This window comes from Sciurus vulgaris (genome assembly GCF_902686455.1).
Source record: "Sciurus vulgaris genome assembly, chromosome: 11".
Lineage (NCBI taxonomy): Eukaryota > Metazoa > Chordata > Mammalia > Rodentia > Sciuridae > Sciurus > Sciurus vulgaris.
In genome coordinates this window covers 102,335,864-102,407,952 of record NC_136472.1, presented here as the reverse complement: position 1 = coordinate 102,407,952, position 72,089 = coordinate 102,335,864, and the positions used below count along the sequence as shown (strand labels likewise).

The window sequence follows — 72,089 nt, the reverse complement described above, 5'->3', positions numbered from 1 at the left end:
TTTTCACTGATTAACAGAGCAACTTCTGAAAATGTCATTTAGATTTAAAAGCAGGTGGCACTGCAGATATTGCACATTTAGTTATTAATGTTGGGGTCTTGGCACAAGTGTAGAGCCTTTGTTTCATTGTTTCTATTAAGAAATCAGCTTGTTTTTTGGCAGGATAGGTGTAATTAGACAAAGTGATTAATTTCAGAGGAAACATTAAGTTAGTGAAAACATACTATACATAAAGAGAAGGGAAAAGTTTGTAATACAAAAGAAACGCTATGGTTTTGGAAGTGAATACCATTTTTCCAAGACCTTATATGTATGGAACAAGCCATTTGGCATTTACCCAGTTGGAAATTCTTATTTTATAGACTAAAATTAATTATTGGAAAAGATATTTTTCTAATGTTTCAGATGTCTTTTAAAAGGAGGCCAAAATAGATATATACTTATCATTTATTGTCCAAATCTGGACACTTTGAGAATGAGAGGATTCTATTAATAATTATACTTGAACAACAGATACAAACTAGGACACCTAAAAAATGTGATCTCAGTTGTTAAATTTTTCCCAAAAGATCAAAATCCTTGATAATAGTTTTCTTTCAATTTTCCAAACAAAACAATTGTAATGTTCTCTATTTAGTTACTTGAATTGAATTCACACATAAAATTTTCCTTACTACAGGCAACTGAGATTCATTGCTTCAGATTTGAAGTTAGTTTTTAGTTATGTAATTTTCTCAATTAGATAGCTTTTCTAATTATGTTTTACATTTGATTTTCAGTATAAAACATTATAAATACACAGAAAAGCACATAAACGAAAAGTATGTTTAAATTATTTTAAAGAAAAGACCTACATAACAGTTGCCCAGGTAAAGATATGGAATGCTATAATTACCTGAGGCTTTTCTCAGTAAAACTATGTTCTCATGCCTGAAAGGAAACTGTTAGCCACACTAAGGAAATAACTTGATTTTCTTTGCAGCGTTAACTCTTCAATATGAGGCACTAAACGGTATAGTTTAATATTTCCTATTTGAAATTTATATAAATGAAATCCTGTGTGTTTTGTGTGTCTGTCTGGCCTTTTCTGTTCAATACTGTGTTATATATATACATATTTTGTGTATATATATATATATTTATCCATTATTATTACAGTATGCTATTTCTTCTGAACATGCTATAATTCTTTTCTTTCTATAACTGGTGGATATTTGGATTGTTTTTAGTTTGCAGTCATTAAAAACAATGCTGCTAAGACTCATTAAGATGACAGTGATGGTGACAATGATAGAAGGGAGACCAGCAGAGTAGTAGAACAAGTGGCTCAGGGTAGGGAGGAGGGGAGGTCAAGGGAAGGTACTAGTCCTGAGATCCATAAACTTATGTGTGTGTACGAATATGGCACAGTGCATCTCACTATTGTGTATAATTATAATCTACCATAAAAATAATCCTGCTAAGAAACCTACACACTGTGAATTTCTGTAAGGAACACACGAGGAAAGCCATTGCTGCACAGTGTATACATAACTTTACTTTTGTCACTTAAGACTTCCTATGCCAAAGCCATCCTATGCAATAATTCTCATACTTGGAATGATCAGCTTCAAGACTTTTAAAAAAGCAAATTATTGGGCCCTACCTCTCCCAGATCAGCTGACTCAGGTACCCTGGAGGTGGAGCCTAGTACTTAGATTTCAATAAATAATCTAGGTTATTCTGATGATAGCTCAATAGCAATGGAATTATCTAGGCATGTTTACAAAAATGCCAATGCCTAGCTTCCTTCCTCCAGATACTCTAATGCATTTGGTGTAGGGTATGACCTGTCTGTCAGGAGAAAAGAGTATTTCTCAGACTCAGTTGTTAAACATTCTGGTATAATTGTTCCCTGGGGGAAGAGGGGATTAGGCACTGATCTTTGTATGTTTGGGTTTGTTTTGTTTCAGTGTAAATATGCAGACAGGATTCAGACCACTTCCTTAGAGTGGGGGAAGCCAGATAATATCATTATAAATGCACTGGTCTTTTCCAATTATCATTCTTCTCTCCACTCCCCTCCCATCACCCACTATCACTTTCTTCAACACAGTTCAGCTCCTTTAGGAAAATAAAAAGAGAGAGAAATACGATTCAACCAAGTCATACAAATGTGTGAACAATGAATAGCCTGAGTCCCAGAGTTATTTCTTATTTCATACTGAATTGTTATCTAAAATGAATCTGTAATTGGCAGAATTTAGGTACAATAAAAACTGAAATAAAGGAGAATTTGGAACAGAAGGAGCTATTCAGCACTCTTAAGAAGTCACATAAAGCATGCTCCATTTGAGAATATGATAACCTTTCCCCCCACTTTAAAGTGTCTACTTCTAATTTGTTTTGTAATCTTGTAGAGATTATTTAGCTTCTCACTCATCTATTTCCCACTGAAAGATGTTTCTATTCCCTGCAAAACGGCATTTGATGGGACATTTTGATAATATTATAAAGTACTTTGGGTAACTTAGTAGAAAAATATTATATAAATTAAATCTTTTTCTGGGAGACACATGGACATCAATCTTCAGATATTTCTTCCTATTTTAAAGTAATTATTAAAAGAAAGAACCAAAAATAAAATCAACTAGATCAGATTTTCAGAAAAAAATACTTGGTATTTGATCTGTTTTTAATATATCTCTTAAGGTTGAAATAATTATGTTTCTGACCACACCATGTTGTGTGTTGTGTCTAAAACTAAGAAAGTTTTGTTTTTGGCATATTTGTCCCAACAACATTCTGTGAGTTCTTCATCACCTCACAGCAATTTGATAGTGTAGCAGATGGTAACATATTTAATAATTTTTTAAAAAGGCTTATTTCTTTTACAGACCCAAAATTAATCAGTATCTGTCTACAGGATAGAACACCCAAGATTCTCTGCCATGTTAAATTAAATGAACAGGAAGCCATTGGCTTGAGGATGTCTTTGTACTTTGGGTTCCCATTTCTGAGCCAATCATAAGCAGCTGAACTCCAGCTAATCATAGGCAGCCAAATGATCATACGATGTCCAAATGAGGCAAATGCCTAGCTGGAAACAATCAAACTATTTTTGTACTGTACTCCCAGTATTCAGCTTATAAAAAAGTTCATTGCCCTTTCTGAAGGGAAGAGTTCTCTGAACCTCTTTCTGTTTAGAATGCTTCTTGATTCATGAATAGTCTTTGCTCAAATAAACCCTGTTAAATTTAACCGGTCTATGGTTTTTAATGACCAAAACAGTTTTTTTTTTATGACTCAGAGGTGATCTGGTAGTGGGTACTGGACAACAGAAGCTCATTCTGTTCTCTAATCCCTGACTAAAATCCCTGACATGGGCCCTAAATCTTTTAAATTAACAAATATAAAACTGCAAGGAAGTCACTGGGCTGGCCACTGTTATAGATTGGCCTGGGTAACCTAGAGCCATTTCCAAGGTTCAGCTCAGGAAGAAAAGGAAGTGTTCTGACTCTAAGTGAAAGTTTTCTCTGAAGAGCAACTAAATGCTCTTCCAGAATTAACTCAACCCCAGGCAGTTTCATGGCTCTCACCAATTATGATTTCTTCTACTACCCATAAAAGTATTTAATGTGCAATTTAGTCCAATCTAGATACTTGACTCCTTCCTGGTAAGCCAACACTGGTTAAGAGTAGTTGGATGAACGGGATCACTGTTTTCAACAAACATTTACTTTCACCTACTATTTGTTGGGCACTATAATAGAGAACCCACATGTGAATAAGACTACTTCTACTAGTAACAACCATGATTCTATCTTTATGCATTTGGCTGTTCTAGCTACCTCATAGAAACAGAATCATACAATGTCCTTTTGTGTCTGGCTTATTCAGTTGGCCATCGTGCCTTTAAAATTCATACATGTTGTAATCTGTATCAGAATTTCCTTCCTTTTTAAGACTGAATAAGACTACATCATATGTACAGATAGCATTTTGTTTATCTTTTCATTCACTGATGGATGCTTGGGTAGCTTCCACCAATTGTCTACTGTGTGTAGCTGCTACAAATACAAGTGTAAAGTATCTATTTGAGTTCCTGCTTTCAATTCTTTTGGGGTATATACTCAGCAGTACAATTTCCTGATCATATAGTAATTCTATTTTTGATTGAGGAATGTCTGTACTGTTTTCCATAGCACCTGCTCCATTTTATAATCCTACCACCAATGCACTGGGTTCCTGTTTCTCCACATTCTCCCTAGTACTTGCTACTTTGTTTTGTTCACTTTTTTATTATTTTTATTTTTACAGACTGCACTTTGATTCATTGTACACAAATGGGGTACGACTTTTTGTTTCTATGGTTGTACATGATGTAGATTCTTACCATTCGTGTCATCATACATGTAATAGGGTAATGATGTCTGTCTCAGTCCACCGTCTTTCCTACTCCCAGACCCTCCTTCCTCTCATTTCCCTCTACGTAATCTAAAGTTCCTCCATTCTTCTCTCACTGCCCCCACCCCTCACCCCCATTATATATCATCATCCACTTATCAGGGAAAATATTTGGCCTTTGGATTTTGGGGATTGGTTTATTTCACTTAGCATGATATTTTCCAATTCCATCCATTTGTCTGCAAATGCCATAATATTATTCTTCATTATGGCTGAATAATACTCCATCATATATATATACCGTGGTTTCTTTATCCATGCATCTGTTGAAGGGCATCTAGGTTGGTTCCACAATCTAGCTATTATGAACTGAGCAGCTGTAAACATTGATGTGGCTGTGTCACTGTGGTATGCTAATTTTAAGTCCTTTTGTTAATAGTCATTAAGTGGCTGTAAAATGGTATTTCATTAAAGTGTTGCTATATATTTCCCTAATGATTACTGTTTTAGTCAGCTTTTTCACTACTGTGACTAACTGATCTAACAGCACAATTATAGAGAAGGAAAGGTTTACTTGGGGGCTCACAGCTTCAGAGGTCTTAGTTCATAGAAGGTCAGTTTCATTCCTTGGGGTTCGAGGTGAGGCAGAACATCATGGTGGAAGAACTTGGCAGAGGGAAACAGCCCATATCATCAGGAAGCAGAGAGAGACTCCACTCTCCAGATACAACATATGTACCCCATAGCCACGCCCCAATTCTCATTTCCTCCAGCCACAGCCTGCCACTTCAATTAATCCCATCAGGAATTAATTCACTGATTTGGTTAAGACTCTTACAACCCAATCATTTCTCCTGTGAACTTTCCATCGTTGTCTCTCATGTGAGCTTTTGAGGGACACCTCACATCTAAACCATAACAATTACTGATGTTGAACATCTTTTCATTTGTTTATTGGCCATATGATAAATGGATAAATGTCTTCTCAATTTCATTTTTGAAAAAAAAATTGAGTTGTGTGTTTCTTTGATGTTGAATTGTAAGACTTTAAAAATGTATTATAGGTATTCATGCTTTGTCAGATATAGGACTTGCAAATAGTTTCTTACCTTCTGTGGGTTGCCTTTTATTCTGTTGATTTTGTCCCTTACGGCACGGAAGCTTTTATTTTTGATATATTCCTATGATTTTTATTTTTATTTTTTTGGTTGCCTCTGCTCTTGGTGTCATACCCATGAAATAATTGCCAAATCCAGGGTCATAAAGCTTTACTATGTTTTCTTCTAAGAGTTTTGTAGTTTTTACTCTTACACTTAGGTATTTAATCCATGCTGAGTTAATCTTTGTATATGGTATAAAATAAAGTTTTCATTTTATTCTTTTATGTAGTTTTTAATATACAGTTTTCTCAGAACCATTTTTTAAGCAAACTGTTTTTCTCACACAGAAGGTTCTGGGAACTCTGTGGAAAACCGTTTGCATTCAAATGTCTTTCCATTTATTTATGTTTTAATTCATTTCAGTGGTTTTTTGTAATTTTCATTTTGCAAATTTGTCACCCTTTGTTAAGATTTTTTTCCTCAGTATTTTCTCCTTTGTCCTGTGATTTTAAATGAAATTGTTTTCTTTCCTTTTTGTATTGTTCACTGTTAGTGTATAAAAACACAGTTCACTTTTTAGTGTTGAATTTGTATCCTGCAACTTTTTTGAATTTCTTAGTTCCAACAGTTTTTCTAACTTTTTTTTGTAGACTCTTTAAGGTTTTCTATATGGAAGAGTATGTCATCTGCAAATAGAGGTAATTTTACTTCTTTGGTTTTTATTTTGACCCCTTTTCCTTCTTTCTTGCCTAATTTTTGTGGATAGAACTTTCAATACTATGTGGAATAGAAGCGTCAAAACCAGGCATCCTTATAGCAAAAGGAAATCCTAACAAATATTGAGCTCTAGTTAATGATATACATAGGAAAGAATCTAGGAGGTTGTAAAATAATGTGTACAATTTGAATTCTTGAAAAGGAAAATTACTAGATAATGGGATGTGTTAGCTTTCCATCAATATGAAAGAAAAAAAAAAAAAAAACAATCCTACTGATCACTTTTTGAAGAAAAAAGAATATTCTGACTCACAGTTTTGGAGGTTTCAGTCCACGATCTGCTGGCCACATTGCTTTTGGGCCTGTGGTGAGCCTGCTTATCATTGTAGGAACATGTGTTGGAACAGAATTGCTCACTTCAACCCTAGGAAGAAATGTAGAGCAAGGAAGGGCCCAGGATCCAACAGTATCCTTTAAGGTCTTGCCCCGAATGACCTAAGAACTAAGCTCTACTTCTTAAATTTATACTACCTCCTCATAGCACTACCTTGGTGACCAAGACCTTAATACATGGGCCTTTAGGGGACATCTACTATTCAATCTATACCAGGGTATGTGCATATAAACAGATACACGTAAATAAATGAAAAGGCTAATGATAGACTCTATATAGTGCATATATGGGTGTTTGCTATACAACTCATCCAACATTGAGATGCGTGTGTGTGTGTGTGTGTGTGTGTGTGTGTGTTTACTTGTGTTGTTTTATGATAAGGACATGTTTTGAGAAATGCATTGTTACATTGTTTGGCAATTTCATCCTTTTGTGAACATCATAGAGTACAAATATATAAGCTAAGATAGTTATGATGTCATTAGCTAATAAATCTTATGAGCCATGGTCATATTCATATATGTAGCCCATCATTGACTAACATGTCATTATGTGGCACATAACTGTATTTGAAAGTTTTCATAGTAAAATGGTATATATGCACAAGTATTAAAATTATGTTTTCATATACTTATAGAATATCTTTGGAAGTATATCCAAGAAGACAGTAACTACTTGCCTCCTAGAAATGTATTGCATGCCTGAAACACCAAGGTGACACAGAGAGCTTTCTTGTTTTTTGTGTTTTCTTATTTTTCTTATCTCAAATGATTATTCTTTATTCCTAAATCATAGCACTGCTAAGTATCAAACCAAAAGATTACATATAATTTGTAACTTTTCAAGATATTTCATTAAAAAAATTAAAGTCAGTTACATCTGGAGTATGTCAGAACCATTAAAGTATATACAGTTATATTCAGATATTTTATTTTTAATTTGTAATTTTTAAATTTTTTATTTGTTCTAATTATACATGACAATAGAATGCATTTATGCATTTTGATAAATCATACATAAATGGAATATAATTGAGAGGTTTCCTTTTAACTATGAACTCTTCTGTCCTTCTGCATACTCTGCTGCTACTCAGTGGGAAGGACTGGGCAGGAAAACCAAAGAAGATTAGTCACACGAATGACCCTTGAAATTGGAGGGAGGGATACAGGGAAGAAATGTGACTGGAAATCTAACATAGATGGCTTTCCTGATTCTAAAGTTGGAACTCAATTTCTATTTCCTTTTGACATTGGTGTATCTACATTAGGGTACATGTTGGGCACAGCCTAGGATCCTGAATATCCTTTTGGAGATATTTTTCCCTCTGAACTCAGATCACTATAGATGCTCATTATCACATATTAACTCTCTAGGCTGCTGAATCTACATTTCAAATCTGAACAATGGAGAGCATTCCCTGCGGAGGCCTATCTTGGTCCTCATTTGAAATAGTGAAACAATTTCTCTCCTCAATATAGTGCATTTCCTGAGGGTCATTTTTCAGTTAAATAAAGCCCAAATTCCTTTTACTTCTTATTTTTAGCTTCTCCAGCCTCATACTGCCCTCAACTTCTGGGATTACCTTGCACAGCTGCACAGCCCACGGGTGGAAAGACTCTTGCTCTCTCACCGGCTAAGCTTGAGGGCAAAGTTTTGATTTCTTTGACAACTTGGGTTTATTTTTAGAGATATTAGGATGACTCACCTCTCCTGACATTTGTTTCTATAAAAACTAACTTTAAAATGTCACACTTCCAACTCTGTACAAAGAGGCAGAGAAAAGCTGCAAAAGCAATTGAACCTGAAGAGGACTCCACTGGAGAGTTCCTTTTATCCTGGCTTGTCTGTCCTGGCTCCTTTTGCTTCCTGAGATTGATACATTTTCTGACCACCCCCCATGGAGCCATATCCTTCAGGTATGTGTGATCTGACAACAGCCAGTTACACAAACCAAAATAAAATGAACTGATGTCTGCATGGATTGGCGGCTACAATATTAGTAATGATTAAGTTACACAGATGGTTCATAGAATGCCCAAGAAATGTTACCAATACTTATTTTAAGGATATACAACAACTTTAAAATGTTCCTGGTAATAATATTCAGCAGGTAACTGATGAGTATTTTATGATTAATTTTGATATGAAATAGGAAAAGAATAAGGCAGGCTCCAAAATGAGTAGGTACATAGAGTTGACAGAAGGATATAAAAAGTCAAATAGATTTACAAAGTTTACTGTGAAGCTGCCATTGTAAAGATTTTCCTTTCTCTGTCAAAAGTTTCCAATTTTAATGTATTTCTTTTAAAACAAAGGGAGTAAAATAAACTTGAAAATGCTATTTTATTAATTAGTATTCTCTATATGAATAAGCATTTGCAGGTATATACTTAAAATTTATTTGCTTTAGAAATTTCCTAGATTTGTTACATTAAAAGATTCAAGGCATCTCACAACCTAAATGGTATAAATAGAAATCCATGCTGGGTGCAGTGGGACATGTGTGTAATCCCAGTGGCCAGTGAAGCTGAGGCAGGAGGATCGTGAGTTCAAAGTCCACCTCAGCAACTCAGCAACTTAGCAAACCCATGTCTCAAAAACAAACACCCACCAAAAAACAACCCCAAATAAAACAAAACAAAACAAAACAAAACAAAACAAAAAAACAAATGGGTTGGAGATGTGACTCAGTGAATAAGTGCCCCTGGGTTCAATCCCTGGTACCAAAAAAAAAAAAAAAAAAAAAAAAAAAAAAAAAAAATCCAGTAGCGGGGCTCAGTGGGAGAGAAGGGTGTTTTAGGAAATAGCTGATAAAGGGCATGTATGGGTTCTGGCTGGCAGACAGATGCCATAAAAGTCTGAAGATGATGAGAAAAATCTTTCTACATGTCTAAATGAACTAGAGAATAAGAGGAATAACTCAACTGCAGTTACAATCTGAGGATAATGACTCTATTAACCAGTCATAGTTTTGAAATATTTATCAAGCACTGATTAAACACCAAGTGCCCACATCTGGGCATAATTCCATGGGAGACACAACAAATATGATGAAGTATGCCCATCCTTAAGGTTTACAGTCACTTTTCAAGGCTCAAAATATTGAGACAGGTATATTTACTAAGGGAGCTCTAATAAATAAGGAAAAACCCAGGTGAATTTTGGAAATCCCTGGAGATAGAAAGACATGGGCTTGGGTAGTGAAGTGGAAAAACTAATCTGACTTGCTATGAATGGGCAGCCAGGAACTTTGAAATAAGTTGCATTTCAGTGTAATTTAATATTTCCAATGAAATAATATTTCCAATTCTCATATTGTCCACAAATGTATTGTAAGTGAATGAATGAATAAGTAAGTGAGTGAGGAACAAGTAAGCACATCTTAAAGTGAATTGTGTGCATTTTAAGAGTTTAAAATTTGCGTGCTTTCTACTCCTAACACTGCTCACTCCCGGCAAGGTCAGGCCATAAGTTTTTTGTTGAGAGTCTATGAATCTTTACCAGTAGGATCAGGAATTTTCTTAAGTTCTTATTCTGCAGCATCTGATTTTAAAAGATCCTTTCCAAACTCCCTTCTGTTCTTTATTTTAATTGCCTCCTTACCTTTCTATCCTTTGTCTATTCCTGCATGGCTTGCTGATTCTCTTTCAGTCTGTGTTCCTATCTCTGGCCTGGAATTCCCTATGGATACTACATTCGGTAACTCTTCCATTGCCTCTCATTCTGCAAAAGTGGAACAGGGATAATACCACTCAGGGTCTTACATGGAAGGGAGTTCCCTGAATTGGGTTCAGAATCCCATTCACTGATTTTGTGATGGGTCAGCTATGACAGAAGACAGGCTTCTGGTTTGGTTGACCACATACATTAATTCAGGTTTTAGAATTCAGGGTGAACAAGACAGATATAGACTCTGTTCTAATGAAATGGACTCCAAAAAAAGGAGAAGATGTGGGCCATAATAATGAGTTTGGAGGTAAATGAAAAAAGTGATTACAGGGTACCTGGTTCCACATGATCACATTTATGTAATAAGAGATGACTCTTGCAAATATGTTGAAGATAACTCGAGTGCAGCAGGAATGAACACCAGGAGGTCAGTTTGGGAACATTAAAGAAGACCAGAGGAGAAAAGATGATAGTTGGGACAAATTGAGACAGAAAAGATGAAAAGTGGGTTTCTTCAAGGTGTATGTGAAAGGAAGATTTGAAAGAACTTGCTAATGCAGTGCATTTGAGTGAAAGATCAAAAGGATGCTGGTTCACCTCAGAAAACCTGGAAATCAATGGAGTTCAGGATTCTACTGGTTTTAACTTGAGCATGAGTCACAGCAGAGAAGCAAGAGGGACCTGAATATTGCAACCAGTGACTCTTAACCCAGCAAATTTTTTAGTATAAGTGATTGCTCTTGTCTAAGTAAACCAGATCTTGCCTATATGTAGTTTGGCAGTATTAGACTAAATTTTGTTCAAAGCTTTGAACACATAGGCTCTGATTCAAGAACATCTGCTGGGTGGGATATAGCACTTCAGAAGCAGAGCTTCTAGATTTAGCCACAGCTAGTGGTCAAATGCAGATAAGACCATTATAAATCAAAGAATTTGGTTGGTGTTACTCTGAAGGAGGATATTGTTAAAGAAAAGACATGGCCTTTCCCATTCTTTAAATTGTTTCCTCTAATGACTAGAAATTTTAAGTAAAAAAAAAAAATTACAGGAAGCCTCTTGGAATGGCAGAATTAACATCCAAATCTATTTTGTTCTATAAAAGTATTATGTATTTCCTAGCTGGCTCTTAGAACATCTCTCTGGTCCAATGTGCCACACTGGTGAATTTTTATTTATAGCAAATGACTTTTCTTCTTTATCCTGGCAAAGCATTCTTTCTGCTGAGAGATCATGGCCAAGTTTACAGATGTCAATATGCTGACCTCCACATTAGGCTGTTTCAGGCCTCTATCTGTGGCATATCTGTGGCACTGCATTATGAAGACTCTAAATATTTAACAGCCTCACGAGTTTCATGTCATGAGCACAGTGTATAGGGCACTGAGATCTGATTCCTAAACTCATTTGTATTCAGATTCTATTCTCTTTTTAAAGACTGATATGTAAATATCATATTTAACAAATTTGATGAAGAATTTTTTAAAGGGCATATTACCTTTAAAATAATTATTTCTGAAAACACACTGCAATGGAGAGTAACCCATGTGGTTAAATATGTCATTGTTCTTTTGAAACATCCTTAGTCATTCTTGAGAACAGATGCTACTTTGGGATGGCAATCCTCTGGGAGCCACTACTGAAAAAACTATAGACTTAGATGTAGACATCATAAAGGACAATTAATAATCTACATACTCATATCAAAGAAGTTAGGACAAGAACAGAAAATTAACCCAAAGAAAATAGAAGGAAGAAAATAATAAAGATAAGAATTACAGAAATTAAAAATAATATTACCAAGAAAAAGTGAAAACATTTATGGCTAAAAATTTGGATGAAATAGATAAAACCCTATAAAAACATAACATACTAAACTTATTTCTCTAAGAAAGATAACATTAAATTAGTCATATTAATGAAAGAAATTGTATCCATTATTCAACCCCCCAAAAAACTTTATGCTTACGTACTTTCTACCCAGTGTTTCTTGATTTCCCACATTTCAAGCAATGGTAACCTTGACCTTATAAAAAATGTTCTAGAGAAGTTAGAATAAAATATTAACTGACACATTATCTGAGATACATATAATCTTCATATAAAAACCTAACAAGTAGATTTTAAAATAGACAATGACAGTTAATTTTTCTTATGAAAATAGATTTAAAGATAGTAAACAAAATATTAGCAAACTGAATTTAATGATAAATGAAAAAACTCAAAAAGCATTTTTGACTATATTAAAATTGAAATAATTCTCTTACTAGTAAGAGTTCATTAAGAAAGTGGAATAGTAATTCTAAAAGTTAGTACACATCCTCAATACTTTTGGAAATACTAGACTCATTTCCAAAATATATAAAGAACTTCTCTAAATCAAAAGAAAAAAGACAACCAAATAGATTGGAAAATTGTTAAAACGAAAACAATAACTTGAAGAGGAGTTTCAAAAAGAATCATCCCAGTGGCCAATGAGCATTGAAAAAGTGCTTAACTTCCTTGCTCATGGAAGAAAAACAGATTAGAGTTCAATGACTAAAATGGAAAAGACTGGCAATGTCAAGCATTTGTGAGAATGTGAAATCACTGAAGCTCATATATTATTGATGTGGATATAAATTGTTATAGCCACTCTGGAAAACTTTAACAGTATTTGCTAAAGTTGAACACACACATATTCGTCAACTCAGATTTTCGATATACCTAATAGAAATTCATATATATGTGCAATTGTAATGTCCCCAAAAGGATGCAATTCAAATGTCTATCAACAATTGATGGAAGAATAAATCATAGTATAGCATAGGGCTTATTACATAGCAATGAAAATTTTAAAATTTCTATATCAACTAACAATATGGATAAAGCTCACAACCATAGATTTTTTAAAATATTATTTTTGGTTGTAGGTGGACACAATACCTTTATTTTATTTATTTATTTTTATGTGGTGCTGAGAATCGGCCCAGTGCCTCACACATAGTAGGGGAGTGCTCTACTGCTGAGCCATGACCCCAGTCCACAACCTTAGCTTTTAAACAAAAAATGACAGACATAAGAGGATATAAAATGAATAATTCGACTTGTGTAATGCTCAGAAACAGAGAGTTAACCCATGGAGTTGGAACAAAGGGAACTATTGAAATATCTTACATAGGAAGGCTAAAAAAAATCTTTTAGAATGGGAGCAAATGAAAAAGGGTTAGGGCTGGTACTGAAATAAACCTTATAAAAATTAAATGATTTTTAGGTTTATTTGAATTTTTATTTGTTTCTGCAGTGAATTTTTTATATACATTCTTTGGGAATGTCGAATGGTGTTGATGAAACAGATGTTTTTAAAAAAAGACTTTGATTTATAACATATATTGATTTTTTTATAGTCCCAACATGACCAATTTTGGTTTTTCCTATGGAATATTACTGTATTCAGGGTTGGGAAGATCTACTCCAAATTGATTGTCCTAAACCTATAGAAACTGGCTTTAATATACCATCAAAAGGAACCCATAAATAATATCATATTTAAGACATCAAGTGGTTTTCTTCTATTTTAAATTAATAGTGGTTTCACTGAGACCAGGTAAGAAGACATTTTGTGCTCCTTGTAACAAAAAGATTTAAGGAAATTTGGTTAAAGAATACTAAGGAAATATTCCATTGCATAGGGGGAAAGGCAAAGTACTAGAGCTCAAAGCCACAGGACACTTGCCTAGGAGAGGCAACACACTTGCAATTCTTCCCATGTATTGGTAGATAATTTTACAGACACGACCTAACTTTTAAAAACTATGTGTTCTCTCTGTCTCTTCTGTCTCTGTCTCTGTCTCTGTCTCTTTGCTACCAGAGCACTTACCCACTGAGATACATCCCAACCAATTTTATTTTTTAATTTTGAGACAGGGTCTTGTCTTGCCAAGTTGCTTAGGACCTTGCTAGTTACTGAGACTGGCTTTGAATTTACGATCCTCCTGCCTCAGCTTCCCAAGCCTCTGATATTGTTATAGGTGTGCGCCACTGTGCCCAGCTATGTGCTCTTTAATAACTCATCTCTTTCTGGAGTTTGAATTCCTTTGGCACAATGTTTGACCTATCTTTTCCTTTGAGCATATTATTTAATGGCAGAGAAGACAGAAGTAAAATAAGCGTGGATATTCTTTCTCTGTTAACATTTTTCTTTGGAAAACCACAGCTTTACCAGGCAGTGGCTCCATCCTGTCTCACTGATCTGAACACAGGCCTAAGAATGTGTGTGCATATTGCATTCGCATTTTTTACATGTGAATGGCTTATTTCAGTTCCTAGCATAAATGTCTACAACTCAGGATATAGTCAACAAAACAAAACATTTGTCAGAATATATACTTAAAAAGAAACAAATGAATAAATTGTAGGTTTTAGTTTTTGTGTCATATTAGTATAATTTGATATCACCTTGCTGTACTTTTTCTTAGCCAGCCCCATCCTTTCTTCATTATATGGTGTTTTAACATTTGAGCACATTGAACTGCTCACTACATAATTATGTTATTTCCAAAGAGATTCTGAATGTGCAACCACTTATACAAATATTGATTTTAGAGAACCTTTCATCCTATGGAGATAGTTTCCCTTTTTAAAACTTTGCCTACAGGAGCAGATAGAATCTATTCTTTTTATTTTTTCAAAATCTTCTTTATTAAAGTGTGCACAAATGTTAAGCCTATTAGGATCAGGAGAAGTTACTATGTCACATCATTCATGAATTCTTTTTGATCAGTAATTTTCAATCTTGACTTTTTATGAAAAATCACTTGTGAAAACTTTAAGAAATCCCTTGGTTTCAATTTAGAGATTTGCATTCACTACATCTGGCCTGGAAACTTGGCAGTTGCATTTTTTAAAAGGTGATCAAAGCCGTGCATCCTGGTTTAGAACAAAGTTTCTAAAATTGTATATGCATTTGTACCAAATGGAGATCTTCCTAAAGTGCACATTTTGTTTCAGGAGGTCTAGGCTGGGGCCTCAAATTCTAAATTTCTAACTATCTCCTTAGTAATTTGTCTACTGTTTCCAGGAATCACACTTTGAGAGCAAGGGCCTAAAACAAATATATGCCATCTTATAGGTCTGAATTGGTGGGATATGATTGTATGTGTTGTGACTGCTGGGCGAATCATTATTTAAAATTTATATATGAGAGTATCTAGGATTCAGTGACTATACAATAACTGAAAGCAGAACAGTTGAGCAAGTAAGCATTTTCATACTTTTTTAAAATTAATTCCCTCCTCAAGAAAAAGCTCAATAGTTGTATGTATGGATAGATAGTTATGTATATTCATGTCAAACTAATGCATTCAGCTATGAATGTAGATAAGTATTTATAGAATATTTCAGGGATCTTTCTTTGTTTCTTCCAAGATCTCAGTGGAAGAAGCTTGGGTTTTCCTCTAGAAAATTAATATTGCTTATTGCATGTAGCTCAAGAATATGCAATAACTATTAAGCAAGATTTGAAAGCACAAAACATTTTTTGGAGGGGGAAGGAAAGAGACACATTATCATAACTGTCAAAATTAATGAAGCTTCTGAGAATTTAAAAGCAACAATGAAAATTACAAAAAAAGAAGTTTGTAATTATTTACTAATTGTCTCAGTTGTAGGCATAATTAGAAGTGATTAGTGGAAGTAATAGAGAGTAATAGAGAGTGTAGAAAAAGTTTTCTAGTTACCTCCCAGCAGCTTTCAGACAATAAAATGTAACAGGAATGGGTGGATAGAACAACCTCTAAATGACATGGGTTATAGTGTAAATTTAAAAAATAAGAGATGGAAGTACTTCACACTTGGGAGTTATAGCACAAAATGGGCAGAAATGTTTCTCTTATCCTTGGTGTTTGGAACAATGATTTACATACGGTAGATATGAAATCATTTTATAGAGAAACTGATCAGTAACTAATAATCAAATCTGTCTATAGTCTGTCCACAATACCTATGAATTAAATAAAATCTTAGATGGGGTTTTTATACTGAGTGACAATGTATTTCTTGTTCAGTAGCAGCAAGAACAAGAATAGGAAGGGGAAAAAAATCAAACACAACTAATGATTATTGAGAGTTCGCTCACCGTGTGCCAGGATCTGTATTAATGCTTTACTCACAATATTTATTACTTATAACAACCTTAGTAAGATGGAGGGGAATAAAGAGATTAGAAGAACTCAGTCAAATAGTATTACTCTACAGAAAGGGGATCAGCTGTGCGGACACTGTTGTCCTTTGGTATCAATAGAAATTGGTTTTAGGACCCATATTGGTCAGTTTTTCATTGCTTTGACCAAAATACTCGATAAGAACAACTTAGAAGACGAAAAGATTATTTAAAGCTCATGGTTTCACAGATTTAGTCCATGCTCAGCTGACTCTTTTGCTCTGGGTGCAGGGTAAGGCAGAATATCATGATGGAAGTACATGCAAAGAAAGCTGCTCCACTCATCGTGACCACCCATTCAGTCCATTCAAATTAGGATGGATCAGGCTGGGGAGATAACTCAGTCGGTAGAGTGTTTGCCTTGCAAGCACAAGGCCCTGGGTTCGATCCCCAGCACTGCAAAAAAAAAAAAAAAAAAAAAAAAAAAGATTAGGATGGCTCCATTAGGTTATAGCTCTCACAATCTAATCATTTTGCCTCTGAGCATGCCTGCATTAAAGTAGGAGCTTTTGGGGGATACCTGGTATCCAAACCACATCAACCCCCACAGACATCAAAATCCACAGATGCCCATATAAAATGGTGTGTGGTATTGGTGTATAATCTAAGCACCTGCTCCTGCATATTTAAAATCATCTTGAGATTACTTATAATGGTTATTAAATATGAATGTTATATAAATAGTTTTTATACTATATTGTTTAAGGGATGACTATAAAAAAATCTGTACATGTTAATATTTTGAATATTTTCAATCTGCAGTTCATTGAGTCTGCAGAAGCAAAACCTGCAGTTATGGATGGTCTACTGTATTTTCTTCATAAAAATGCAACATTAATTCTGTTTCCGCCCCCCAGATAAGGATGTGGATTAAATGCCCCCAAAGCTGTGGACACCCTTAATTATTTAAGGTAATAATTATTTAGGTAATCTCTAATAATCTTTTACCTGAACATTTGCAACAGTCTCCTGACTAATGATAATTTTGAACTTTGCTTCAGCCCTACAATCCCGGAAAACAGCAATGATGAAAGAAATCTTCCCTGTGCTTTGTGTTTCTAGAAACAATTTACTGAGAGAGAGTTTCCTCATAAGACTTAGAGCACAGACCCTTACCTACCTTAGGACAAGGCCAAAGGCCCTCCAAATTCCCATTTTGCCTTATAAATGATGAGCTGAATGGTTTGTCCCAATCAGTTAAACAAAATGCATAGTAATTTAACTTAACCAACTTAGTTACTGTTCTCTCTCTAGGACCTGAAACTTGAGCCTACCCTGATCCAGTAGCTAAGGTAGAACAACTTCTCAAAACCCCTGTTGAGCATCTTTTACTGATCTCACTGTCTGCTGGGGACACCTTGACCTTAATTTTTCAGGCCTTGTTCACTCTACCCTGATAAAGAAAGACCTTTTTTGTCTTCCATATTAGATAGTTGCAGATCTTGTAGTCACAGTGTTTTCCTTTATATAATAGTCTTTCCTAATATTCTCTCTTCATTGAAGTCTAGATTTGTTTTTACTTAATAGTAATCTCCCTGTTTCCAAGGACATCCTCTGCAATCTGTCCCTCATGCTTTCACAAACAGGACTGCTTGTTATGCAACTTCGGAGGGTATCATTGACATTGCAACAAACGTACATAACATCCCCTGGAACTATGCAAGACACCATGTGGATACACATGACCACAGTGATTGCAGGGGTGGAGTCTTTAAATCTTAAAATTGATGACTTTATTCTGGTACTTAAAATATATTTGTTCTTGGCAAGAAAACAATCAAATACCTTGATTTGACATGCAGCAAATTTTCCCATGAGGTTCTCACGTCTTTCTCTAGTTTTATCTTCTACCACTCCTTGGATTTGAATCCTACTATAAAACAATTACATGTAGTTCAATAGTTGAAAAGATTCACAAGACTCCACCAAGGTACTCACTCATATTGGGTTTTAATGAAGGTAAAGAGTAAGATAACTTGGAGAAGGAACACAGCACACTGAGGCCCAATAGACTTCAAGATGCAATTTTTCAGTGTTCTTTCTTGACCGTATTTGGTACATTTCATCTCTAGATTATGCACCTACAAGAAATATTTGGGCAATCAGTTAAATTGGGTGAAAATCAATAATCTACTCATAACAAAAACAATGTAAACAAAGTGGCTGTGGGTATGACCAGCACACTTTTGAAATTAAACAGCACACCATAAATTTCTAGCTAGCTCATTCCTCCTTATCTAAGAACAAGAGTTAAAGTTAGACTCTTAACTAGATGCATCTAGTCCACCTGCAATATACCTCTAAAATACTTAGATATATTTCTTTCTAGCCATGTGATCATTGAAAAGATAAACTTTCTGTTATAGTTTCCTTGTATATAAAATTTATAGCATAATAGTGTGTAGGATCATGCATACGTTAATTAGCTCTTTTTAGCCATTTCATAATATGTATCAATGAATAAGTAAGAAGTTTAAAAAATTATCCATTAATCAAAACACTTAGAAGAATGATCAATCCTTAATGGATACTAAATTTAACCATAATTATAATATCTGAACATGGTGCTTACCCTACCTATTGGGGATGAGAGAGGGAAAAATCTAGTGCACAGTGAGTTCTGTAACACTTGGTGATCTGGTCATTGGTGGTAAATTTCCTGTTCCTATTTTTCCTTCTTCCTGTACAGACTTTTTTTTTTTAAGTCAGCTTTTTCACTGCTGTGACCAAAAGAACTGACAAGAACAATTTCAGAGAAGGAAAAGTTTATTTAGTGTTCACAGTTTCAGAGGTCTCAGTTCATAGATGGCCAACTCCATTGCTCTGGGCTCAAGATGAGGCAGAACACCATGGTGGAAGGGTGTGGCCGAGGAAAGCAGCTCAGGACATGACAGTCAAGGAGTACAGACTGCTCCACTCACCAGGGGCAAAGGCATGCACCCAAGGACTTACTTCCTCCAACCGTACCCTACCTGCCTACACTTACCAACCAGTTAATCCATTCAAGTGGATCAATATGTGATTAAGTTAATCCTCTTATAACCCAGTCATTGCACTCTAAACTTTCTTGAATGGTCTCACACATGAACTTTTGGAGGACACCTCATATCTAAACCATAACAGTCTTCAATGTGTTTTCAGATTGCTTTCAGTTTTCCTTTTTTGCTATATTTTCACAAAATAAACTTGATAAAATTGAACTATACTATGGCATGTGGGCATCATGCACATAAAAATTTTGCCCCTTTCAGTTTAACAAGAACAACGGCTCATGTTAGGAAACTAGTTCACAAATAGTGAAATTTCAAGTAATAAAAATAAAATAAACGAGATTTTTTTAAGGTACAAGAAATTTGCCAGGTTCTAGGATGCATTGTGCTTTAGATGTTTCTAGAGAAAATATGTTTCCTGTAGGTCTTATCCCCAGTTTTCCATTTTAGCAGAGAAAATGCAAACATGTAAAAGTTGCAGATATATCCACTTCTGAATATCATGTGGTTGTGTACAGCAAGACAGTGTTCTTGTTGCAACCAATTAAAAAATATGGATGATTAGCTTTAAATAGTATATTTAAAAAATATAAGATTCCTGTTGAAATAAGAACAGAGTGAGTGGGGCTGGAATTGTATCTCAGTGGTAGAGCACTTGCCTCGTACTTGTGGGGCATTGAGTTCGATCCTTTCAGCCCTACATAAAGATGGATAAATAAAGTAAAGGTGCAGGTGCTGTGTCCATCTACAACTAAAACACACACACACACACACACACACACACACACACACACAGAGAGATGAAGGAGCACGCTCCTCTGAAGAGAACTCACATTGCTAGATGTTTTACTTTTTTTCCATGAGAATTTGAAAACTCTGGCACTGGCTAAGAATCTAGCTTGGTTCAGGTAGAGGAAAGATAGATGAGAAAAAACAAATAGCAATTTTGAAAGGCTAAGAACTTGAAGAGAACGCACACCAAAGTGGGTTTCTCCAGGGGAAACTTGAACAAGAGCCTGGAAAAGGAACAAGAGCTTCAACAGTTGGATTTAACTTTTTCTACAGATTTGTGGTGCTTAGAAAAAGACCATCCTTGCAAAATCCTATAGTACTATCTCAAGCATGCAATTTGCCTTCCTATTAAGGATTTTACCTGTTTTGAAATAGTATGGCTAGAAAACTGGGCTGAAGATCTTTGAAGGACAAAGCTCCTACAGTCTTTCAGAAATTAGGAGAAGTACCAGGCCCTAAGTCAGTAGTCCAGTTGTGTCACATCTTAGAAATGGGGTAAACAGAGGTAGAGAATATGTTAACAGATTGAAACCCAGCCTTAGAAAAAGAGAACTTCTAAATGTGTTGAGATTAGTCACTCATCTTATCTAATAGAGGAAATAGAGTGGTCTTCTTGAAATATTATGTGGTTTTTGAAAACAAAATATCTGGTTTTATATACACAATAAAATTTACTCTCTTTACAAAATTATGTGAAAATATAATCAATATGGATGTGAAAATGCATTCAGTAGAAACAGACTAACAGATGATCCAAATATTGAAAGTCTTAGGAAGATATTTTTAAGCAATCATAATTACTATATTAGACAAAAGATATAAAAATAGATAAAACATGATCCTACAATTTGTATAATCAGAAACATGAGAGATTATACTTCATTTATGTATAAGCTATCAAAATGTATAAATGCATTCTACTGTCATGTACAACTAATTAGAAAAATTTTTTTAAATAGAAAAAAAGAATAAATAAATAAATGGAAAAAGAAAAAAACAGATAAAACAAAAGGTAAATTTGGGGTGTATTTTAAATAGATTGAATACAGATTTTAGAGTTCAAAAGTACAGTATCTGAAATGAAGAGTTCTATAAATGGAGTAGACAAAAACAGACCTAGAAGAACAAGAGAAGAATGAAACAAATTAATAAAACACAGTGAAGAGCATAGAGAAAGAGAGAGAAGATTCATAAAATGTAATGTAAAGGGTACTTTTTCAGAAGTCTAATATTGGTATACTTGAAGTTCAAATGTGCAAAGAATCAGAGAATGGGCAAAACATGTATTTGAAAAGAGAGGCTTAAAATTTTGCAGCATTGTTAAAAAATATCAGCTCAGAAAATGAAGGTTTTCTTTCCATATTTTTAATTGATACATGATAGTTGTGCATAGTGGTGGGATTTGTTGTCACCTATTTGCATATTTGTACATGAACACAATAATATAAGAATATAATTTGTCCAATATCACTCCTCAGTACTTCCCCCCTCCCTGCCCTTCTGCCTCCCCCCCATTACTTTCCTCTATTCTATTACTCTGATTTTGATTTGCATGAGATATCTATCCCCCACCTGTATTTTCCTTTTTCCTCTCTGGTTTCCACATAATAGAAAACATACAACAATTAACCTTCTGAGTTTGGCTTATTTCACTTAACATGTTCTTAAGTTCCATCCATTTTTCAGCAAACGACATAATTTCATTTTTTTATGGCTTAATAAAATGCCATCCTGTAAGTATACTACATTTTGTTTATCCATTCATCAATTGATTGACACACAGACTGGTTCCATAATTTAGTTATTGTGAATTGTACTGCTATAAAAATGGATATGTATCTATCACCATGGTATGATGACTTTCATTCTTCAGGATAAATATGAAGGAGGGATATAATTGGGCCAAATGGGGGTTCCATTTCTAGTCTTTTGATGAACCTCCATACTGATTTCCTTAATGGTTGTACTAAATTACAATCCCATCAACAGAATAAAAGTGTTCCTTTTTCTGCACATCCTCTATAGTGTATATTATTATTTGTATTCTTGATGACTGTCTTTCTGACTAGTGTGAGAAGAAATCTCAGTCTGGTTCTGATTTGAATTTCCCTAATTGCTAATGATGTTGAACATTTTTTCATGTATTTGTTGGTCATTTTTATTTCTTCTTTTGAGAAGTGTCTGTTTAATTCATTTGCCCATCTATTAATTGGGTTGTTGGGTTTTTGTTTTTTATTTTGGTGTTGTTTTTGAGTTCTTTATATATTCTAGGTATTGATCCTCTGTCAGAAGAGTTCTTAGCAAAGATTTTCTCCCATTCTGTAGGTTTCCTCTTTACATTCTTAAGAATTTTCTTTGCTATACAGAAGCATTTTAATTTGATGCCATTTTGTTTATTAACACTTGACATTATTTCCTCAGTTTTAGGGGTTCTGTTGGGAAAGTTGTTGCTTGCACCAATGAGTTGGAGTGTTGATCCTACATTTTCTTCTAGGAGTTGCACATTTTTTGGTCTAATTCCTAGGTCTTTCATTCTTTTTGAGTTGATTTTCGTGAATAACCAGTTTTCCCAGCACTATTTGTTTAAAAAAACAAAACAAAACTGTCTTTGTTCAATGTTGGTTTCTGGAATCTTTATCAAAGATCAGATGACTATAGATGTCTGTGTGGTAGTCTTTTTGTCTTCTATTCTGTAACATTGGTCTGTGTATCTGTTTTTTTAATGCCAGTACCATGCAGTTTTTGTTACCATATCTCTGTAGTGTAATTTGAAGTCAGGTATTGTGATGCTTTCAGTATTGCATTTTAGGATTACAATTGTTTTGTCTATTCTGCATCTTTTATTCTCCAAAATGTATATTAGGACTATTTGTTATACTATTATGGGCAATATCATTTTAATGGGCATGGCATTGAATCTGTAGAACACTTTTGGTAGTACGGCCATTTTGACAGTATTAATTCTGCCTATCTATGAACATGGTAGGTCTTTCCATTTCCTTGTGTCTTAGTCTACTTCTTTCTTCAATGTGAAGAATGAAGGTGAATTAATAAAAATAAAGAAACAAAATTAATATAAATAAAATTATACTAGTCACATCATGGTAAAATTGTTAAAAACTTTGCAAGAACATATTAAAAATGTAGCCAAAGAAATAAGATTATCTTTACTGAAGCAATCATGGAGTTTATGGAACTGAATTCTCATCTAAAACAACATAGTTAGAAGGCAATATAAGAGAATTTTATGATACTAAAAGAAAAAAAGCAACAGCACATTGCCACCTTGATTTTTCAATGCACAGTAAAAATAAATGATGGAATAAAGACAATTTCAGATGAGCAAAAGCTGAGATAAGTAGCTGGCAGACAATCTGTCCAACAGGGAATACTAGACAGTATTTTGAAGGCTTAAATTCTAGGTTTGTGAGGAAAATTATTCCAATAGTGGTAGAAAACTGCCAAAAGAAAAAAAAAATGAACCAGGAAAGTAAATAATTGGGTAAAACAATATGAATATATATAGAAATAAAATACAAGTAAAGTAATACAATTAGTGGGAGGGGATAAATGGGGCTCAAAAGAATTTAAAGTTCTAGAAGAATGGGAGAAGTGTTAAAAGTTACAATTTGTATTAAATTGTAAGAAGTCAAGGATACATATTTTAATTTCCAAAATAACCGCCAATTGAAAATAATGGACATGTTCTTAGAAATAAAAATGAAATGATAAGAAAATAAATACTTGAACAAAACATGAAAGAAAGAGAAAGTGAAACTATTCTTCAATTGTTTCAATAGAAATGAAAATAAACACTTCAATTAAAGGAGTAAGACTGTCAGATTTGATACAAAGCAAAATGAAACAAAAAATTATCCTATGCTACTCACAAGAGACAAAGAAAGTTGAAAGTAAGAAAAAGAGGAAAGACATACCATACAATCATCAAGTATAGAAAACCTGAGGTATCTATACTAATATTGAAGTGTAGTTTAAGGATTATTAAGGATAGACAGTCATTCCATACTATCAAAGGACTCGATGTAAAAGGTACATAACAATTGGATATGTTTGCCTTTAAGAACGTCAAAACATTCAGTGCAAAGTTTGATAGAACTAAAACAAAGAATAAATAAATCCAAAATATAGTGGAAGAATTTTGCAAACTTCTCCCTATTATTGATAAACCAAACAGAAAAATAATCAGTAAGAATACAGAAGACCTGCAGAAAACAATTATAAACTCAATCTCATTGATACTTAAGGAAATCAAATACTGTTTCTACTAACTATAATCATATTATTTTTATGTCAACTTGGAAAATACCATAAAACAAACAAAATGATACAAATAGAAAAACTAGAATGAACTGTGGAAGATCACAAGCAAGAGTACATTCTATGACCACAGGGGAATCAGGCAAAATTCAATAATAAAACGTTAAGCCTGGAGGCTCACGACTTCCTAACAGTCCACTGTTAAGAAAAAATTTCAAAAGACCAAAATTTAAAAAACATTTAAAACTAAAGGACATTGAATAGATGATTTTTTGAAACATTGCTTAGTGGAAACTTTGTAACATTAATACATAGTAGAAGATAAGGGCTGAAAGACAATAATTTAAATCAGAAATAAGAGAAAAAATTAAGCCCAAAGAAAGTGGAAAGATATAAAAGTGAATAAAAACTAATGAAATATGAAACACAAGATAAACATTTGAAGAAAGTCAAAATTACATCTTTAAAAATACTTACAAAATTGGCAAACTCCAAAACTACAGATAACCAATATTAGTAATGCAAAGATGATAGCAGTACCATTGCATCTGCGTGCCCTTAAAAGGTTCAAAGTATTCAATACAAAGTTTGACAGAGTTAAAGCAAAGATTGAATCAATATATCCAAAACCTTATGGAAGACTTTAGTCTACTTCTCTCCATCGCTGATAAACCAAGCAGAAAAAGTCAGTAAGCATATAAAAGACCTGCAGAAAACAATTATAAACTCAATCTAATTGATATTGAAAGACAGAATACTGTTTCTACCAATCATAATTACATTATTTTCCTTCAAAATAATAAGGAAATAACTATTAACACTGAATAAGGAAATATCTATTAACACTGAATAAAACCCTATTCAGTGTTAATAGATAACTTTCTTAAAATATATCTTATAAAAACAAAAGAAATTAAAACAAATATTCCTAAATTTTTCAAAGAAAATGAATGTCTTACTAAAACCTTTCTTAGAGGGTAAAAAGCTAGTCCCATACGTCTTCGCTGTTAGATTTTTGTAAATAATATCAAAAAGGAGAGACTTTTCCAGAGAATAAAGGAGAGATGATTCCAAAATCTTTTCTAAGAATCAATAATGACATTACACAGCAGAAATATTACAGATCAAATTTCTCAAGAATAGTAGATACAAATGTGTCTGACAAAATATCATCAACTAAAATTTAGCAATGTCTATATAACATACATAAATATATGATGTGTATAATATCTCGCTGGCAACATGGTTTATTTTCAGTTTTCATATTTGTTTTAACACTTTAATCATTTGATATACCACATTAACAGAGGTAAAGTGTAAAAATCAATAAATGCAGAAAAATCTGGAACAAAATTTAACTCATTTATGATAAAAAGAAAGCTCTCAATAACCTAGGAATAGGAGAGAAATGCTTTAATTTTATGAGTATCTGATGTTATGATTTGAATGTGAGATGTCTCCCCAATTCAGTGAATTAATCCCCTGATAGGGTGATTTTGTATCTGGAGAGTAAAAACTCTCTCTGCTTTCTGATCATGATGTGAGCCGCTTCCCTCCGCCACACACTCTACCACAATGTTCTGCCTCACCTTGAGCCCTGAAGACTGGAGCCAGCCTTTTATGGACTCAGATCTCTGAAACCATAAACCCTCAAATAAACTCTTCTCCTCTACAGTAGTTCTGGTCAGGTCCTTTAGTCACAGCAGTGAAAAAGACTAACTAAAACATCTGCAAAAACTCCTTAGAGAAATTGTTACATTCAATGATGAAATTATTCAAGTCTTTACCCAGAAATTAGGACTGAGACAAGGATTCTTTGTATCAAATGCCAGTTCTAGATAATATTATATTGGATACTCCAGTCATATAATGCCAAATAACTGAAATAAGAAACACAAAGATGGTAAAGGCAGAAATTAATTGAGCACAATATGAATATATTCTAAAGCAATAAAAAGAATCAATAGATACCTAATTGGAATAATGACTGAATTCAACAAGGTTGCTGGATACCAGTTTAATATTGAAAAATCATTTGTATTTCTACATACCAAAAAGTAAATAGAATGAAAAATTTTAATGATACAATTTACAAAAACATTGCAAGCATCAACTATAATTAAAAAAGGGAACTTCTTTTCCAGCTGTGGCAAATTGACTGGTTTTGCTCTCCTATTAAAGAGCTACAAAACTTAAGACAACATATGAAACAAATATTGTGCAGTAGGCAGTAAAGAATTATAATCCCTGAGAAAAAGAAACTGAGAAATTTTGTTATAGTGTATAGTTAAAAGGATGAATTTGCATATGTAAATGGCTTACCTGTATTCTTGCAATAACCATAAAGTAAATTACTTTATTGCCTTTACAAAAGTGTTGTTTGTTATAATAAGTCAAATCAGAACACTGTCGATATCTTCTAAAGTTAAATACATGTATAGCATGCACAGACGTTAGCAGTTCTATTCTTTGGAATATGCAAAAATTGTGTATGTGTGCGTTAACCAAAAGTCACTCTAGAATGGTACTAGCAGTAAAATAGTCCCAAACTGGAAATACTCAAATGCCTACTAATAGTAGAACAGATCAATGAATTACTGAATAATACACAGCCATGAGAATAAACAATATACAATTACACTGAACCACAGAGAGCATCTCAGAGATCAGTGAGAGCAGAAGCAGCCTGATGCCAAAATAGTAAATATAATTTGATCTGCCTTAGGTAAAGTTTAAAAAAATATAAAAAGAACAGTCAAACTAAGAGGAAGCCTAACCAGTAGTTATCCTTGAAGATAATGGTGAGCAGAAGGGAACACAAAGAAAACTTTAAACTGCTTATAGTGTTTTGTTTTGGGTTCTGGGCAATATCAATATTAATGTATTTAATTTATGAAAAATTCATTTGTCCTTTAGTTGAATGCTTAGACTAGACATGTTTGACTTAGAATTGTGCTCATTCTGCAGTTCTACATGTTTGGTGTGCAGAGGTATTTCCCCTGTAGTAGTGTGTAGTATCTGTGCTTTTTGTCCCAGAGCATACCTTGCTTTTTTCCAGAAACAGTTTTCATCCTTGAGAGAGCCAGTCCTCCCTCTCCACTAGAATGGTCAAAGTGAAAAACCCGGATAATATCAAGCGTTAGCAGAACATTAGCTACTGGAACTCTCATGCTCTGTGGTCTGAATGGGAAGCAGAGGAGTGCTCAGTGGTTCTGGGAGGAATCAAGGTAAATTTCATAGAGGATACATTGGGGAACATGCATACCTTCCATATTAGTGGAAGATACAGAAAGTAAACAAAAGAGGAAAATGAAGAATGTCAAATGGAAATAAATACTGTGTAAAAATATCATGGAAGGAGGAGAGGAAGTGTTGGGGTTTAGAATGTGGGATTTTAAAATATAGATAAGACTTTCCTGGGAGGGTGACATTGTACAAAAACCAAAGGAGACAAGAGTGGCTATGTGGATATTTTGAAGACAAGTGTTCTGGTAGAGAAAAACCTTAACACCAACAAAACAAATAGCCCAATCAATAAATGGGCTAAGGAACTGAACAGACACTTCACAGAAGAAGAAATACAATCAATTAATAAATACATGAAAAATGTTCAGCATCTTTAGCAATTAGGGAAACGCAAATCAAAACTACTCTGAGATTTCATCTCACCCCAGTCAGAATGCAATTATCAAAAATACAAGCAACAATAAATGTTGGTGAGGATGTGGGGAAAAAGATACACTTATCCATTGCTGATGGGACTGCAAACTGGGGAAACCACTGTGGAAAGCAGTGTGGAGATTCCTCAGAAGGCGTTGAATGGAACCACTGTTTGACCCAGCTATTCCACTTCTCAAAGGACTTAAAATCAGCATATTACAGTTATTCAGCCACATCAATGTTTATAGCAGCTCAACTCACAATATCTAAACTATGGAGCAAACCTAGGTGTCCTTCAACAGATGAATGGATAAAGAAACTGTGCTATGTATACATATACCATCATATATGTGATATTGCATATGTGATATATATACACGTATATATTCCATCATATACTATAATGGAATATTACTCAGCCTTAAAGAATGAAATCTTGGCATTTGCTAATAAGTGAATGGAGCTGAAGAATATCATGCTAAGCAAAATAAATCAAGCCCCAAAAACCAAAGGCCAAATGTTTTCTCTGATATGCAGATGCTAATTCACAATAAGGGGTTGGTGCTGGGGAAGAATAGAGTTACTTCAGATTATGTAGAGGGGAGTGAAGGGAGGGGAACCTGTGGGGTGGTAGAAAAATATAATAAAATGAATCAGACATTATTACTCTATGCACATATATAACTATATGACTAGTGTGATTCAACATCATGTACATCATATACAACCAGAAGAATGAAAAATTATATTCCATCTATGTATGATATATAAAAGTGCATTTTATTGTTCTAATTACAATTAGAACAAATTAAAAAATAGAATTAAAAAAAGATTTCACCAATTAAAGATGTTAACAACTAAAAAAATATAATAAAGGTAAAGATTCTCAGATAGTGGAATGCCTGGTATTATGGTTTGAATCTTAAATGTCCACCAAAGGTTCATAGGCTAAAGGCTTGGTTGCCAGCCCACAGGGCTATTAGGAGGTGGTGAAACCTTTAAAAGCTGGTGCTTAGTAGAAGGGACTGAGGTCATTAAGGAGTGTGATTTTAAAGGGAATTTTGGTACCCCGACCCTGTCCTCTCTCTTTTCTTACTGGTGACCTTGAGGTAAGCAGTGTTGCTCCTCTGTGCAATGCCCACCATGATGTTCTGCCTCCTCATAGGTACCAAAACAATGGAACCCACCAACTGTGAACCAACATCTCTGAAACCCTGAGCCAAAATAAATAAATACTTCCTCCTTTAAGTTGTTTGTCTCAGGCATTTTGTTACAGCCATAGAAAGCTGACTAACACAGCTGGTGTCTTTAAGGACTGGCCAATGTTGCTAAATAGAGTGAATGAAGGGGAAAGTATTCTAAGATGAGATGACAAAGGAAGGAGGGGAAATTGGAAGAGTCAATATTATAGATCTTACAGGCATTGTGAAAGCTTTGTGTTTTACTGCAAATAAGCTAAGAAGCCACCTAAGCAAAGAGGTGATATAATCTGCAAGGTACATGCTTGTAAACCAGTCTGGCTGCTGTGTTGAGAATAGATTATGCTGGAGATAGGGTGGACTCAGGAAGACCAGTTAGGAGGCTAATGTAGAAATCTAGAAGACAAATAGGGAGATGATGATAACTTTGTTCAGGGGATTAGCTGCGGAAGTTTTAGATAGATAAAAAATTGATATATTTTGAAAAAATGTGTTTACATTTGCCCACATATTTACCACAATCAGCAATCTTAATTCCTTTGTGTGGATCCAACTTTCTATTGTATAATTTTTCTTCTGGAAATTTTTCCTTTAATCTTTCTTACAGTGCCAGTACAATAATGATAAATTATCTTAAAGAGCCTTCACTTCACAATCAACAGTAAATGTTTTTAGTTTTAGTTTTTAGGTTTTTTTTTTTTTTTTGCATAGTAGAGAATTCTAGGTAGACTTTTCCCCCCTCTTTTGTTGTTGTAGAGATGTTCCTCCTTTGTCTTCTGGCTTGCATGAGTTCTGACATAAAGTCTACAGTAACTCTTAACTTTGCTCCATTTTATACAATGTCTGTGTTCTTTGGATTCATTTATATCATCTATTTTCCACTGGTGTTCAGAAATTTGATGATGATGTATCTTATTCCATTTTTCTTTATCATATTGGGAGTTTTCTAAGATTCTTGAGTCTTGGAACCACAACCCCAGTCCTTCTTATTTTATTTTGAGATAGGATCTCATTAAGTTGCTTAGGCTGGCCACAAACTTGCAATCCTTCTACCTCAGTGTCCTGAGTTGCTGGGATTACAGTTATGAGCCACTGAGCCTGGTGAATTAAAAAAAAATTATACACTATTTTCTTATTTTTCTGTGCTTTCATATTTCTTATATTCAATTTAAATGTACATTAGATGACACAGGTCAAGGCTGCTCTGTCCATTTTTTCTGTTTTTTTCTTTTACTTACTGTGCTTTATTTGGGATAATCTATTGGCTCATCTTCACAATCATTTAGTTTTTTCTTCTGCAGTAGCTAATCAGCTACTACGAATTTCTTATTTTTATGTTCTGTAATAGGACCTGGTATATTTGCTTATTCTAATTGCTATTATTTAGAACCAATATTAATCCAACTAGTTTATCCTTCCAGAGTATATCTCTGGTTATAAAGTCCAACAAGATCTGGCCTCACATTCCTTCTCTGATGTTATTTCCTTTTCCTCTTCATTTTATGCATTCTACTCTGTCCTTACAGTTCCTCTGTTTTTCCCTGATTTGCTAGACATTATCTTGTCGCAGGCCATCTTTTGTGGCTGGAGAGAATTCCTTCCTAGAATGTTCTTTCACTAGATTTCTACCAGGTTCACTGCTTCCTCTCCTTCAAATCCTTGCTCAAACATCATCATCTGAGCTCAACATCAATCACCCTGTGAAAATTGCATCACCCTCCCCATCAGTATGCTTACTTCCTCCTACTCAGCTTAAATTTCTTTTCCATAGCACATATTATCTCTAATTAAATTGTACACTTACTTATTTGTTGTTTCCTGTGAGTCTGTTCCCAGTATGATACTGATTCCATCAGGAATTTTTTTCTGTTTTGTTCACCGAATTATTGACTGCACCAAGAATATCTGAGATGTAGCTTTTTCTCACTAAATACATTCTGAGGAGTGAAAAAATTAATTCCTCTATGGAAAATTCTTCAGTGGTTGCTTATAAACTACAGAACATTAATGTTAATGTTAACAAGTCATACGAGGTCTTCAAATAGAGCCATATTGATCTCTTAGATCTCACCCTCTGTCAATATGACTTTGTTCTTTAAAATCATGCCATGCTCTCCTCTTTTCCTTTGCTCACCTGGCTGTCTCATGCTTGCACGTTACAAGTGGGGATGCCTGTGTTCTTCTCTGTTGGCTTACTTTCCATTCACCTTTAATGCTAACCAGTTTGCAAAACCCTTTATAAATGACTTTCTTATCAGTCATGTTTTTACTTACAATTGTGATGTAGGACTGAGTTTTAGGAGTAGGTTTTACTTATTTACTTTTTCTATTGGTATAACAAATATTTATTAACCACACACTTTATAGAAGTCTTTTGGCCAGGTGTATTGATTCAGGGATAATGGAGCCAATAATGTAGTTTAAGGAGTTGCTTTAAAGCATTCAACATTCCCCGGATGCTTTTGAAATAAAAGCTTAACCTCACATATGAGGTATTTCATGGTCTCATTCCTCCCTGCCTCCCTCCCGGGGTTCATTAGTATACAGTTGTTGCTCACTTTCCTCTCGTGATTCCAAACTACCCATCTCCTATTGTCCCATAGCTCTGATCTTTACAAGTGTTATTCCAGTTCAAATCTCATTTTATTAAAAAGCTAGGTAGTCAAGTTTTAGCTGCAGTTAAAAGTTTGTATGTGTGGTAGTGGTGAGAAGATATCATAAGATATGCACACAGCCACGCTCAATGGGAAGCTGCTGCTGTCTCAGTGTCTCATTCTCCAGCAGATCTTCTGCTTCGTGTTCTTCCTCTGACAGCTTCCTTTGCGCACTCACTGTTTCTGATCCTACAGCATGTTAGCTCATATAGGATGTTGACTCACTTCCTTCTTTCTACTTGATTTCAGCCCCAGCATGGAGTGACTTAGAGCAGTGAACCATCACCACAGGTACACCATCTCTTTGAATAGTCTTTGTGTCCACATTCTTGAGGAAGATCTCACTGGTCGGCCTTGCCTATTGGTAGGTGCTATGAGTCAGATCTGCTGTAGATGATAGGAGAACAAGAATCAGATATTCCACCAGCTGTAGGTGAGATGAGCTAAATGAGAAAAAAAGTCTGGTATACCTTGTAAAATGTGAGTATTCAAACCCTTCCCTTCCATGTGGCTCTTTGGAAAGAACACAGGTTTGGGAAGTGAAATATAGACCCGGATCTAGTTTTACTACTTATTTTTTTTTTTTCATGGTAATTTGACCAATTTATCTGAGCTGCTGTTTTTTTCTTTTTCTTTCTTTCTTTCTTTCTATTTTTTTTTTTTTTTTGCATCTTCTCCTAAATATAGATTTATTGGGAAATTTTCTTGCCAAAGAAGTTTTTTTTTTTTATTAAAATCTTTTTTTATTTTTACAGACTGCATTTTGATTCATTGTACACAAATGGGGTACAACTTTTCATTTCTATGGTGTACACAATGTAGATTCACACCATTCATGTAATCATACATGATACATATACATAGGGTAATACTGTCTGTTTCATTCTACCAACTTTCTGACCTCCACCTCCTTCTATCCCATTTTCCTCTACACCTTCCAAAGTTCCTTCATTCTTCTCTTCCCCCCATCACTCCCTCTCATTATATATTGCCATGTACTTATCAGAGAAAACATTCAGCCTTTGGTTTTTTGGACTTGGCCTATTTCACTTAGCATATTTTCGGACTTTATCCATTTTGCAGAAAATGCCATAATTTTATTCTTCTTTATGCCTGAGTACTATTCCATTGTGTGTATATACCACAGTTTCTTTATCCATCCATCACTTGAAGGGCATCTAGTTTAGTTCCACAATCTAGCTATTTTTAATTGAGTTGTTATGAACATTGATGTGGTTGTATCACTATAGTATGCTGATTTGAAGTCCTTTGGGTATAAACCGAGGAGTGGGATAGCTGGGTCAAATTGTGGGCCCATTCTAAGCTTTTTGAATCTCCACACTGCTTTCCAGAGTGGCTGCACCAATTTGCATATCCAACAGCAATGTACAAGTGTGCCTTTTTCCCCACATCCATGCCAACACTTATTATTGCTTGTGTTCTTGATAATAGCCATTCTAATTGGAGTTAGATGAAATCTTAGGGTGGTTTTAATTTGCATTTCTGTAATTACTAAGGATGATGAGCACTTTTTCATATATTTGTTGATTACCTATATATCTTCTTCTGTGAAGTGTCTGCCCATTTCCTTAGCCCATTTATTGATTGGGCTGTTTTTTCATATACAGAATATAGATACTAAATATACCATGCAGGGCTAGCACAAGGATTAAAAGAGAAAAAGGTCATAACATACCACGCATAGGAATGACACATGGCCTCCACAAAATGATAAATTTCTCTTTCTTTGTATCCATAAGTTTGAATTCAAATATCATTTGATCTTGTAAATCTTCTGCAATTACTTTCCAACACTACACAGGGTTGTGGGTCACTCCATTCTATGAGCTATTATGTAACAACTTTTAATTATTTATTAGTTTATTAAATTAACTTCAGAATAATAATTTATTAAATTGTAATTTCTGTTGTTGTCTCCTCCACCATAGTGAAAGCAATTTGAAGTCAGGGAATTTTTTTCTTATTTATCCTCTTTCCCCAGTGCTAATATACTGCTTAACATATATTAGGAATTATTTTAAAAAGTTTTTTAAAAAAATAAATGGATGAATGAATATTGAATGCACGCTTAATGGGTTGTCCTGTGCATTGCAGAAGGTTGATGAATGCAAATAACTGAATAAGTAAGCGACTATATAATTAAGCCAGTCACAGTGTAGAGTGATAGCATTGGTCACAGCGAAGGCTAATAATCCTCTTCCATCCACACTTAACGAAGCAACTCAAAAGACCAGGCCAGAGTCTCAATTCACAAACAGGAGAATGGTTCTGTGACATCACATTCAATTTTAAAATATTTTTCTTCCAAATGGAAGCTTAGGAGAAAATACTCTAAGTTAAAGGCTTCTTAAGCTATGAAAAAAAAATATGGAAACTTGGAATCATGAACTAAGCCACATTTCCACTTTAGATAAAATACCTAGTTAAACTTTCTGTACTCATGAGGAAGGAATTTAAAAATTCTGGAGGTTCTAAAAGTGTGAAGTTCATCTTTTTATATTTAAAAAAATCCTTTTATATCTTCCAGAGGTTTGAGATTTTTTAACGATTTTGCTATTTTCTCATTCTATATAAAATGTGCTATGTTTCCAAAGAGGTATAAATCAGCTGTATTTTTCTAACTGCATATCTTAAAGAGAAGTTACCACCATAAAACCAGTTTTATCACCATACTCTAGCGGTAGAGACATTTTGAGCTAACTGAATCTTCATTGTGGTGAGTTGTCCCATGCATTGCAGAAGTTTAGGAATATCCCTGCCCTCTTTTCACTAGATGCTAGAAGTATACTCTATTTCCTATCCTGTGTTATAATGATCAATTATGTCTGCAGGCATTGCCAAATGTATCCTGGGGGCAAAATTATCCCCCCGCCCTGTGAAAACTTACCTCCACTGCCATAAATCTTTAATTGACTCTTGGTTATTGCCAATTAGATAGTAGATATTTTTGATACTTCTTTTTCTTAGTCTACCAAAGCATATTTTTCTCAAGCTCGTATTTTTTGAGATTTTGATATTTCTTTTTCTCAGGCTATCAGGTCATATTTTTGGGCAAAAAAAAGTTTTGAGATGACATTTAGTCTTTTTTCATCACTTTTGTGAGAGATAACACTTCCTCCACTTAAGATCAATGGTAATTATAATATGGCCCATATCACTGAAAGTTGTTTAAATTATTAAGGATTTTTATAGGAGGAATGTTTGAGAATGTGATTGGTAGGAGGCATGTAGTCAAGAATCTGCAAAGAATAAGAGTTATTAAGAAACTTTGTGGATGGTAGTTTTTAATGATGTGAGATTCAAAGCTGGGGCATTGTAGGGAAAAGGGCAGGAGACTGATGTGAATGAGGCAATGAGGAATCCCCACTACAGATCTCTGTAAGAGGGACATAAGAGAGAAAGCATCCACTGCTTAGAAAGGATCAGTGGTGAAACAATCCTCAGAGGAGAGCAGGATCAAGTTACAGAAAGATTAAGTAAAGAATTGAGTATGTGGGAAATTTTGCTGATAACTCATCCTGAGACTGAGGAAGTACAGTCAAATGGATTCAGAAGATGGATAAATGTAAAAGATAGGGTCAGAAAAAGCAATGTACAGAGTCATATGCAAATTACAGTCTGAAGGGTGGTGGTTGATTAGGGAATGCTGGACATTTTGTGGTGGTGACACAGGAACAGGAATTAAGACGTGGTAAGTCTTAATGGTTGTCTAGCAAATAGATGCAAGGTTATTTCCAGGAGCATCCAGAGCTCTAGAAGTCCCTTTAAACTCCAACTGATGGACACACAGAGGCCAGATGTCTTAGTCCACGTATTCAGCTACAATAAAATACAAGAGAAATTTGTTTCTTATGGTTTTGGAGGCTGAGGAGTTCGCAATCAGGCACTAGCATTTGGGTTTAGTAACTGTGAGTCTCCATAAAGGTCAAGAATCTTCTTGCTGCACCTTCACTTGGCAAAAGGGGTGAAAAAGGCAAAAGAGACAAACACTGGATCCTCTCATGGCAGAAGGGATGAAATAGGAAAAGGGTCTCGCTAATTTCCCTGAGCCCCACATTGTAGGGCTTTACCTTCATGATTGAATCACTTTCCAAAGGCACCACCTTCATACTATGACATTTAGTCTTAGATTCTAACATGTAAATTTGGGGGAAGGGAGACAAGTAATCAAACCATGGCACTGGGTTAGCGGCCACTTAAGGGAGTCCTACAGATATACTGACATCATCTGTATTAATTTCAGTTTCTTCATCAGTTCTCTTCCACTAATATTATCATCCATCCCAATGCAGACACTACCTTCCATAGGCACATATTATTACCACATAATTACTGATAATCGAAATCTCTTTATGGGTTCAATTTCAAGGATCATACTTTTTAACAACCACTTTTTATATAATTCATTCCCTGCAGTTCTTGGATTGCAATAATTCTATAACAAAATGGAGAAACTAAAATTTATATTATCCTATCAATATTTCATTGACCTTCCTTCCAACACTATGAAAATAGTAAGAGCAGTCAGGAGAAAACTTCCACATATTTGCTCCATCACATTTTCATCCCTGCCTGTACTTTCCTCAAGGAATCTGCCTTTTGTTTTCTTTCAATGGACATAATATCAACAGATCCTAGTAAATGCTACACCTACACTTCTAACACTAGATCATGCCCCCTTCCTCTACTCAAGGATATTGCCTCAGAAATTCATTTTTTATGTACTTAGTTTTATCCATCACTATTGAATTTTTCTTATCAACTAAGAAGTATGCTCTTATTGCTGTCAGAAAAACAATCAGTCCTCCTTATTTTTAAGAATTCTCTTTACTTTCAAGAGTCCTCTTTTGACCTCATTTTCCCTTTAAACCATGGATCCTTTCCATTCCTTCTCTCTACAGCAGAAAATCCTTGAAAAAGTTGTCTCTACATGCTGTTTCCAGTTTTCCTGATCTCATTCCACCTTGAATCCATTCAGATCTATTTCAACACATCACTAAAACTTCCACCAAGGTCGAAAGTGACCTCTGGAGTGTTAAATCTCCACACTCATTATACTTGACCTCTCTGTAGAATTTGACATCATTGATTATCCCCTGCTCCCTTTTCCTGAAATATTTCATTTGTCTGCTAGAACTATCTCTTGGTTTTCCTTCTACCTCTTTGGTTACTCCTTTGTCTCTTTAATTTGTTCTTTTAAATTCACCATCTTGTTAAGGTCAGCATTCACCAGGGCTTTGGGTTTTGATCTCTTCTCAATTCACACCCCTGTCCTTGGTGACATAATTGAGAATCATGGTTCAAGATACAATCTAAATTTGCTGATTTTTCTTAAATTCACATATGCAATCTGTATCACTCAACTCCAGACTCATGTTCCCATCTATCTATTCAACATCAACCACTACAGGTTTCAAAATTAACAGGATCAAAAGCTGATTTCTTTTTCCATCTCAGCAAATGATAGCTCCATTCTTTTAGGCAATTAATAGTTGTCCTCATCGTCATCCTTGAATCCTCCCTTTCTCTTATGCTCTATATTAAATGCATCAGCATATTCAGAATAATTTTACAATATCTCCATCATTAGCATTAAATCCAAACCACCACATCTCGCTGAAATATTACAATAGCACGCTCAGTGGTTTGGTTTGTTTTATCCTTGACCTTTTTCATCCTTGTCTTTTTTTTTTTTTTATTATCCTTGTCTTTTCTCAATGTAACCTCGAAGAATCCTATTCAGTCCCAAATCTGCTCAAAACATCCCAGTAGATTTCAAACTGATTAAGAAGAAAGGACTAAAAAAGGCTTACACAATCTGGCCCCTTCCTTAACCTGTCTACCTTCATCTCCTTTCATTCTCTAAGTAACTCACAACCAAACATGCGGACTCCTTGATGTCCTTCAAGTGTGCCAGGCAAGCTTCTTTGGACTTACTGTTTCCTCTGATTGTTCGTTGATTTCACAGAGAACTACAATCTTACTCCTTCACCTTCTTTCTATTTATATCACTTGAAGCTGTATTTGATCGTATTCACTCAAAATGTCCCCCTCCTCAGAATAATTCCCGCTTTCTTTCTCTGCTTTATTTCCTTATCACATATCACAGCATAGCATTTTTTAAATTCATTTATTTGACTAGTTCATTTTTGTTTTCCCCTCTAGAATGTTAATACTGGCTCTTAATGTGCATTTACTTAGGTTTAGTTAGGGTTAATATTTTTACCAATAGTAGAAAGTGGCCTGGAAAGGAAAGTCATTATTTCTGGCAAAATCAAGAAAAATGAACTAACTTAGGCTTGCCAAGATTTTATATTTGCTGTCAACCATCAGACCTACAAATTCTACTTAAAAAATCCATTGTACATGTCATCATTTGTAGAAGCCTTATTTCATAAGTGATTTATGCTGTCACTTTCCTAATAGTTTGGCAAAGTTAAATGCAGGAGGAAATCATAAAGGAAGACAGAATTTTGAAAATGTAAGTTAATAATCAAGATTTTTTTCAACTGAGTTTTTAAATAAAGCAAAGTAGAAATAGAAAGAAATAGAAAAAGAGGGAAAGAAATATGCTTTATCTGAACCTTACAGAATAAAAAATGTATTGATTTTTAAAGCCAATGAGACAGTAGAGTTTAGAAGCAGTTTTAACTGATTCAAACTGTTGCCCAAATAAATTGAAAGTAAATATTTAGAAAATAATTGATAGCCAAACTTCTACCTGGAAGAATTAATACACTCTTTTTATATAAAATATAAAATACATACACATAATTCTGTATAACTAAAAGAAGGAAAAGGTAAAAATTTTAAGGTTTTAGTTTACATATATATATATATACATATCTGTGTTTAATATTATAAAATATACTATGGGTACTGAAAAAGAGATCATATAAGAGCTCAGGTGAATGTGCTAAACTTATAATACACATCAAAAGTGCTAAGCTTATAATACACATCAAAAGGTACAGCAAAAAAGTTTTCATATGATAACAAATGAGGTCATTGATAAAGAGCATACAGTGTGATTCATAGATCAGGCTCTGACATTAAAAGTCTGGGGGAAAAAGAGACACTGATAATGCAGCCTGAAAAAGACCATCCAAAATGATAAGTCTATTACACGGTATCTTGGCAGATGCAAAGACTTTTTTGTTTATTTTTGGTTTAGTTTTCTTGAAGATACAGTGCATGGAAGATGTGGATTGAGAACACAGATTTAGCTCAACAGAGATTTTTATTTTAAACCTTGAAAATAGCAGTTTTAGTAGATATAGAGGTTGGAAGCCAGATTAGGGTAGAGGTGATAAAGAAAGGAAGGAAATTGGCTGCATGAGTCAGGAGAGAAACAGAGGCAGATGAAAAGGGAGTTATCATCAAGAGATGTGGTTTTTCCTTTTTCTGCTTTTTTAAGCTGTGTGTAATAGAACTATGTAAGCTATTAAAAAAGATAAAGTAGGAATGAAAAATCATTTTTTAAACTTTTTTTGTAGCTGTATATGAACAGAATGCTTTTGTTTTATTTGTTTATTTTTATGTGGTGCTGAGGATCGAACCCAGTGCCTCACACATGCCAGACAAGCACTCTACCACTGAGCTACAGCACCAGTCCTGAATTAAAAAAATCTTATTGCAGAAGATTACAAATTACATTTTTATGTATATACAAATATGCCACAGTGAAACCCACCATTCTGTATAATGAATATGCACCAACAGAATAAATAGGAAGAAAGAAAATAAAGAAGCAGCAGCAGCAGAAAGCTGGAGCAATGTTTATGAAGACAGGACATGATCTAAAACATAAATCTAAGGGTGGGATTTCTTTTTTTTTTTTTTTTTTTATTCTTTTTTGGGGGGGGGAGATTGAACCCAGAGCTGAATCTCAAGTCCTTTTTATTTGCAGACAATGTCTCACTAAGTTCCTGAGGCTGATCTTGTATTTGTGATCTTCCTGCCTCAGCTTCCCAAATAGCTGAGATTACAGACATGTGCCACTGCAACTGGCAAGTTTAGGGTTTTTTTTTTTTTTTTTTTTTTTTTTAGGTCATAGAAAAATAGAAAGCAAAGGCAGAATAGCTGTATAGGGAAATAGGCAAGTTAGTGGATACATTGGAGGCAATTTATGGATGTTGTTTTCTTAAATGATTTTCTTGATTCTCCTCCAAGACAATATGATCAGTCCTTCTTAAGAAACCCGTTAGTATAACTTCCATAATTTTAAATTATGTATCTTGTAGTATTTATGTGCCTTTTTGTGTGGTTTTGTATTTTCCATATTTACTCAAAGTATTTTATTCTAGGAAAGATCTTTAATTGATGCCTTTTCTCCCTCCCATTTGAGTTACTAGGATCATAGAAGTTAAAATACAGAGTGTGATCACATTGAATGTGTGACTCAAATCCAGTGTCAAATAACTAAGTAATATTTACATCCTCTATATCTCTATTATACAATAAGGGGGGTCCCATAAGCTCATGGCCCACAAATGATGGAGGCAGGAGATAGGAAGCAAACCTCAGGTCAGCAAACTTTCCTTTATTCTGCGGTGAAGTCCATTGATCAGGCATGGGAGGGCCCATTTTCTGGGTATGGAGCTGGCCCCCAGGTTAGAGAAGGAGTCTGGGTTTTTATAGTTTCATTGGAGACTATGGATGTGCAGTTTGGACAGTCCGGGACTAGTTGTTCGGGTTAGAACTTTAACTTAGGAAGGTAGATATAAAAAGGGTTAAACTCATTATTATCTGGGGAGACAGGAGTCCAGATCCCGAGGGATGAGTACTCAAATCTTGCCCATCCCCACAACCCCTGGGATCCATTGTTTCCCAGAGTTTCAATATTTTCTGTGCCTCCATCTAGGGCTAATTTGCAATGAGGAAGGTCAAAGTCCAGGGCCCAGCATTTCAGTGTTTGCCTCCTTCCTTCAAGATGCACTGGGGTTGGGAAGGAATAAATGTTTCCTTTTGGTGGAGATGGATGGGGATGAACCTGGAGGGATAAAAGTTTGATTTTTTTTCCCCTCAGGGCTCATTGTTATTAGGAAAGGATGTACGGGAGAGGTTTAATGTTTGGCTAATTTCCCCTCCCTCCTCCAGAGCCATGCTGTCTCTCCATTTTTCTTGGGCAGCTGTCTTGTAGGGATATTATTTTCCATAATCCTTCAGACCCTGTTTTTGAAGGAACAAGCATTGTTCTCAGAAAGAATATTATGTAAGGAAAATGGCAGAGGAGACTAAATGAACTATTCAGTTAGCGGGCCTAAAATAGAACTGAATCTAAGGAGACAGAATAATCAAACTCCAAAAAGAGTAGCTTTGCTATTGGCCCTGGAGTAACAAGGAATGTGTTTTAGCCTCCCAACTGAAATATGAAACAATGGGTCTCAAGCTTTTGGACATTTGTGTTTACTAAAGGCATAAAAATAGGTATATAAACCAATGGTACAAATTAGAAAGTACAGAAACAAATCCACATACTTATAGTCATCTGATACCTGACAAAGATGCCAGAAACATGTGATTGGAGAAAAGGCAACTTTTTAAACAAATGATACTGGGAAAATTGGTTATCCCTATGTAGAAGAGTAAGACTAGATCCTTAACTCTCACCCTGCACAAAAGTGAACTCAAAATGCATCAAAGATCTAGGGCTGAAGCTAGAACCCATGCAACTCCTTGAAAAATACGTAGGATCAACATTTCAACAATAGGTGCAAACAAGAACTTTCTCAATGGAACCCCTAAAACTCAGGAAATGCTACCAAGAATTAATAAATGTGATGACATCAAATTGTAAAACTTCTGCACAGGAAAGGAAATAATTAAGAATGTGAAGAAAGAACATACGGAATGGGAGAAAATCCCATATTTCTTTACCAGTTACATTTCTGACAGAGGATTAATATTTAGAATATGTAAAGAATGCAAAAAACTTAACATCCAAAAAGCAAATTATCCAATTAATAAAAGGTCAAATGAAGTAAACAGACACTTCTTTAAAAAAGAAATACACATGGTCAAAAATATATGAAAAATGTTCAACATCATTAGCAATTAGGAAAGTCAAATTAAGTAAATCAAAATTACACTGAGATTTCATCTCACACCAACCAGAATGGCAAACAATAGGCAGCCATCTATAATATAAACAATAATAAATGCTGGAGAGGATGGGGGGAAAAGGAACACTTTGACATTCTTGGTGGGATTATAAATTAGTACAACTACTATGGAAATTTGTATATAGTTTCCTCAAAAGACTAGAAATGGAGCCATCATATGACTCAGCTATTTCACTCCTCAGTATTTATACGAGAGGGATAAAGTCATCATACTATTGTGAAACATGCATACTAATGTTTATAAGAGTATGATTCACAATAGCCAAATAATGAAACCAGCCCGGGTGTCTATTGATGGATGGGTAAAGAAAATGGGTTATATATACACAATAGAGTTTTATTCAGCCATAAAAAAGAATGAAATTATGTCATTTGCAGGAAAATAGATGGAACTTGAGAATATTATGATAACTAAAATAAGCAAAACTCAATGTCAAGGATCCTATCTTCTCTCATATGTGGAAGAAAAGAAAAAGGAAAAGAAAGGTGGTGTCAGGGGTATCGCATTGAAACTGAAGGGAGATCAACAGAGTTGGGGAAAGGAACCTGGGTAGAACAGGAAATGGAGGGAAAGGGGATATACTGGGGAATTGTAATGCCAATTATATTGATACATTGTGTTCATATATGAATATGTAACAATGAATCCCACCATTACTTATAACCACAATGTACCAATAAAATATGGAAAAAGATGCTAAGAAAAGAAATTCTACATTTTATATGATGTGTGGATAACTAATATATTTCATTTTCATTTTAGAAACTCATTTTATGACTGGGTATGGTGGAACATGCCTGTAATCCCTCTGGCTTCAGATGCCAGAGGATTGTAAGTTCAAAGCCAGTTAATTCATTAGCAAGGCCCTATGCAACTTAGCAAGACTGTCTCAAAAAAAAAAAAAAAGTAAACAGGGCTGGGTCTTAGTAGTTAAGTGCTCCACATTCAATTCCTGGCACCACAAAATAAATACATAAATAAATAAAAGGCATTTACCTTAACATTTAGTTACCTTAATATTTATTTACATACAAAAGAACATTTTAATTACAATTGAAGATTATTTAACCAGTTCATAGTTAAAATTAAATGATGACAGCATTTCTTGATTCTAAGAATCAAGAGGAAGATTGAGCAAATTAAATAGAGACAGGAAAAATATTTTAATGATGTAAATAAAATTTTCAGTAAAAATAATACAGTATCTAAGATGAAAAATACATTGGTCGAAAGTAATGGTAGTTAAACCATTGTAGAAGAAATAGTCAGTATAATTGGTTGAAATTAATGGAAGATGACCATTGTAGAAGAAATAATGTACTTGAAGACATGGCAATAGAAAATGCTCAAAATGAAAAACAGAGAAAAAAGACTAAAGAAGAACAAAAAGATTCAGCAAGTTGTAGAACAACTATAAGCAGCTTAATAAGGGAGGTGTTGGAGAAATATTGGTCAAAGGATACAGAATTTCAGTTAGAAAAATTATTACAACAGTTTGATGAAATTGGAGTTATCAAATGGACTTACAAAATAATTTGAAGTATTAAAACAAAGTGGAAAAATTTCCAAATTTGAACAAGAATTTAAATCCACAAGTCCATGAAGCACAATAAACTCTTACCTCAAGAAAATAAAATACTTGGGAATCAATCTCTCAAAAGAGGTGAAAGACCTCTACAATGAGAACTACAGAACACTAAAGAAAGAAATCGAAGAAAACCTTAGAAGATGGAAAGATCTCCCATGTTCTTGGATAGGCAGAATTAATATTGTCAAAATGGCCATACTACCAAAAGTGCTATACAGATTCAATGCAATCCCAATTAAAATCCCAATGACGTACCTTACAGAAATAGAGCAAGCAATCATGAAATTCATCTGGAAGAATAAGAAACCCAGAATAGCTAAAGCAATCCTTCGCAGGAAAAATGAAGCAAGGGGTATCGCAATACCCGAACTTCAACTTTATTACAAAGCAATAGTAACAAAGACGGCATGGTACTGGTACCAAAATAGACAGGTAGATCAATGGTACAGAATAGAGGACACGGACACAAACCCAAATAAATACAATATTCTAATACTAGACAAAGGCGCCAAAAATATGCAATGGAGAAAAGATAGCCTCTTCAACAAATGGTGCTGGGAGAATTGGAAATCCATATGCAACAGAATGAAACTAAACCCATATCTCTCACCCTGCACAAAACTCAACTCAAAATGGATTAAGGACCTTGGAATCAGACCAGAGACTCTGCAGATTATAGAAGAAAAAGTAGGTCCCGATCTTCAACATGTCGGCCTAGGACCAGACTTCCTCAACAGGACTCCCATAGCACAAGAAATAAAAGCAAGAATCAATAACTGGGATAGATTCAAACTAAAAAAGCTTTCTCTCAGCAAAGGAAACTATCAGTAATGTGAAGAAAGAGCCTACAGAGTGGGAGAATATCTTTGCCAATCATACTTCAGATAGAGCACTAATCTCCAGAATCTATAAAGAACTCAAAAAACTCTACACCAAGAATACAAATAATCCAATCGACAAATGGGCTAAGGAAATGAACAGACACTTCACAGAAGAAGATGTACAAGCAATCAATAAACATATGAAAAAATGTTCAACATCTCTAGTAATAAGAGAAATGCAAATCAAAACCACCCTAAGATTCCATCTCACCCCAATTAGAATGGCGATTATCAAAAATACAAGCAACAGGTGTTGACGAGGATGTGGGGAGAAAGGTACACTCATACATTGCTGGTGGGGCTGCAAATTAGTGCAGCCACTCTGGAAAGCAGTGTGGAGATTCCTTAGAAAACTTGGAATGGACCCTCCATTTGACCCAGCTATCCCACTCCTTGGCCTATACCCAAAAGATCTAAAATCAGCATACTACAGAGATACAGCCACATCAATGTTCATCGCTGCTCAATTCACAATAGCCAGACTATGGAACCAACCTAGATGCCCTTCAATTGACGAGTGGATAAAGAAACTGTGGTATATATACACAATGGAATATTACTCAGCCATAAAGAATGACAAAATTATGGCATTTGCAGGCAAATGGATGAAATTGGAGAATATCATGCTAAGTGAGATAAGCCAATCTCAAAAAGACAAGGGACAAATGATATCGCTAATAAGTGGAGGATGACACATAATGGGGGGGAGGGAAGGGTTAGTGGTAGGGTTAGAGTTAGGGTTAGGGAGGGGGGCAAGTATGGAGGAAGAAAGTACTGTATAGAGGGTAAAGAGGGGTGGGAGGGGTGGGGGGAAGGGGAAAAAATAACAGAATGAATCAAACAACATTACTGTATGTGGATTTATGATTACACAAATGGTATGCCTTTGCGCCATGTACAAACAGAGAGGCAACATGTATCCCATTTGTTTACAATAAAATAAAAAAAAAAAAAAAAGAAAAAAAAAAAAAAAATGAAATCAAACAGGCGCAGTGGTGCACACCTATAATCCTAGCAACTCTGAAAGCTGAGGCAGGAGGATTTCAAGTTCAAAGACAGCCTCGGCTAAAGTGAGGCACTAAGCAACTCAGTGAGCAGTGAGACCCTGTCTCTAAATAAAATACAAAAAAAGACTGGGGATGTGGCTCAGATTCCTAGTACCAAAAAAAAAAAAAAAAAAAAAAAGAAATCAAAGTGCATCATAATAAAATTTCTCAAAACTAGTGATAAAGAGAAAATATTAAAAGACACTAGAGAAAACAAGACATGCTACAATTACAGTGAAAAAAAGATAAGGATTACAGTAGACTTCTCATTGAAACAATGCAGGCTAAAAGGCAATGACATACATTTTTGAGGTAAAATGGTTTCCAAAGGTCAATTTAAAATTTTCTATTCCATTAGAATTTCCTTCAACAAGTAAGCTGAAATAAAGAATTTCTCACACTCAAAATATCTAAACAAATTTACAACTAGCACACCTACATTTTACAAAGTGTTAAAGGGAGATTTGAAGAATGAAAAAAATAATGTTAAATGAAACCTATTTCCACACAAAAGAATTAAAAAGTGTAAGAATAACATGGATAAATATAAAGAATTATTTGATAAGTTAGATGAAAGTGACAAATTTCTAGAATAACTAAGGCAACTGAGCTCACTTAAGAAAAAAGATGATTTAAACATCTTTATACCAAATAATTTTTGTTATTATTCCAAGGCTTTACCTCAATGAAAACTTCAGGCTTCACTTTTACCAAGCACTTAAGAAAGAACTGGTGCCAGTTTTACATAAACTCTTCCAGTAAATTGAAGGAGAAGAATTACTTTCCAACCTGATTCTAAGACAGAATAGCCAGAACAACTTTTTAAAATGAAAGAATTTGGAGAAGTTGTATTATCTCAGCCCAAGATTAATTATAAAGCAAATAGTAATCACCAAAGTAAGGTGCTGGAAACAAGACAAATAGATAAACTAAATAGAAAAAGGAGCCAAAAAGCAGAACTACATATATACAGAAGATCAGATGATTTTTAATGTAATTGCAAGGCAATTCAATATATATTCTAATGAGAAAAAATGGATTTTGATCTGTATCTTGTACCATGTATTATTAATTAAAAATAGACCCAAGTCCTAAATATAACCCCCCCAGAAATCAAAATTCTTCTATAGGAAGATTCCAGAGAAAACATTTGTGACCTTGGTTAAGTAAAAGTTTCATTCTCCAAAATGATCCATGAAAGAAAACAAACTCTGTTCTTCAAAATACACTATTAAGAAGAGGAAAATGGCAGACAGAAGTGATAAAAATATTTGAAGATATCGGACTTCTGAAACCATGAGCCCCCAACTCAACTTTTTGTCCTCTAATTGTTCTTGGCAGGTCTTTTGGTCACAGAAGCATAAAACCTGACTAAAACCATGTTAATACATGTGGGCCTTTTCTTGATTTCGATGAGGTTTTCATCAAAAATTGTATTCAAAATGTCAAAACTTGTTAAATTGTACACTTTAAATACATACAGGATACTTTATATCAACATTTATTTTAAAAATTATCATGTAATTATAATTGGCACATCATATATCTTTACATGCAAATACACATTCATATATCCACTCTTGAATAAAAACAGAGAAAAAAGTCAAGTGGATTCTAATCACCTATTCTATTATTTGATATATTATTCATTTTCATGGACTAAAATTCTATGCTATATATTGAAGATGAAATTACAAATCAGAAATAATCTTGATCATGTCATATTGCCAACCCTGTAACTCTCTTTTTTTTCTTGTTAAGGGTTACTTTAAATCCATCAAAGTTCACTGAGAGTAGGGGCCATCAAAGAGCAGGGGCTATCAAAACATAAATTGTTGCCAGCCTGACCGTGTGCCACTTCAGGACCCCAGCCTGGTCCACCCAGGTCCTGTGTGGACTGGTTTGCCCATGCTGCAACTCCCTGTCTACCAACATGTTCAGAAGTTGATGCAGCCATCTTAGATTATACCTGATGTGGAAGCCACCATCTTTAAGTGGGGAAGCTCCCATCCTGAGACATCTGCTGGAGACTGGAATTTCATTGCCAGGAGAGGTATTGGAAACCTACAGGATCACAATAAACCTGTGGGGGGTGGGAGGACTGTAATACCTCAGATCCGCACTGCTAGAGGGGAAGATACAGGAACAACATGAAAAAACAAGGGAAGAAAGTGTCCCAAACAAACCAAGATGCTATATTTATAGAATCCAATGACAACACTATACAGAATCAATGAATTCCAATTAAAATCTCAATGACATTCCTGATAGAAATAGAGAAAGCAATCATGGAATTCATCTGGAAGTATAAGAGACCCAGAATTGCAAAAGCAATCCAGAGCAGGAAGAGTGAAGCAGGAGTTATCACAATACCAGACCTTAAACTATACTACAGAGAAATAGTAACAAAAATGGCATTGTATTGTCACCAAAATAGACAGGTAGACCAATGGTACAGAATAGAAGACACGGAGACACACCCACATAAATACAGTTATCTCAAACTAGATAAAGGTGCCAAAAACATACAATGGAGAAACTATAGCCTTTTCAACAAATGGTTCTGGGAAAACTGGAAATGCAGTAAAATGAAATTAAACCCCTACCTCTCACCCTACACAAAACTTATGGGCCCACCATTTGACCCAGCTCTCCTACTCCTCAATTCACACCCAAAGAACTTAAAATCAGCATACTACTGTAACACAGCCATATCAATGTTTACAGCAGCTAAATTCACAATAACTAGATTGTGGAACCAATCTAGAAGACCTTCAATGGATTAAGAAACTGTGGTATATATACACAATGGAATATTATTCAGCCATAAAGAAGATTAAAATTATGGCATTTGCAGGTAAATGAATGGAGTTCAAGCATGCTAAGTTAAATAAGCCAATCCCCCAAAACACAAAGGTTGAATGCTTTCTCTGATAAGTGGATGATGATATCTACCAAGGGAAGTTAAAGAGAAGAATGGAGGAACTTTTGATTGTGTAGAGGGAAATGAGGTGGGGGAGGAGACTAGGGTAGGAAAGATAGTGGACTGAGACAGACATCATTACCCTATGCACATGTATGATTACAAAGGGTATGAATCTACATTGCATACAACCATAGAAATGAAAAGTTGTTCCCCATTTGTGTACACTGAATCAAAATGCAGTCTGTAAAAATTAAATAAAATTAAAAAAAATAAAAATAGGTTTCATAGCAGTCTTACAGGCCACAGATACCAATTCAAAATATCATAGAGAGAATTTTCATTCATGGAAGAAATTTCAGTATAATACTTGCAAATTGACAAATAAAAGAGAAGACTTCCAACAATAAAATGGACTAAAAAACATGAGCAGGTAATTTGTAAAGGAAGAAACAAATATCTAACACATATAAAATTTAGTACACTAATAAATACATTTAAAGATGAAAAAAACATAAATTATTGCTCTATTTCAAGATATCCCAGCCTTGACACTATCGATATTTTTGACTCAATAATTCTATAATGTTGGAGGCTGCCTTGTGAATTGCAGGATGGTTAGCAGTATCCTTGGCTTCTATACATTGAACTCTAGTAGAACTGCTCCCCTCCAAGTTGAGACAAACAAAACTGTATCCAGAAATTGTCAAATGCCTCCCAGGATCAAAACTGCTCCCATTTGAAAAATCGCTGCTATAGCTCCAGTCCAGCACATTGATGGAAATAAGATGCTCAAACATATGCTTTTTGAATGAATGAATAAAAAGATATCACTTATAAAAAATATTGTGCACAAGACATGAACAAGCATGCAAGGTAGTTTGTCCTTCTTATGCGTTTTCCTTTACACTATTCTGTTTCATGGCATATGGAAAATAGGGAATATCATCTCTTATTCATTTTTATGCATGACTCTTTCTTTCGGATAAGACCAACTTCTCTCTGAGATCCTCTAATTTTTCTATAGATAAGAATATTGGAATGAGCTGAAAATCTTTTTTCCCCCTAGCTACATAGTCACAGTTCCTCCTAAGAGCTTATTGAGTTTATTCCATCTTTCAGATAGTAAGTAATCCAGCTTGTAGAGTCCCTAGTGTGGAGCTGACAAAATCAAAGGAACACATTTTGAGGATTGGTTAATTGTAGTCAGTGTAACATTTAGTTGGGTCTAGTTCCTCACCAAGTCAGTCCCTTCTGAATGTTCTGTGGTCTGAATGCTCTAGATTTCGAAGACCTTCCACTCTGCTGAGGAGAAAAATAAAACATATTCCCAGCATGATTCCCTCTAATTCTAACGTTATTCCTTAGCTCTGGGCAATTTCTCCACACACATGTGTTGATCAGCATTTGGCTGAATACTCAGGAAGGACTTCTGCAAACTTGAGGAATTCTGAGAAGCTCTCTCATTTCCTGTACCTTACCCAGTTCCTGGAAATTCTCCATGCTATGAATGCTCTGTCCCTCAGATGCCACTGTCTTTTATTGTGGGTATCCATGCTAAGGAAAGTTGTCATTCAAATATTCTGTCAACATTTTTAGTTGTTTCAAGTGGGGGACAAATCTGTTTTGCTATTCCAACTTGGCTGAAAGCTAGTCTGAGCATCTTTAGAATGAGAGTGTGATGACAAAATATGCAATGAAGAATGTACTTATCATTGTGGTGTACAAATTGAGGAAAGGAGGGTTGAAGCTAGGAAACTATTTAAATAGCACAAGCAATAAGATTTTAGACAAAAATAAAATCCATAGATTAAAACGCACTTAGAGATTTCAGCATTATGATTCATGAAGTATGATAATGGTCTAAAGGGCAGTGATTTCTAGCTTTGAACTGTGGAGTGGATTGTTCTGTCATTATCTTAGGACTGAAACATTGGAACAGGAATAAGCTTTAAGGGGTTCAAATTTGTTGCAGAAATGATCTATAAGACTTTATAGATTTGTTGATTTTGAGATTACTGTGAGAGCCAAATGTAGACATCCAGTAAACAGCTGTCAATTTATGAAGCTAGTGAGAAAGAAGGTAGACAAATAATTTATCAGTGAAGATGTGAGTGATTTCTCCAGCTCTGAGAGTTCATGAAATCAAATGAGAATTGCAGAGGCAGAAGAGAAGAGAGCTTAAGAATATCAACAAGTCAGACATGGAAAGAAGACAAAGAACAGCAAAAGGGCCTGACATGAGGAGCCAAATACAGAAGGAAACACAAGTGTCTGGATGTATCACAAGGCTAGAGCCTAGAATTCCATTAATCCAGGGGAGGGAAGGAAATCGCTCAGGGGAGGTACAAAGCACTGTGATACTAATGTGAAGGTTTATGTGCTCTCCTTTTCTATTCAAATGAATGGAAATAAAGTGATAAAAATTAGGAAAAATATTAACTTCATTAATAACCAAAGAAATATATGTTTAAACAAAGTTATATTTCATTGAATTAGCAAATGTTATTTATTTATCACTTATTTTTATTGACGCATTACAATTATATATAATAGTGGAATTCATTATGCCATATTTATACATGTAATAACATAATTTGATCAATCATTCCCAGTACTTTCCCTTCCTCTCACCTCTTCCGTTCTACTATCACTATTGGTATTTTAATTAGTGCATTGCAATTATATATACATATATATATATATACATATACATGTGGGATTCATTGTAATGTATTCATATATGGATATAGCATAATTTGAAAGATTTTATTCCTCAGTACTTCCCCATACTCTCCCTGCCCCTGTTCCTTACTTCTGGATCCCCTTCCTCTACTCTGTTGGTCTCTCTTCTATTTTTGTGAGACCCTCTTTTTTCATTCCTTTTCCTCCTGCTTCCTCTCTAGGTTCTGCATTTGAGAGAAAGCATTTGACCCTTGACTTCCTCAATCTGACTTATTTCAACTTAGCATGATATTCTCTGGTTCCATCCATTTACTGGCAAATGAAATAATTTTATTCTCCTTTATGGCTAAGTAAAACTCCATTGTTTATATATACCACATTTCCTTTATCCATTTTTCAGTTGATGGGCACCTAGGCTGGTTCTATAACTTGGCTGTTGTGATTGTACTGCTCTGAAGCTTGGTATTCATGTATCCCTATAGTATGCTTATTTTGATTCTTTTGAATAAATTACCAAGGTATGGGATAGCTGGGTTATATGGTGAGTACATTCCTAAGTTTTGAGAAAGCTCCATAGTGCTTTCCAAAAGTGATTACACAAAGTTGCAGTTCCCACCAACAAAATATAAGCATTACCCTTTTCCCCCAGAGCTTCACCAGTAATTATTGTTATTTGTTGATTGCTGTTCTAACTGGAGTGAGATAAAATCTAACAATTATATTTTTAAAGAATGAAAGGTAAAGAATATATACAATGTTATAAATGTCTAGATTAATGAAATCAGGTTGGTGCAATCTCTCTTTAAAGTGATTTGATAATACTATTTTACTTGGTTATATGTAACATAGGAAAATAAAGAAATTCATAGCATATGCATACAAACATTTGTGTTTATATAGATAAAAGTTATTAGAGTCCTATTGATTTTGGGAAAAAAGCCAGAAACCACTGAAAATTTCTACAAAAAGATATTACAAAGGAAATAATGCTATCTTCACATGAAAACACTAGGTATTTTTTACATTTATGTTAATAAGATTATTATTAACCTTATCAAATTTCACTCAAAACATTAACAAATACACTTAGAAAATATACTTTTAAGGTTCCTAAGGTATTTTTAAAATATGCAAACTTCTTAATATCATGGGGACATGAAGATAAATGAAAAATTTAAATACAGTATGATTTCAAAAATATAAAAATGTCATTGGATGAAACACTTCAGGTGTGTATGCTTTGAGTAATTACTTCATCTGTTAGATTATTTGTAATTAAACATTATCAATAAGTGAATTGGGGAACTTAGCATGTTAGGCCAAGAGACCATATTCTGCTATGAAATTCTATTGCAAATATTAACACACTATTTCCAATAAAACAGAACAAGTCAGGGGGGGTGCAGAATCTGGGAAAGGAGGAAATACTGATAGATCTATTTCTCTGGCTCTGAGATAAATTTTAGACAGTAAATGTCAGTCAAGGATCTAAGAAACATACTTTTTAAAAAAATCTCTAGAGTGTTTCTAAAATATGCAGAGTTTATGAAAAGTTAATTATTCACTAGGCTAAAACATGATACATCAAAGAGTTGAGTTAAAATTGGATATTTAATAGCTGTAGTATAGACTCATATCCACCTTTAAAGGTCAAATTATTCCCTCTAATCTTCATGACATAGAGTGAAGACTGTGTTTTAACACTGTATCTGACAGATGCCAGCAAAATATGCACTTTTAAGTTTGTGCAAAGGGAAAAATTATATGTCCTGTTATGAAATGAATCATGGAATTAAATTTTTGAATTTCATTTCTGACATAAATTTATTTTTAATTTTATGTTCAACAAACTTTTATCATGCACAGACTGTGTCAAGAACTGTCCTAGGCTCCAGGATGTCAAGGGGGAAAATCAAAGACTTCACAGACTTAGAGACAGACAAAAAATACAAACAACTTAATGATAGAATCTATCACAAAAGCACATACGAGGGATCAAAGTAGCATAGAAGAGGGACATTTAATCAAAGTTAGAAGTAAGGGAGGAGAGGTCAGGAATAGCACTGCCAGAGTTTAATAGATCTAAACTGAGTTTGCAAGAACAGTTTGATTTCTCCTAACAGAGGAAAGAGTCTGAGGAAGGGAAGTCAAAGAGGGGAAAACAGCATGGCATATTTGAGGCTTTGTAAGTAATAGGGGGAGAAAGGTCTTGACTGGTGGCATCCTATTGTTATTAGTTTTAGTTCTTAATATCTGGGGCAAGGCTGTCTTCACAATCATGCAATCTGGGCACACATGTAAGTGCTGAGCTTAGAAGAATCCCATACTTGGCTTAATGCTGGGCTGTTATCACCTTGACATTTTTAGTATATGAACAAGTTCCTTGTATTTTCTATTTGGCATCAAGCTTGTTATGGTTTAGATATGAGGTGTGCCCCAAAACTTCATGTGTGGAAGAATGCAAGAATGTTCAGAGCTTAAATTATTAGATTTAAGTAACTATAGGCAGGTAAGGTATTGCTGGAAGAGGTGGGTTGCTGGAGGCATGCCTTTGGGATTTATATTTTATTCCTAGACAGTGGAGTTGTCTCTCAGCTTCCTTATTGCCACTTTCTGAGTGCCTTTTCTTTGCCACACCCTTCCACTACGATGTTCTGCCTCATTTGGGACCGAGAGCAATGAGTCTGCTGTCTATGAACTGAGATTTTGGAGACCGAATCTACATTCTTCTTGTCAGACCTTTTGGTCACAGCAATGAAAAAGTTTATAACAGAGCCCCACAAATTATGTAGCCAGTCCCGGCGGGAACAAGTTCGCATGAACAGGTGTGAGATCATTCATGTGGCCTCAAGGATATGGTTTAGAGTTTTGAGTTTTCCTCAAAAAGTAGGAAAAGAGCCTCTAAAATGAATCATTTAAGCTGAGGGTGGACAAATCAGTGGTGTATTTTTTAACAACATTAATGAAGGATAGATCCTGAAGCAAAGGGTTTGGAGGTAGAGAAACATTGAGGAAATTACTCAGTTATTCATAAAGGGGTCATTGGAATATAAAATCAGGAATGGCAGTGGAAATAATGGGATCAAAATTTCCAGAGAGAGATATTAAAAAAGTATAATGAAAGGACTTGGTGATTAACAGGATGAAATTAGAGGAAAGACTTAGGGATTACTTTAGACTATCTCATAGATCAAACGGAATATTCAGGAGAAGTCAGGCATTTGTGGGTAGATAAATTCCTCTGCTTCCTGTAGCTCAGCTTTACATACAGAGCATGAATGGAACAGTTCTATCTATATAATGTGATCTGAGGGTCCCTAAATGTGCCTTCTCCTCCTCCAATGTAATCCAGAGGGGTAGGTGACTGCAATTGCCACTATGAAACACTAACCATTGGGTTGAGGCATCAAGACAAGAGGGCATCTGGCAAATCACAAACACACTGACTGACAAAGATCACCAATATCCACTTCCTTGTTGTGATAAGGGTTTCAATCTGGGGAGAAGTAGCAAACACAATTGCTATGTTTTCACCTCGGTAGTTGGAGCTGGAGAGAGAACTAAAAGCAAAGTAAATCAAAGACCAGTTTTATCATCTATTCATATAAAAAGTTGATGCTTCATAGACTGGGTGTTGGGAGAAAATGATGTGAAGGGTAATTTAAAGTTTCTTAATTAATTGCTAAGTAGATAAATCATGTTAATTAATATGCAATACAATCAGGGACTTTGTCAGCTTCAGCATTCTTTAAGGAAGTTAGTCTCTTGGTTTTGATTCTAAAATAAAATCCTAAATATTTGGCTACTTTCCACTGTACAGTATGAAGGAACAACAATTAACCAAACTTATTGAAGGTAGAATTGAATTATGAAGGCTGAGTTGAAGATTTAGAAAATTATTGAGGCATTCTGTTTGCAAAATATTTTTAATATACATATTAAATAACTTAGACACATACACACTGACATATATTCATTACAAATCCCTCCCTTGGAGGATATATCATGGAATTTATAGAAAATAGAACAACAAAAATAGGAAATAAAAACAACAGAAAACTATAAGAGCAATCCTACATATTCTAAAATCAAAAGTAGTAGTTTCAGACAGACACAACATAGATATCTAAAGGGAGTATATTGCCAAAGGAAAAAATAAAGATATTGGTAGAAATGAAGAACAGAAGTTTCGAGGTTGAAAGTGCCCATCAAGTGTCTGGCGAAATGAATGAGGAAAGGCACTACAGAACAGACGTCTTTATGAAACCTGGAAACACTGGATGAAGAGAAGATCCTACAGTCTGAAATAGAAAGATCAGGGTGAAAAACGGAGGGAAAAAATGAGAGAGAGAGTTTCCAAGTGCTCAGAATTTAAAAAGCTAAAATAATGTAGAACATGGCTTTTAAACTTTTGAGGAAAATTTATAACAAAAGATTCTCATATAGCTTAAATAATTATGGTGAAGGGTAGTACAAAATGATAGTCCCAAATCTCTCCACATTTTATCACCCAGCTTTATCAGGTAGCTACTGGAATAACCAAGAGAAGCAGATAATCAGATCTAGTATAGGAGGGAAGGAAAGGCAATCCCCAAGAAGATGGTGAAGAGGTGTCCAAGGAATGGGGTTTCCACAGTTGTAGGAAACACCCTAGTTGTAGGAAACACTAGGAGGAAGGAAGGCTCCAGAAGGACTGTTTCAAAGAAACAGACGAAATGAATACATTACTCAGTATGTTTAAACACATCGAGAAGATTTATACCTATAGAAGAGAATCTGTGGATAAGTTAGTGCAAGTTAGTTTTTGGATACGTTAGCACACAGAAAATAAAGCAATTGTTAACTTCAGGGGAAATAAAAAAATATACAAAAAAGTAAATGTGTACCATGTGGTTACCTATGAACAATATCTAACTGTTACAGCAATGTACACACCAAGCAGTTATCAAACCAACACTACATGTATAGTATCTTGGAAGTGTGGAGAATAGAGGATGTGGTCAGAGGAGGACATTCTGTGGGTGGAAAGTCAACAATTAGGAGTGAAATTAGAAGAATTGAAAAAAAAAAAAAGAAAAATGGAAGTATAAATATTTTATTTGGTAATATGGATGTAAGTAGCAAAAGAAGCAGTCAAAAGAATTGACAGTGGTTGCCTCTGGGAAGTTAAACTAAGTGACAGAAATTAAAATTTAAAGATAAGGTGTTGATGGGACAATTATGGATGTGCTTTCGACGCAGAGGAAACTATGAGCAGAAGTAAGTGTGATGGTGAATGGTGTGAATAGTCACTGCCAAGGAGTACAGCATGACCCAGATAAAGATTAAAGAGGGAAAATGAGAAGGAAAAGAGGAGGCTGTAAGTAGAAGGTGAGACCAGATCACTGACATGTTTGAGTACTTTATGAAAGGGTTTGGGCTTTAATTGGTGACTGTGGCTGTCCCTTACTTCTCTCAGGACTGCTCACCCACTCCCATAAGAAGACTCCAAGGAGCCACATTTTGGCTAAGTGACCCTGTAGTGAGTGACCACTGAGTGTTGAAAGGCGAAGAGCTGACCTCTATTTGGTCAATTGATTCTACTTTATAAATTCACAATTCAGGAAAAAAAGGGGTAGGAATTTTTTGGTAACAGAGAAATTGCCACTCATTATATTCCCTGGGAGGCTTTGATGATTGTCTTCTCTAAGCTTGGCTCCTTTCAGAATCTGTTAATCATGGCCTAATTCCCAAGTAGTTGAGAATACTCATGAACTATTGCCCTTCACAATAAATTCTGAACATAACTGAACATGAAATTCCCGTCAGGGCTGGTACTGCTTAAACCAGGTCCCCATGAGATAAGCTCTGCCTCTCTGGAGGCATTTGGGTTAAAGCAGGATGACCGCATAGAAGGAGTGCTGGAGAGGATTTATTCAGAAGGAAATTCCCTCAGTGGACCCAAGGACATCATTTAGTGCCTGAATACAGAAACCAGGACTTTGGGATCCAGAGCTACAGCAGTACCCCTAAAATCTTATAACAAAAAGATCACCTGTTTCAATTTCTCCTATGTTTGTCCCTGAAGTAAGAACCTCTTCTTCTCATCATGGGTATAATGTCAACCCTTTGACTTTCACTCTTCACATGGGTTAACTTCTTAGGGATTGAGGCATATATAAGGTTAGATAAGGTTAGAGTTTTTTACTTCCCCTTCAAAAAATACCTCTATCTAAGAAATAGCTGAGTTGACAGTTATGAAATTTTGTAGCAAAATATTCTGGCAACTCAATCATAGACTATCAGATAAAGGTTGAACACTTGACGCAAGTACAACCTGTCAAATGGCAAGTTAACAAATTACTGTATGATCCATAATTTAAAGTCCAAGGCTTGGTGTGAAAGGTACTGAGGCAACCAATTTCCTGATCAAAAATTCTTGAATTGAGATTATTTACAAGAATTAGAAGGTAAACTTTACTTACAGGCTAGAAGGGTCCTAAAAAGAAGAATTAAAATTTTGAAGAATCAGAATTTTTTTTTTTTTTTTTTTGGCAGTAGAGATTGAATTGAACCCAGGGGTGCTTAACCACTGAGCAACATCCCCAGCCCTTTTATATATATATATTGAGACAGGATCTCACCAAGTTGCTGAGAACCTTGCTAAATTTCTGAGGCTGGCTTTGAACTCGCAATCCTTCTGCCTCAGACTCCTGATCCCCTGGGGCATTTGCCACTGCACCCAGCTCAGAATTTTTAAATGTGTAAAAAAAAAAAAAAATCTGATTGTTAAGAGATGCTAGAGCAGATTCACAAAGAAAAACAGAGAAGGGGAAACTGAATAGCCTATCCTCAGAGCTGCCTTAGTCCCTGTTAATATTTAGTTTCCAGATCATTGGTATTTTTAAACTACCCTTTACTTGACCTAGTGTGAGAAAATATTTGTTCCTTGCAAACAAATGAGCTGTCAAATTTAAGCAACCAAAGACCCTATTAGGTTTTAATGTAACCTTGTTCATTTGCTCACATCCAGGTGGTGGTGAGGTTAGCCATTACTGATCTTCTTTTACTTTTCATGAGATCCCCCATTTTCAGAATGGGAAAAGTTTTGAAAGAACCCATTTTCCTTTTTCATCTCTAGTTTTCACATATGTTGGAACATATGACCTTTTACTTAATAGGATGTTCTCAATTTCCACCCATTTTCCTGCAAATGACATGATTTCATTCTTCTTTATAGCTAAGGAATGGGCATACTTTGGATCTCATGAAAGATTTGTTTGTTTCTGAAACATCAAGAAGCAGCACTTTGGCAAGATCTAGACCAAGGATGAGTTTAAAGGAAAAGAGAATGGGAAACCTGGAGAGAACAAAGTTTCCCAATGTACTGAACAGAATTGACACATTATTTAGCTGGTGAGCTACTGCGAGCCCTGTGGTTAAATATGTCCCTAGGATGGGGCAGGTCTGAAGGGCAGGGACTCCATTCCATTTTTTCCTTTTTTATTTTCTAATAAGTCTTTACTCAGTCGAGCTAGTTTGTGAATTGTCAGCTGTCACTCACTGTTCAGTGCTTTGGGACATACTCTCCCCACTGTCTAGAATTCTCTCTCCTTTCTTTCTTTATAAATCCTACTTTTTAAAAATAGTCAAGCTTGGATCCTGTCTTTTCTATAATACCTTCCTGGACCACTGAGATTAAATAGAATTTACCTACTTCTAACTCTTGTTGAACTTACTGTTCCTGCCTCTGCCTTGAAATTGCCTTCATTCTCATAGCTTGTCTTATTTTGTTAGTTCTAAACCTAGCTTACCTGTTGAATAATTTTTTGGCTTTCATATGAACAAGCTTGGTTTAGCTCTATAAAATAATTTTAACTATCTCCATGTAGTAGGTCTTAAACAGGACCTAGCTCAATGCCTATCATCAGGCTGCTGGTATTGATTTAGAAATCAAGGACCGTGAAACAGGGTGACGCACCATTCAACACTTCCACCTGACTCCAGCACTTCTTTCAGTATGCTCCCCAGCCCACAGAGAAATGTTCTCAAAGTTTCAGGACTTAGAATTGGAATTACTTCAGTCTGTGTCTATGGTAATGACAAAATTACTAATAGTTCACACTTTCCCTCACAAAATTTCTTAACTGTAGACATTAACTGTCAACCTCACCTTTAATGACTTTATCATCTATCAGTAACGATCTTCTTAGTTATTTCATTATTAGTTGCATAGTGCATATTTAATTCTATTTTTCTTTCTGCATTTATTAACTGGAGTTATTTCACATAAAACTCATTTTTTTAACATTCATAGGAATTCTGGATACCCTGAAATATAATTCATTTCAGAATGCCAAGGGAAATGTTTGTTTCTTTTCAGTTGCCTATTCTCAGAATATTAAATTAATGCCCAGGCAATCTCTAATGCTGTTCAATATCTACTGAACACAGTCTGAAATCAAGTATAATCATGTGTCACTTCATAGTAGGGATATGTCACGAGACACAGACTGATAATTTATAATTTTGCAGAAATGATATTCTTACCTAGACTTAGATGACCATGGTGGACTCAGTGATCCATTGGGACCCCACTGTCCTAGAAGCTGTCTTGCTGTTGACTAAATGTCCTTACTGGCTATATAGCTGTATGTTCCAGGAGCACTGATTAAATGGGTATCTCAGAAGAGAGGTTCAAACAATCTCACCCTTACTTTTCTAATTATTTTAGCAGAAAATAGCCCTTAAGGAAAAAAGAAAATGCTGACCTTTGGGTCAATGACTCTCCAATGACTCTCCAGAAAGTTGGATAGTGACGACAGAACATATGGTCTATATATTCAACAAGTTTGTAATTGAGAAGGAAAATCAGATTTCTAACAGTAATTGTAGATGAATAGACTGTGCTATCAGCAAGGCAAAATCAGAAAATTTCTGCTTAATTCAAATGATCATAAATAGCATGCATCAATGTTTTGGCTGTATACCAATTGAGTTAATAATTTCCCCCTAAACATATGGCTTTGATGTTTCCCTGGCTGAATGACTCAGTTGGGTAATTTGTAGTCCTCTCTTTAATAGATAGGGAAATGTATATATTTACTTATGTTTTTGTGACTTTTATCATTCCTATAAATATTTACAAAGAAGCTATGCGTTCTCATGGATGTCAGAGATCTCAGTCTACTTCAAAACATAAATAACTGCTTTTCATTGTCTTCACCAACATTACCACAAAAGGATTTTACTCACCATGCTTCTCAAAAGCCTTAGATAAATGCATTCAGAAATTATTGTTTTTAATATTTAAAAAATCAAGAAAATAGTTCTTTTCCCAGTAAATCTTCAATTCCAGGGATCTGCTGGTTGGCAGATGTCAATGCCTTTATGCTGTGGTAGGAAAAATCTGCTAAGTAACAAGGAATGCTTCTATTTGTTGAGGGTTAAAACATATTCTTGTGTTTGTCATTTGAGTATTAGACTAAACCCTGATCTCCTGGGCTCAGAGGCATAGTCTCCCTCAACCCAAGAGTGCTATTTAACTGGCTCTAGCAAATGGCTTGAGAGGATTTGAAGAATTGATGGAAATTATCATAGGACTAGTGTCTTATCAGTCTTAGACTTCAAGCACTTCTATATTCATTCTTTTCTGTTCTTCTTAACACTTTCACAGCAACAAGGACAAAATAACCAACACTAATCATCCTGAAAATAAGGTTAGAGTTAATGGTAAAATATGACTGATTCCAGGAATCCATATGTTTTAAGCAACTGCTGAAGCCAAATCAGACAGAATTTTACTCATTTGAATTTTTCTCTCATCCATCCATTCAGACATCCCCTGTATCCACTCCAAAAATATTTGAATGATAAGTTAGTAAGTTTCACAAGGCGCTATACTTGGCATTCAGAACAGAAGGCTTCATAATACAAGATTCCTATCCTCTAGGCACTCATACACATGTATGAGACAGACTTATAAATAATTATAGCATAATTCAGATAACATCAATATTATAAAGTATCATGGTAGTGTTCTGTTTAGGAATGCTAAAAAAAAGGCTTTGCAGGGCTGGCACTCTGTGAGCTGGGTGTAAAGAATGAATAGAAGCCACCAGATAAAATGGGCTGTGCATTTAGGCATAATATCAAGTTACTTATGTAGTAGTAATTGTTACTTTTTAAGTAACAGTTTCATGTTATAGTAGATAATCCTACTTTAATATTTCTTATACATCTCAGGTCACATGTCCTCATTTAGTCTGAAAAAATAGTCATTTAATGGTTAACTGAAAATGAATGGAAGGCATTTACTCTTTGATACAGTTTTAAAAAACATTCAGCAAGAGAAGTCCTCATTAAAGCAAGTTAACTTAAAATTATTAAGAAACATTTTGTTATAGAAATAATGAACCCATGCAATTTAGCATTTTTTCCCACTAAATACATGTTTTAAATTAAAATTCATATTTTTTTTTCCTGGTAAATAATGAAGGTATTATTTGTTACTGAAGTTTAGCTTTTTCTTTCCTGAACAGTTTTTCTAGGAGTTTCTCTCAACTCTATATCCAATAAGGGTAACAAATAAAGAAAGAAAAGAAAGAAACAAAGAAACTCCATGATTTTCTTGCTATTTTTCTTTCTTTGGCAGAGTACTGAGATGTAACTCCACTTTATTGAATCTTATTATTCTTTTTAAGTTTAAAATTTGTGCATGTTTTATGTCAGACCAGGATTAAAATTCTGTCTGGTTACCAGCTCTAAGATCTTAAGGCATATAAATTATCTTAATTCCTCTGATTATAAAATAGAGATTTTTTTTTTTCCTTCCAAATTTGGCAAAGCATGGGTGTCTTCATAAAGGGTGGTTTTCTTTTTCTTCTCTTAACTTTTTGCAGGACTTGAAATCTGTATTTAATGGTTTCTGTAGCAACCAACACTTTTGACCAGTTGCTGGCAGATTAAAATGTATGCCAAAAATCGTTTCTTGAAAGCATCATTACTTTTTTCCCTCAATGACATTTAAAATCAAAATGTCAGGAGAGCCAGTAATATAACTTAAGCATGTATGATTGGGCTTTAGGACATAGATTAACAACATGGGGACTCTAGTGGGAATCTTAAAGACAGGCGTTCCAAATTTGTTTTATATAGTGACAGAATTATTGGAAAAAAATAGTTTTCAAAAAGGGTATTGCTTATTTATTTGAGAGATGAAGTTAGAATTTTTTTATACTCCACATGAAGTAGGGACTAATTCTCACTCAAAACAATTTCTTGAGTTTTGTACATTAACTTATTTTGCAAATGTTAAACATAAAGGAACTGGTTTGAATAAGCATTAAGAAAAACATACATAATAAATTACTTCATTATGCCTAACTTTTTCCAAGATTGAAGGGAATTTTGGTATAGCAGAAGTTAGCATCATTTAAAAGAATATAAACTGTGAAATTAGGCAGTCCTGGGATTTGATTCTCTTCTTTCACCCCCCCCCATTTACCAAGGGGAATAATTCATCATTTTAAATTGAAGAATACAATTCTTGTTCATTGTGAGCACCCTCCCCCAATGTCTGACCTTCTTATTTTGAGGCACTTCTTTGTTACAGGTAGGGTTCTGTTCTCCCTACCATTGAAGACCAGAGTCTTGACGTATGACTGAGGTTGAACCCACCAACCAGCTGCCATTGTCCAGGAGTTAAATCTTGACTAACTCAAAGGCCAAAGTTTGGTTATAGTTTATTGGTAGTGGCATTTTTCTGGGACAGAATTTACTGACTGCCTGTCCTCTGGACACTCACCCTTTCTTCTTCACTATCACCACAACTGACCTTTGGGTCTCTAGTCCATTGTGAGTCTTATGATAATCCTTCAATAGGTTCCTGCTTTTCTGTGGCAAACAAGGTCAACTCCTGTTACTTGCAAGTAGATGCCCCACACTTGCTGTGATGGGTTGACTAATGGCCACTAAGGATGTCATTTAGTCCTCCCTGGAATATCTAGATATTAATGTATTTGGGAAAACAATCTTTGTAGATACAATTAAATGTTTTGAGATGAGAAGACTGTAAGTGTCCTCCCTATAAAAGAAAGGAAGAAAACACACAGAGAAGACCATGTAAAAATGAAGGGAGAGATCGAAGTGATGCAGCCACAAGTCGAGGAATGGTGAAGCTAAAAGAAGGAAGAAAGGAGTGTCCCCTCCAGCCTCTGGAGAGTGCAGACATGTTGGCATTGGATTTCTGGCCTGTAGATGTGTGAGAGAACCCATTTCTACTATTGAAGCCATGGGAAGTAATTTGTTGCAGCATCCATAGAAATAAATACAGCTTCCTTACACAATTTTATGAGAATTAGATGGAATCTATCTATGTATTGCTGTCTATCTTCCTATTGACCTACCTTTCATAAAGATTCATCGGGGTCTTTTATATAATGTGACTAAGATGAATAAATTAGTATATAAATGATGTCATTGTTACTATTGTTATTATATTGTGTAATTCATTTCATAAATCTTTAGTAGTCATTTATAATATGTTGGGTACTATACCAGGACCTGTGGATAGCTCCTATTATTGTCTCTAAAGAACTCATTTGTGAGGCAGAGGTCCCAGACCTCACCCTTCATCAGACATATCAAGAGGAGCAAAAGCCCAATATTGGCATAAAAAATGAGAAAGGCAGGTAGCCCAGTAGGCCAAAAGAAGGAGAGAGAGAAAGAGAGAGAGAGAGAGAGAGAGAGAGAGATAACAATTTCATACTAAAAATACCTCCTGAAAACATTTCCTTTTCAAAAATTAACCTTTTTCAATCTGTTAACTTCTCTTAAACTGCTCAAACTTAGACTTTTTCATCCGTAAAACAAAACAGAACAAAGTAAAAATAATATGGATCTCATAGTTTTGATCTGTATAGTAGAAGTTAGAGCATTTCACGTAAATCATTTTATTTTATAGAATGAAGGACATGTTAAGGATGTGCCACTAAATACACATTTAGAGGTGCAAACAAACAAAATGTAAGTAGGAGTACAGTAAGAGATGAAACAAGCCACCCCCTCAGTTTATTTGGAGACTAAGCTCCTAATTTCAATGTTATATAACAGAATGGCTAGGAGCCAAATCAGTCTCTGGCTCCTGCTAAATTTATAAGAGACTACTGTTTTGGACTAACCTCCTACACTGATACCCAGTAGATCAGACCAAACCAGAGTGGAGTCAACTGTGTGAAGTGCCTTGTCATCACCTAACTTTGAAATGGGTCAGTTAAAAAACAAAAAGAAAAAGAAAAGGTCATTCCAGTAAGCCATCATCAGCATAATGAGGAAGCCCTCATTTTTACCTATCAAAGTATTCACTATTCTATACAACAGAAGAGAACTACTTCATGCAGTTAGGACTAGTTCAATCATAGAACTGCATATAAAAGTCAAAAAGATCTTTGAAATAAATTTGTTGTAATTTTGTCCTTTGACACTTCAAAAACCAAAATTCTTTCTTGCCTTATTTTTGTAGCACAAGTCTAACAATGGTAACAGAAAACAGAAGTTTGGGAACCAAAAATGATTAAAAGGATTGATTTGAGAAGGCAGGATTTTTGAAATCTCACTGATACCCTTAATAATGCATGGCAGACTGAATATGTATATTCATCTGTTTCCCAAAAAATGTTACTACAATGATAGAAAATGACCATAAAAATGATACACTGTCAGATCAACAGGAGGAGAAAGCAATAGTTAAAATATTTCAATTAAAGAAAATATTTTTATAAACAGTAACTGATTTGGACAAAGAAAATAAAACCTAAGTACACATGGGGTGAAGTCAAGGGTAGGAAAAGTAGGTCCAAATGAGAAAATGGAGCCCAGAAAGGGATTTCTTCAAAACACGGGACCTGGAATGGTTCGTAAACAGTCCCTTTCTGAAGAGTGGAGTTGGGGGAGTGGGGTGTAGGGTGTAGGGAGGGTAAGAGGAAGCACTGGGGCCTGAATTAGAACAAATTTATGTTTCATGTTTTTTTAATTATGTCAAAATAAAATATACTGTCATACATAACTAAAAAGGACCAATTAAAATAAAGATGGCAAAGGAAATATATATATACCTTAAAATTAAAAAAAAAAAAATAAAGATGTAGTCTGTCTTCATTTAAAAGAAAAAGAGTGGAGTTGGCAGTAGAACTTCATCTCTTCTCCTTCCAGTGATGCTTTGCCTCTACTCCAGCATCAGATGGCAGTTTCCTTCCTCGAGAAGTTGAGCCAGTGGAATGACTGACTCAGGTACACCAGACACAGGAACAGCTGGAGACCAGGATGAGAAAAATACCAGGAATAAAGAGATTATGTGAAATTCCTAGCACAAAATAATGAATAATTCACCTTTCACTCATTCTCTAAGTCCTCAGATTTTTTCTGGTCAATATTTGATGGGGGAGAAGTAGTCTTATACAGACACGTTAGTAGTTTGACGGATAAAAATGTGGGAAATTATTTTTGTAACTATTTTCTCAATGAAATATGAATATGGAGCATGATCCTCAAGTAAAAGTGAAAGGAATGGGTCAGTTTGAATGGATAACTTCTAGGAAGAAAGGAGAAGGTGGGAAATGGTCATTTTGAAGAGTGAAAATGAATACAGGGAAGGATAAAACAGGCTGATTCATAGTGAGAAAGTGGTAGAACAATGGTTCACTGTTTCCGGGAGAGAGCCCCAGAACTTAGTGCCTAATGTTCTCCAATAAAAGAAACCAGTCCTACCTGGAAAAAATGGCTAATTCTAGGACAAGGCTAGGAAATACATAATAAGCCTCTTGATGGCCACAAAGCAAAGAGATGCTAAAATGGAAAATCTCCATAATGATAGGGACACAGAAACCAAGTGAAAGATCTTATAATGACCAAAGCTGGAATCATTTGGGCAAGAAAATAGACATTGTACTTTGTATAATATCCCAAAGTATAAAACATCCACACGTCCATACTTGTATATGCAAATGACTGAATAAATAACAAATGGAAAGAAAAGACCATCTCTGGAGCAGAAGAATTCCCAATAATTTATGTAGTCATTCTACCTTAAGGAGGTGAAGCACAATCCCTCACTTCTTAAGTGTGGGCTGTGAATACTTCCTTCCAAGAGTAGAGTATGAAAAGAGGGGGAAAGTAAGTTGACAGTGGAGAAAACCAACAAGCATTGCTTCAGTCAGGTGACCAAGGTTAACATCAACAGGGCAAGTCACATTGATAGTTATGTATCCTTGATAGGATATGATGAGAATGGTACTTTCCCTCTGTGGTCTTCCTCCCTTAAACCTAGAGCTTCAGTCTTATTATGAGACAAATGTCAGACATATCTACATTCCACAAAAAGCTAGAATTAAGAGGCTATAACAATAAAGCAGTACTCATAGATAAGAAAGCTGTCTAGAAAGGTATGAGGTAACGGTGGACTTGTGTTTCACTGCAAAATGATCTTAGAGAAGCCCTTTGACTATGGCATGCAGAATCTATGAAGGTTAGCTTTTGTTCCTGAATACAGTGCTTTTTCCTAATTAAATCTCACCCACAAGTGATAATGTATCTTTTTAAAAGTAACTTCAGTCAGCCTTCACAAAAGCAGACAGTATCTAGTTTCACCAGAGTAACAGATTATCAAAAATAGCAGTGAAGTCAGCTGTTTCTCCCCATATGGGAGGTTTAAACAGGAACATATGTCCATGTCAGATATTCAATCAGCCTGTGCAATATGGCAGCAAATTCAAGCTCTAGTGGTCCAGAGAAAATAGGAATATCTTTGGTAATTGTTTACAGAAGTAGAGACATAGCAGTTAGAAGGTCCTTTGAAGTAGTTCTCCTCCTAATTCTCTGCTCTGGAGCTTGGAAAAATAACATAAGAATTGGATAGTGCCAGATTAAATTTGTGCCAGCAAGTGCAGCTATTATTTCATCTGTTTTCTGATATTTACTTAATTACTTTTTAATGGTGCCTCAATTTTAAAGCACTTTACAGTTTTCATGGACTTGACCTGAGGTAGAAAGAATGGATATTATTATCACAATCTTACTAATGTGAAATCAGAATCTTAGAGGAGTCAAGTCACTCATGACTACTGATTCATAAGTCTATACCTTCTTAAATATGCATTTATTGTTTTGTTATTAATTCTTTTTAATTTGTTTATTCATTTGTTTTGCAGCATTGGGAATCAAATGTAGAACATGCTAGGCAAGACCTCTACTATGAAGCTACATTCCCAGCCCTTAATTCTCCATTTTTATGGAAATTTTTTAAAATGTTAATAAGATGTTTGGAAATCTATATGAAAATTTCAATTTTAAGTCAATGCTGCTAGTCTATATGATTTGTAAAACCAGAACCAGATCTTGTTGCTAGCAAATCTGTAGGTTCAACCCTGCACCTACATACAGCAAGAGTATAGTAAATAGCAAACAAAAAATTGGATACATTTCAGAGTATTTTTTAAAAAAAGTCTTGAATATATTATTTAGCACCAGAAATTATGACTTAGATATTTGAGGCAGTTTATTTCCATTGAAGAGAACCCTGAGCTCAGGATAAGAACATAGTTTTCATATTTTTTATCTCTTCCTCAGTTAGAAAATAAATCTTTAACATCTTCGGCATTAAATTATGTATCTCAATAAAATAAGTATAAATGTTTATGATGAATTAAATTATTGATCCTAATTCTTCATCTTTCTATATCTTTTCCCTTTGTCATTTAGCTTTTCAGTGACAAAAACTTTGCTTTCTCTCAGAAAAGGTTCTTTGATTTTAGACTCATCCAGGAGGCTTGTTTTGGTCAGTGGAATGCAAGCAGAACTTACACAAACAGAACATTAACACTGATGATGTATACAACTGGGTGTTCTCTCTAATGTGTCTGCCATTCTCATAAGAACATGTCCTGGCTACATTATTGGTCCCAGAGGAGGATGCACTGCTAACATGTAATAGAGAAATATATAGGTTTTGCTGTATTCCATTGAGATTCTGAGGTTGTTTATTTTGCAGCAATATTTGACCAATAATATGTTTGTCTTGTTCAGCTAAGAAAATCATTATCCATTGTAGGGAACGGGGGGGCGGGGGGACAGGAGCCAAGGATGTCCTTTACTTACCATGATTTTTTGCTTTACTCCATTTTCCCAACACTAGATCTTTGGTTCATAGAGACCTTAGTCATCCTCAAAGTTTTGTCACTATGCCCTTGTACCTTATACACAAGTTCTTCTAAAGTGTGAGTGCCTCCCATGTTTAATTATTAATCTGCCACTTTTCTTCTCATTAGAATCCAATTTGAGAATCTCATCCCTCTATATCCATGTTTACCTGACTGGTTCATGAATTTCTATGAAATTTATAATATTTGTTGTTTCGTTGTCTAGGACATCTCTGCCAAATTCTACCTAACAAAAGACTGAACTGGAAGAGCTTTCAGGTTCAGATTCTTGGGCCATCTATCCACATTGGTGCTTTGGGAAATTGGATCAGGGAATCTGCATTTAAAAATTTATCCTGAAAGAATTCTTTTAGAGCAAAGTTTTTAAACAGTCTTAGCCAGTTTTCTTGTCCATTTTCTTTACTTTTTTGTTGTCTATTAAAGAATTAAAGAATGATATAGCCAACTTACCATCAATATTGCCCTCATTTCTACTTTAATAACCAGATCTTTCTTGTTTATCAGAAAGGAGACCAGAAAAGCATGTTTCTGTATTTTCCCATAGATTTCAAAGAGCTCAACTTACCAATAAAACAAGGCAATAAATAAATAAATAAATAAATAAATAAATAAATAAATAAATAAATAACAGAAGCTGTACTTCTGAAGGAATAGGTTTTTTGTTTTTGTATTTTTTTTCTTGTTTTTGTTGTTTTGGTAAATGTATAGATGATTGATGTCTTCCATCTTTGTCTATCAAGCTGCTTTGAGGTTTCTTTTTTTTTAATTTTAATTAGAGAAAAATTACCTGTATTGAAATATCCTTCCTGAATCCTTTGTATTCCTATTATTTCTACTCTCTAGTTTATGTGTTTTCAAAAACATATCCCAGTTTTTTACCCATGTGAATTTTTTCTTTGAAACTAATTTAATCTTTGAAAATGTATGTTGAAGTAAAGGGGAATTAGTTCCCATTTACAGATGTGGACACCAAGTCTCAGAGAGATGATTAGTCACCTCTACCAGGATACATAATTTCTAAGTAGCATAATCAGGTTTAAATCAAGGCCAGTTTTATTTCAAAAGTCCATGATCTTTTTACCAAGTCATAATGTCTAATACTAAATGAAGTTAAGTTGAAATTACATTTGAATCCCCCTCTTTGTTCTCAAGACAAATTGAGTTTAAATGCCCTTAGAGTTCTTATGTGTGCTATAAAAATTTCAAGATTCCTAGAAAAAAAAGTTAGAATCTTCTAGCAAAAACATAAAGGAACAGTTTGAAAAGAGCAGCATGCAAATAAAGGCTATTAATAACGAAGTCCCAGAAATAGAATGATACTTTCTTCCCTATATCTTTTGGGCACCCTCACAATTTAGTTATTGCAGCACAACCTCAGGAATATATTTACCAATTTGACATGGTTGCTATTTTTGTTAACAGTCCAGATGAACAGCGGGTGGACCTAAATGTAGTAAAAAGGATGCCCTTAAAATTGTCAAATTCCTGCTTTCTCTGGTAGGCAGTGAGATGCTAACATTTAGAAAATAACACATTCGAATATTCAAGAAAAATTAGTAATTAACAAAGAAGAACTAAATACAGTCTAGTTTTCTAAAATTCTAGCCTATTTCTCTGGGCTTGTTCTTGTTGGAAGTATAACAATAACCCCATTAAAGTCATTCTTTTCCTAAATATATGATGGAACTCATTGATTTAGTTAAGGCATTACCATTCTAGGGGATTATATGTTTTCTACATTATTTAAGCATCTAGTTTCTCCGTTTGTCTGGTTCTGACTACCTTTGGTTCATTACCCACCTCATTAAAATTTCCATCAAGGAGAGGACACCTAATTCAATCCCATCACTTGTAAACTGCTCTTGCAGAGGCTGCATGTGTTGGCAAATTAAAAGCAATGGTTGAGGTGTGGGTTGAGCCAAGCTTCTATTTTCATGCTTTCATTATCAGTTAAGGAGCAGCAAATGCCCTTTGAGTGAACATTGTGTTCAAAAGGATCTATTAAGAAAAAGTGGATTTCCAGATTGCTCTGTCCATACGGAGCTTATGATAAGGCTGCCAGGAGGTTGAGAAGACTGGCTTTTAAGCACAGGGCAATCAAAAGGGGACAGGTATAACAGATGTGCTTATACATATGCATTTGAGCATGTGCTCTGCATGCAAATAAATACTCTCAGGGTTAATATCCATGCATGAGGATGAATGTACTGAAAAGAATTTCCTTGGTGCTAGCAATGGAAATGGAGATGTTGAGCCTATCAAGGCAATGATCAACAAGGAAGATTTAACGATAAGAGAGAAGATAAAACTGATTGGTTACCAGAAGAAGTGGTTAAGCTTCAGAAAACACGTCCTTGTGGCTAATTTCACCCAGCATGCCCATGTGATCTTCTTACCTTCAACTTTGTGATGCCTGGAAGCAATGATAACTAAATGATCAGAATAGATGAACATTCATTTTTTAATAAAATATAAGACCTGAAATTAGAGAGGAATCTAGATATTATCCAATCCACAACCCTACATATTAGGCGACCAATGCTGCGAATGTTGAAGAAACTTGCTTACCTTGTCCCTTAGGTTCTACCTCCTTTCTTCATAGCACCCTTCATCAGGGCACTGAATACTTTTGTAACTGTGATTGTCGAACTATTTTTGAAGTATCACCAAAGTGACATAGGAGTCAGAAAGTGAAAATGGGTTATGTGAGTTTGATATTGATCCATGTCTAATCATTTCTAAAAATAGTGACTTGAGATAAATTCACTAAATGTAATTAACCCAAACTAACCTCTTTAAAACTCCCAGGTTTAATCAAGGTAACCAGAAATATCTGAATTGCAGATTACCTTTTTATCAAGGAAAATAATATCTGCAGTTCAGCAACTTGTTTCATAAAGTTCCTAATAAAGATAAGGGGAAGTGAATACTCTCACACACTATTGGTAGAAGTATCAAGTTCTAGAAGCATTCTAAAACAAAAATGATTAATTGCACCATGTGCTTTGCATTCCACATATACTCTTCATGTCTTTCTAGACTTTCTGTGACTCTCAGCTTTTTCTTATGGTCTGCCCTAGGAAGTTTGACTTCTATAGACTGTATTAAGAGGGCTTCCATGGAGTTGGTTACTAGCTACTTTGAACTACTTGGAGTCAAGAAGAAGATCAGAGGAAGAGAGGAGAAATTAATTCATTGCCTCCCACCCTGCAGAATGTGCCATAGATACCAAAGATCCTGGTTCTTCCCAGGAGAAGCTTTCTAATATGTCTAAATGTTCTGTTAAGCTTCCGCATATCCCATGCCTTTGGGTTCAGAGATGCAAAAATTTCACTGCTGTTTATTGCAGGAATCTTAGATTATTTCTTTTCTTCTTCTTTTTTTTCTACTATACCAGCTACATTCTGGCAATTAGTCTCTCTGTAAATAAAATTTTAAATGTCCTATTTCTTTTCCTATTTGTATTCTAACAGAGAGACAACTTTGATCAATGCTCACACTTTGGAAATATATTCCCCAGAAATTTTCACATGAGACTGTTGCATTGTTATAGAAATAGGCAGATGCAGATGGTGTACTCTAAGAAATGGATT

The 72,089-nt window shown here is 34.8% G+C and overlaps 1 long non-coding RNA gene across 1 annotated transcript; it reads right to left on the bottom strand.

Moving 5' to 3' along the window:
• Positions 1 to 18,222: 18,222 nt before the first annotated feature.
• On the bottom strand, positions 18,223 to 70,448 carry LOC306638373. The gene is made up of 3 exons (XR_013757488.1): positions 70,297 to 70,448; positions 55,550 to 55,605; positions 18,223 to 18,543 (listed from the first exon to the last, which is right to left on the bottom strand). It is a non-coding gene; the product is annotated as an uncharacterized lncRNA (long non-coding RNA).
• Between the last annotated feature and the right edge of the window lie 1,641 nt (positions 70,449 to 72,089).